The sequence below is a fragment of the Nipponia nippon genome, unplaced genomic scaffold (genome assembly GCF_047370975.1).
Source record: "Nipponia nippon isolate SJK-2023a ecotype South Korea unplaced genomic scaffold, ASM4737097v1 scaffold_4, whole genome shotgun sequence".
Lineage (NCBI taxonomy): Eukaryota > Metazoa > Chordata > Aves > Pelecaniformes > Threskiornithidae > Nipponia > Nipponia nippon.
In genome coordinates this window covers 57173102-57234049 of record NW_028262358.1, presented here as the reverse complement: position 1 = coordinate 57234049, position 60948 = coordinate 57173102, and the positions used below count along the sequence as shown (strand labels likewise).

General features: G+C 41.7%; 1 protein-coding gene across 2 annotated transcripts; it reads right to left on the bottom strand.

The window, feature by feature from the left end:
* Positions 1-429: 429 nt before the first annotated feature.
* Positions 430-27679, bottom strand: OPRM1 (opioid receptor mu 1). Of its 2 annotated transcripts, none has more exons than XM_087776503.1 (4): positions 27342-27679; positions 9992-10344; positions 8579-9099; positions 430-2702 (listed from the first exon to the last, which is right to left on the bottom strand). In XM_087776503.1, the coding sequence occupies exons 1-4, from the start codon at positions 27677-27679 to the stop codon at positions 2664-2666; spliced, it is 1251 nt and encodes a 416-aa protein (XP_087632629.1). In that variant the 3' UTR covers positions 430-2663. The 2 variants fall into 2 exon arrangements, with proteins under 2 accessions (XP_087632629.1, XP_087632630.1); XM_087776504.1 differs by lacking the exon at positions 27342-27679 and adding an exon at positions 26064-26137.
* Between the last annotated feature and the right edge of the window lie 33269 nt (positions 27680-60948).

Genomic DNA, 60948 nt, shown 5'->3' with positions numbered 1-60948 from the left:
CAGGAGGGACATGTGCAGTTTGGATCAAAGCCAAATTCTGCCCATATGCTTTTTAATTTTTTTTTTTAAATAATAAACTACTGGAATTTCCCTTTTTTTTAAATAAAAATACAACATATTCTTTAAAGCAGTCAAGTAATTAATCTGAGAACCTTCAAGGCAGTTGTGTTGGTATCAGTTGATTGCATGGCATTTTTTAAAGCTAGGTTATTAATTTGTGGCGTAACATGTTAATCAATGTGTATTTGAATACAGTATGTTGCAAATATACAAGAAACACAAACATTTTTATTAAAGGTTTACAATGCAGATACAGAAGTTGTGTAATAATTTGCTACTTACTGCAAAGCACTACCAATGAACATTCAAGCCTTCTGGAAAAAAACAAGATATTTTACTTATTTTTGCTAATGCTCTGCTAATAAAATTTGCTTCCTCATATCCTTAGACCATCAAGGCTACAACAACATTACTACTGCTAAAAATATTTACAGTCAGGTTGCTCAATTAATTATTGGACTGTAGAAACCAAAAATATCTTTAAACATATTAGGCTGTCTGTTGGCAAGTCATAGTATTTTGCCTGTGAGCTTCATTCCATTCTAAGTACAGCAGAAATAGTGGTTTCAATTAATTATGTAAATTCTGTGAAAGCTGATGAACTTTTGACTAGTCATGAAACTATGATTTTAAGTTTAATTAAACGTATTTCTCATCTATCAGTTAAGACTTTTCAAATAGTCATTCAAGGTATTTCAGTTTTGTGAGGTGGTTGTATGTGAGCACAGCAAACTACTCAGAACCCGTCAGATAGTAATGGCGTTGTATGATGTTAATCTGTTTGCATTTATGGTGTATTCTATGTTCTTCTTTTTATCTAAATACTACTGCTGTGTAGTGCAAAACAATATGTCAAATTCTTCCAAGTGCCTATCTTATGCTGTTTAAAAATTAGATGCAAAACCCCTTAGAATGGTGACGGCTCTGGTTTAAACTTTAATGATGACTATGAGGAGATCCTGCTAAACTAATAGAAAATTAAATATCAAATCCCTTTGACATCACAGTGGAATTTTCAACCGAAAAGGGAAAAAAAATTAAGGCACTTCTGCTATATCTAGTTTCATATTCTGCTGATATATAGGGCTACATATTTAGCTGCAACATAGTGATGCAACTCAAATATTACTTTAATTTACAACTTGCAAGGATTTGGCCTTCAAACTTTATTATGAAGTCCATGGCAGAAACAAACAATTTCACATTAAAAGCGTATTGTTACATACATTTTGACAATGAAAATAAGAAATACATTTTGGCTGCAGAAATAAAAAGAAAAAAAACCCCAACACCTGTTCTGTAGAGTTATATTTTAGAATACACTTAAATTCATCAAAGTACATTTTCCCCTGGTTAACTACTGATGATTTATTTACAAAGCAAGTAACAAACAACGGCTAGAAAATACCATTGCACCACAAATTACCTACATGGATATTTCTATTTTTCATACTAGAAAACAGCTAAGGTGGCATTTACTTCAGTACAATGTTTCTTTCATAAATCTTAATGTGTTTTAGCAGCTAATACAAAATGGAGATCCAGACTGTATCATGTTAGTTAGAAAAGCAAATATATTATGGGTTTGGTTAAGAAAAAATAGATGTCTGGCAAAATGTAACTTTTTTTTTTTTAAAAAGAAAAGGTCTAATGCATTAACTGTTCCAAGCACTTCACACAGGGATTGTCGATGACTTAGAAATTCAATATGTTGCTGGCAGGGCAGCTGAAATTTGAGAAACTACTTGAAAGAGAAGTCATCATCAGCCTGACAGGCTTATAGCTAGATTTCTATTCACATAGACCCTATTAACATAAATTCCTATGCTGTTTTGGGGATCATTTGGCAATCAATAACAACATGGAATACTTTTATTTACTCATCTCTTTTAGAAGAAGTGATAGCTCATTGTTTTGATTTTAAAGTCTGTTTTTTAGGTGAGAAACAGAAGCAGAAGGTGAAGCTTGGAGTTTTGTTTTTTGTTAAGTGAGCACTGAAAGAAATATTTTCCCTTTGAAATTGTGGAATAAGCAATCTTTGTAAGAGAAGACCTCTTGAACTGCAAATGTGTTGTTCTAGATGATCTTGTGAGACTTCAGCACACAAATAACCTGCACAGAAAACACCTCTACAAGTAAATTTTAAGAGTAAATCGAGTACCCAACAGTATTACAACTTCATTTCCCATTATTTCCCATCATTAAAAGCTCACCTTCATTTTTCAAACTATAGTTGTCTAGCCTTTGAATTTTTGTTTCCAACCTGTTTAACACCTTGTCAAGAGCATGTCAGATCGCTACAGGTACAGTAGCTTTGTTTTAGACTAACGTATGTATTCCTGGTAAACATGACTGTTTTGAACACTGGAGCCTGGCAAGCCCCGTATCTCTTGGCTCTGCTTGCTGTTAAGTTTCATGCTTCTGTTATGCGCAATGTAGAAGTGCTGCAGAAGCAATTTTTGACAGACTGGAAAAGCAGGCACTTTCCTCTGTGGTATTTTTTTGAGGGGAAGTGTATCCTACACATTCCCATAGCATACTGCCCAGACACACTGTGGCACTGGTGTGCAATTGCCTTGAGAGCTATGCGGCAGGAGACCCTGTCACGGCAGTGGAGTAGTTTCAGCTTCTTGAAGTTCCAACTGAAAGGAAAGAAATTGCAAATACAATGAACAATTACTTGATTTCTTCCCACCCACAAGTTTTTGTGTGTGTTCACATGTGTGTTTTTTTTTTTTAAGAGGAATTTACTTCTCATTTGCAGCTAGTGTCCTGCGTATAAAGCTAAACAGGTGGCTCAGAGAGTAAGGCAAGACTATGCCTTTGCCATGAAGCAACAAAGGCAAAGGAAATGATCACAGAAAAGTTTCAAGTCTGACCTTCAAAGACAATGAAACATCAGAAGATCTGAAATTAGAATTAGAATACATTTCATACCAAGCCAGTTGTTCTCTTTCTAGAAGGGAACTCTCTACGAATTTCACGGGTATGGAAGGATTTTGCTCCCCCCCTGTATTCTTTCTGTAGCAAATGCAGGGGAGTTAGTTAGTATTTTAGATGATACATTCTGTGCTCACATCCGTACACTGGCTAACTTCTGGATTTGCAGTTAAAGTCTAGTTTAAATTCTGTGTGAGATGGACTTACATCAGCAAACCAACCCAACAACTTCTCAGCCCTGTGTGTCCAGAGTACTCATGTTAGGTCCTGTTTACATACAGACACAATAGCACTGTAGATGTTTCCATCAAGAAAATCTGCTTACTGCACAGCACGTCCTGAAAGTCTGCAACCCTTTTTACTGCCCAGCAAATGTCCTGCAGCACTAGAACCTGTTGAAAACAGGGTGGGAGACACTGCGAATAAAGGGTTTACTGTATGGAAAGTGGAGTCACAGATGAAGCCTGATTGAGACAAGAGAGGGAATGTGCTCCTGTAAAAGTAATGGGACATGGGTAAGGATTTTGGGGCAGGGACAAGGAAAGTGAATTTTCTAACTGGATTGCTTTCCAAGCATGTTCAGCAGAGTAGAGGCTGTTAGGACTTCTGATTTGGAGATAAATTTCTCCAAGTTCACAACATAACTCAAATGATTGTTCAATTTAACATGCTATATTTAGAGATTTTCTTTATTCTGTATTGGGAATATTTCTCCTCAGCTCCTTTTGGCCAGAAACTGACCTGATCCTAAATGTGAATGTCCCTGTTTTTTGAAGGAGTCTAGATCCAGAAATGAATTTTGAGGTCCATATTCACTTATCTTTATGGATTAGATAAAATAGAAGCATTTCTTTTGTATTTTTTTACCAATGATCTTTTTCTAATTTATTAAGGAAAAAATTGAAATGTTTTGTTCCCCGTTTATCTGCCCAGCTTTTGTCATGTTTTTGCATAGGACTCACCAGCATTCCCCGTATTTGTTTGCAATCTGTCATGTAGCACTGGGAAAATTAAAAGGTAAGAAAGCACTTTCTTTGTTTATTTAATCAACGTGAAACTAGCTTTCAGTTTTTCCTTGTTTCAACTTAAAAATATGTTTTCTTTAATCCAATATCCTTTTTATTTCTATACGTGGCTGCAAATCCAAGCAATAAGGGCAAAGTTTTCAGGGCTGAGCACAAATACCAGAGCTTCTCGTTACTGAACATATCTGAGACCTCATTTTCAGCATATGAGGAGGATTTGCAGCTTCCATTATGGCATTTAGACACTTCGGTGGTTAAGGAGAAAGGATCAGAAGCTAAAAATACAAAAAAATAGTTACATAGGATGACTAAATAGTCCTGAAAATGTGCCTATAGATAATTCACTTAGTTGCTTGGATACATTCAGGTGAGGCTGGTATAAAAACTTAAATGGGTCATAAAGAAACTAATTCACTAAAACAAATTAAATTTCTCAGATTTCTATAATTATTAAGATTCTATTTTCCTAAGTATTTAGGATTTTTTTGTTATTAACAGATAGATATTAACAAAAATAAAAGGTATTTGGAAAACACAGTTTTCAGGAAAAAAAAGGAATTATTAATTTTAAATTTTAAAAAATATTCAAGCTTTTTTTAGTCTCAGAGATAAATTAATGCAGAGAGTCTTTGTGCATTTGAAGTAAAAGCTATTTCAAAATACTTGTCAAGGTCTTTGTTATGCATCAGGTTAATGTCAATGACATCAAAAAACCTCAGTCATATGCAAAAGCTAGTATTTTGTCCTTTATTACCATTCCCTACCAATATTGGGTCATACAGAGAAAAGTTCAAAGTAAGCAGTTTTGCTTTGCAAGCAATTTTTCCAGGATTCCATCACTCCTACTCTTGTTTTAACTCTTCACGCAAATGCACTTATAAGGTTGCATATGCCTCCCTGAAAATTAAAGTTAGCGGAGCCCTTAAGCTCACTTCTTAACAAATGTAACCTATGCATTTTACTGCAGGAGTTAGTTAAGTGTAACACAAGATACATCCCCCACAGACAAGAAACATCTCACTCTTACAACTCTTCCAGTTTTTGCATGCCTGATTAGTCACTGTTTTTTCTCCCTCAGAACTATGTTGCTCCACTGAGCATGTACCATTTCTTTAAATGTTCACACCATCAGTGTTACAGATCAGGTTCTACTCCGTGTGTTTGAAAAAAGCTGCATTTCTGGAGGAGTTTTGAACTTCTGCTCTTCCACTTTTTGTAAACGTTGATAAATCAATAATCACACTCTTAATCTAGATCTTTTTGGTAATGCCAAAGAGCCACAAAGTAGGCCAAAGACCAGTATCTTAACTCAGAATAATATGAATATCTATGATGTTTCCTGTTACTGCTTTTGCACTGATAGAAAACACAGTTGTTCCTTCCATCAGCGAATGCTTATTTTTAAGCGCTTTAAGAGTGTGAGACCCTAAGCTGTTGAGCGATTGAGTGCTTGTAGTTCTCATTAACTTTAGCAGGAGTAAAGAATTCTCACTTGGCAAAAAAGCAACTTGTAGAACATCCATTTCTTCGAAAATGATGTGAAGTGTGCTGAGTACCATACAGCCTTGTAATTAGAATTCATACTAAATGCTTTCCAAGGCCTTGTCTATACAAGAAAGTGCTTGTCAGTATACTTAGATCAATATAGATATACTAGCTAGACTTTCTTGTACAGAAAGCACTTACCTGTGAAAAGAATGCCCTGTCAATAGAATTTACAGAAGCTCACTGTTTGAGCAAACAGTGGTTTGTTTGGGTTTTTTTTCTTTATTTTTTCCTTTCTTTTTTCTTTTCTGAGAGCAAAAGCTGCATTCACCCTAGGGCTTTCTCTGTTTAAAAAATAATAACAATAAAAAAAAATATTAGATGTTACACTTGTAAGTACTATCCCAGAGAACATTTTTAGTCTAGATTAGTTCTACAACCTTGTTTGTCATTCTGATAGCAGCAGATAACAAAAATGTTGTCTCTTACAGAAATGTTTGCTGGAGAAAAAAAAAAAATTAAGTTTGATATTCAGGTTTGAACATGGCTTGGTGTGAATGTATTCTGTAGACGTTGTGGAGAGTGGGAAATACTGCACCCCATAGCTGGTGTGCTGTACTCCAGGTAGTGCGGCAGTGAGACGGCTCAGGTCAGCATCCAGTGAGCACATCTGGCAGAAATAAACCAGTGGCAGCAGCTGCCAAAGCAAGGACTAGCAGGAATGGTGGTGAGGGAAGTGAAATTGGGCCCATTGATGGCCACTTCAAATTCTTTCAAATACCAGACCATGCAAAGAGACCTATCCACGCATCCATGAGGATATGAACTTCCAAGTGGTGTCCTCTCCCCGGCCTTGGGGAAAACTGATGGCTAGTTGCTAGGAAGAACTACCAAAGTAGTCAAAGCTGGGTAATTAAACAGTTCCTTACAACTCTGCATAAACCTCTTTTGTTTCATGCATATTGGCTCTTTACTTCAGTCTCCTTCCTTACTGCCTCACTCGGACCTCATTCCTGATGTTCCCCTTTATCCTCTGCACGCTTCCTCTCACCTTCCTTTCCCTTCAGCATCTTTCCCTTCACTTCTCTTTACATGTGCTTTATCTCTTCTTAACTAATTTCATCACTATTCCCTGAATGGAAAAAAAAACCAAACAAACAACCAACAAGGAACCCAACTATGAGACTAGCTTTCTCCTTATTGCCACTACAAAGCTCACTTCACTTGCTTGGTCCATCCCTGCCTCAGCTGGCTCTCTCCTTTGTTGGTGTAGGTTAGAAGAAAGATCTGTGTGGGAAGGATCATCTATTCTGTGTTTGCTCAGTGCCCAGGGAAATAGACTTTATTTCACTCAGCCTCTGGGCAGTACCACACTAATCTTTGCTAAGGGTAGAAGTTTAGAAGGCTACAGCTTTCCTAAAAATAATATAAAGATATATAACTAAATGTAGAAAATGTGTGCATACACACTGCACTGTAAAAAGCTGGAATTGTACCAGATATAGATACAATCCTGTTGTGAGACACATGCACAAAATTGACTCCACTGAGGGTTACAAAGGCCTTATTAACAGCTGAAGCTGTCTAATAAATTTTTGCTACACCTAGTAAGGACTACACATATATACATACATATATGTATGCACCTATGCCAAGTTTGGCAGTTCTGCTCCACCACCAAAGTGTGCATAAGACTGAGCAGGTGCTAACTGATTTCACAGGCCACAGTTTGGCATGTATGAATCAGGTGCTGGTGAACGACAACACCAACTGCAGATGCTTAATAAAGCTTCTCCCTTTAGCCCTTCTCCCTTTAGCCTGCTCCCTCCTCTTTTCTGGTGCAATTACTATTTTGTCTGTTTGGAGATGGTAATATTCTGATTTGGGCTCTCTGGCAGCAGCTGAGTGGCAGGTATGCAACTGCTTTTGCAAGAAGCCATTGACTTCTGCACCTCGAGGAGGCAGCCAGCTTGTGGCTGAAGTGGCAGCAGTGAGAAACCGGTGCAGGAGCAACCTAAGTATATTGCTGAAAGGTGATATGGCAAGGAATGAACTAGGCTTGTGCCTTTTGTTCTTCTTTTTAATGAATTACAGAGATGACAAACTTTTTCTAGTGCTTGTGATGCATTTGAGTTACTTTCATGAATGTTAAGATTTGCTTTCATGTTTTGCTTGATGTTCACTAAGGGATGGGGATTGGAAATTCTCAGGACTATTCACAGTAACATGGATGTTGAACATGTAACAAAAGGGCTTCTTTGCAAAAGCTAAGCAAAAATAGCCTGAATTAAAAAAAAAAATCTATTTCTCTTGGTATCTGCTGTGCCATAAAATCTCTACTTCTCAAAGGCTTTTTCTACATGGAAAAGGTATATCCTCAGTATACCTTAAATGGCAAAATGGCACAATACTCCTTATCATGCGTGTGTATATATATGTTTTTATATATATATATATACACACACACATATATATCTCAAAACCCACCTTAGCCAACACAGATAATTATCTGATACAAGCACTGCATGTAGACAAGCCTTTGTCTACTTCTTGCATGTCTTCCAGGGCAAACAAGGCCAGGTGGGCATTCTTCGTACATCAGTCAAAAGTGTACAAGCACAATTTCTTCTCTTTTTTATTCACTGTTGCAATGGGAGAAGAAGAGAGATCTATATTCTATCCCACTCCTGTCTTTGTCAGTAGACAAGGAGTATGAATAGAGAAATCTGTGATTAATCTCCAACCAGTTCTAAAGCAGTCACCTGTTGTAAACATCCTGCAAAGGAAAATACTGTTTTATGTGCTTTGTATATGCATGCACGCTGGACCCAGTCATGCAAGGTACCTTTGAAAGCCCTCAGCTTCTGAGCATCCACTAGAGGAGAGAACAACTAGCACCATGCAGGACTAGGGTCTGTGTGTATGCATACACCAGTTTCAAATATAACGCTGAAGGTGTTTAGACCTTCAAATAGCTACATATCAGTGTAAGCTGTAACTTCAGAATACATGTCATGTCCAAGCGGGAGGCCTGGATCCAGAGATGACATCTCCACTGCTAGTCATACCTGATGGTTAGTCCTGTCCACAGTGTTGGCAGTGGAAGCATGGTCACGAGTGTTTTGTCGGACTCGGGTGGAGTTTTGCTGCTCAATGGTTGAGGAAGTGGGGATGCAGAACTCTCTGAAACACCTTTTGAAATTCTCATCTAGAAATGCATAAAGGACTGGATTAAGGCAGCTATTTGTATACCCTAGAGCAATACAGAAGTGCCAGGAGACAGTCTGGAAAGTAGTTTCTGGGATGTTGACCAGGGCTTTAATGATGACGTAAATGTGGATGGGAGTCCAGCAGACAATAAACACCGCCACCACTACAAGAACCATCCTTGTGATTCTCCGAAGGTTCCTGTCCTTCTCTTTGGAGCCAGATAACATGCGAACGCTCTTCAGGCGTAAAATCATCAGCCCATAGCACACGGTAATGATCAGGACTGGCATGATGAAGGCAAAGATGAATACACAGATTTTCAGGAGGTTCTCCCAGTACCACGCAGGGTGGGAGAATGTAAGTGTGCAGTCAATAGAGCCTGGAGAAAAACAGCAGAGAAGAACAAGCAGGTCAGTTTTTCATTTGCTTTTCTTTAAACCTTTTTTGTTAAATATCATAGGCAAATATATGATGATTTACTAAGTAAACAGGTAAAATGAAGCAATCTGTGACCTGTCATCAGCACAAATATTGCTAGGACACAGTGCTGCAAAACGTGTATGAAATGTGAGTTAGAAAAACAAAACCGAAGTCACGTGTTTCTTTTGCATTTTATTGCTTGGAATTGCATGTATATTGGACAAGAAAAAGAGTTGAATTGTCATAGATGCTTAAACTTTGACTCATTTTCACTTTCAATATAAAACCTGGTGAAAAGAAAGATGGTTTAACCACTGTATCTGCTGAGAGTTTGGGCACTGCAGGGCAATGGGGAAGAGAATGACATGATACTTGGTAACTGCGCAATGGAGGGTCTGGATTTATGTTGAGATGCTGTCACTTCATGGAAGGTCTTTGAGCACCAGTGATCCAGAATGTGCTCTCTACTCTGTGTCACGTCCTGCCAGACTAAGTGCAACATATCTATGACTGCCTACTTCAGTGGGGATATCCTGGGTAAAGGACAGCAGAAGGCAGGCAGGCACAGATGCTTTTCCAAACACTACAGTAAGTGTGTGGGGTAGTGAGACTCTCATGAACCCACAGAAGGAGCTGGAGCTGCCTGCTGTAAAAGACACATCATGTGCAGTGCTGTGTCCAGTCAACTACAGCCAGATGCAAAATTGCTGAAGGGGTCCATTTGCACTGACACCTGCTTTATACAGGTTGGAGGTTGGAAGTTAATTCGACGCCTCTACAATAAAGTGAAACAATGCAGAAAGGAGTTTAAACATTGAAATACTCAATTTAGGAGTGAAAGCCAGACTTACCATGCCTGTATTTAGTAGTTGCCATGAACATAACTGGCAGGCCAATGGCAGAAGAAAGAATCCAGTTGCAGACATTGACAATTTTGGCATTTCTGGGGGTACGGAAATCAAGGGCCTTAACTGGGTGGCAAACAGCTACATAGCGATCCACACTCATGGTGCAGAGTGTAAAGATACTGGTGAACATATTGTAGTAGTCTATGGATATAACAATCTTACAAAGGATGGTACCAAATGGCCATGTTCCCATCAAATAATTCACACTCTGGAATGGCAGAGTACTTGTTGCTAGGGCATCTGCCAATGCAAGATTGAAAATATAGATATTGGTGGCAGTCTTCATTTTCGTGTACCTAGAAAAAAAAATCAGCAAAGCATGTGAATGACCACAACTGACAACGTTAAAGCAAATTGAGTCCAGTCCACCATCTGTAAGAAACTTCAGTGAAATAATGTGCTAGATACTGTCAAAGATCATCTTTTCTGCTTTTAACCAAATGACCTTGCTATGGTTTATCTACAGTAATATTTGCAGTTCAGTGAGGCATTAGCTAAAGGGCGTAAGAAAGAAAAGATTAATTTAACTTGTGCAGGGAGAAAGGATACATGTAGAAGAAACAATATTATAGATGCTAAAGAATTGAGAAGCTGAAAAAAATTGTTTTTGTACATATCAGACACTGTACTAAATGGACAGATTTTCAGTATCTGCTGATGTCTGTCAAGTATCAGAACTGTGGTCTGTAGAAATAGAGAACTCATTTGTAGGTTGTGGAGTAGTAATTATATAATTCCTTAGGGAATAAGTACCTGAAAGATTAGTATAATTACCAAATCCACTGTGTCTAAAAATTCAGGCTTTTAGACTTTCTCATTTGCTTAGGATTATAGAATTCTAAAATAATTTGTAATGATTGTTACTACATTGCTTTACTAATCTCAATGTCCAATATAAGTTGGACAGATGTTCTTTCAATCAAAAGAGAAGACAGTTTTGATTAACCATATGCATTGAAGGTATCAATAGAACCACCACCGCAGGTGGATGCTGCAGCCCTGTTGCTTGAGGTAGAAATGCTTGTTCTGCTCCATGGTGCCTATTTTGGCAGGAGGGTCTTCAACCTCCATTGCACCCCCTTCTTCCTAAGTCTGTGCTGCTAACCACCCAAAACCCACTTTCTGAATTTTGAATATGTCACACTTCAATCACAGCTGGGCAGGGGGAACTTTTTATGTTTTAATTTGCATTTGTGTTGCTGAAGGTAGAGTCCAAATTCCTCCTTAGTTTCATCAAATTTTTGAAGAGCCCTTTACTCTTTCAAGTCCATTGTGTCAGTTGAGCAGCACTTGAGATCCACTTTTTATGAGGCTGCTATACTTCTGCAGCAGTACAATGAATGTTTCACTCTACGTAATGTTCCTGGCCATGCTGCCCTGCTGTCCTGACTGCTGCCAAGGTTGCTGGGCATTGTGGCTGCCCGGCTTTCAGAGGGTCAGATGGCTTGCTCTTTTGATAAAATTTTCTTCTGTTTCTGCGAAGTAACAAGTACAGTGTTTGATCAAACATTTTACAATTTATAGAGTGATTTGCAAGAGGAACAGCCCATTTGAAAAGATCTTTCAGGCAACCTGCCGGGGAAGACAAAGTGTAAAATACAGTATTTCATGGTTTTTTTTTCTGACTTCGATCTCTTCAGAACATGAGTCAGCTGCAAAAAAAAATGATGACAGGGCTGTGCAGGGAACACACGTTTGGAACTTTTTTGGTAGGGTCTGGAGAAATGCAGACTTCTTGCTGAATGCATCTAGATAGCTTTTATGATGAACATCTGAAGAAGTTTGTACTGCCTCTGTTCTCTCATTTTCTAGCACTGTGGATGAGGAGCCACTAACAACCTTAATTTCAATTTAGTGTGGTTTTTAAAAAAAGATTTTCAAGCAGATCCAAGCTCTCTCTTGACTGCTGTCTTGAGAAAGTATGATCTGAGTATGATACTTCCAAGTTTTAAATAAAACCTATATTCTGAAAGTATGCTAAAAACTTTTCTTACAGGAGCACTCCATTTATCCAACACTAACTTAGGAAGAGGTAGATGCTGCAAGCATCCTTGCCTCTCTCTGCTGAGAATTATTTAGAAAAAATGTACAGGATTGCAGTATGGGAGAGATGCAGACTAAGATTGCATTGTGAGCAGACATACCCAGCTTGCTCCAGTCTGATCCGCTCAGGCAGCAACAGCAGCGGAGGGGCAGTGGCTCTCAATTCTGCCCAGACACGGAAAGGCGATGAGGATCCTGCACCCTCACCCAGGCTGCTGACCCCTGCTCAGCCCTGAGGTGATTGCCCTATCTTTATGGCTGGACAAGAAAGCACACTTAGGTATGCTGCTCAGTGCCGCTGCCATCACACACGATTCTGGTGAAGTTCTGTCTGGACAGCACATCATCAGATGATAATGATATTTTTTTTTATCAGTCATTAAAGCCATTCTTATGATTTAAAGGGAATGCTTGATACAGCAAACAAATAAATACATCAACCAATATATAAGTGACTCTCAGGTTAGCATTCACTGGGACCGGCATGGGCCTTATCCCACTTAAATGCTACACATTTTTCAGTTTTGCTATCTTGCTTTCCTTGTCAGTTTACGCTTAGAAGTCCTTGGACTTATTTTGTTTAATGGGCTCTATAGGCTATTAATGAAGGATTTTGCTTGATGTACTCTGTAATCTTTGTATTTCTAATCATGCTGTTGTTACAAAGAAAGGAAGCAGAGCTTTTGTGGTGATAGAAAGTATTTACCTCCACAATTGCCTAATCAACAGAAGCCTATTGAAATTCACAATATTCTTTTCAGTGAATTCTTGGGATTTGGGTGTTTCTCTGTACTGAATATTTCAAGATTTTATAAAGGGCTTATTTCTGAAAGGTACATTTTGTTAAACATGTATTTTTCCAAATAAGTAGATTATCAGTGTCCCCAGGATTACTTTTTTGGTATGAACAAATAAATACTGAAGCGATTGATAAAAGGAATTTTAACAGCATGAAAAATAACAGTCCCTCAAAATGGAGCTCTTCAAAGCCTTGATCTTAGCTGTTATTTTATTTTCTGCTAAGGTATCAATCTACCTATTTGAGAAAGCAGCACGAACATTTCCACCATCCAGACATAGATGTGTATGTGATGACATTTCTATACTTCAGAGGGACTGGATTTTATACGTAATTAAAGTCACACGATATCTGTATGACTTATAATACCAAAAGTAGTGTGTTTATAAATGCAATCTTTTAACAGATACTGTTTTCACACTTTCATTCAAGGCCACTATAGAATTTAAAAATGAACAGATATGTAAAGAAAGAGTCTTAAATGCAAACCCATGAAAATCTGAATGCTGGTATTTAGACTGCACTGAAATTTCAGCCTCTAAAACACTAAGTATATTAAATTTTGCATGACAATGAGCAAGGTTGCAAGTGAAGACAGAAGTTGGCTTTAGGTAACATTACTTTTATTTTTACAACTCTGCAATGAAAGACTAATAGAGCAATATGATGATTCAATTTTTTTGGTGAATATTTAGCTCGATACTGCTCTTGATACATATTCAAATCAATTATGCTCATTATAATACTGACACCCACTAGTATGCCCTTTCTATCTCCTCAGTGCAGGTTTTGTATCATAAAATATCTATGCTTATGAGGCATTTTTTTGTTGGTAGTAGCAGATGATAGATCAGATTTACAACAGTAAGAATATACTTTATGCCTATCTAATTCTGTAGGGAAAACTCAGCCTTGGCTTTATCTTCAATCCAGCAAAGCTTTAAAATATACTTGAAGTTTGAGGATCTGAGCTGTGGAGGTCCACTCAACTGAGATTTGCTTGGAATAAGAAAAAGCAACAGAGAAAATAATGAGAATCCTACTCAGACAGTCACTAAGTTTCTAGCATTCAAGGATAAATAGAAAGCCATGAAATGACCTCTTCAACTGGCAGCCCATGGGCCACTTCTAGTTTGCAAACCAAATAAAAGGTTCACCAAACTAACCCAGAGAGACCCCCAGCTCCATTGCACAAAGTGTAACAGCATCTTGAGCAGGAGCCACGAGCACCTTCCCTCCCACCTCACAGTCATGCGACAAGAGAGATGTGAGCATGCCTGTGCCTCTCCCTCTTTCTGCAAGACACGCGCCACGCTCTGTTTCTGGCCTGCCCGCTCCAATGGTTTAGTCTCCACCTTATCACCTCCAAAAATTTTTGAAGAATCTTTTCTTTTAAGCCTCCCTGGCTTAAAAGTAAAGAACAAATAACACGAAGACCATATTTTTTCTTAAAAAATAATGAAATTTTTAGTTTGTATTGCACTTTGTCTAAGCCTAATAGACCCTTCAGCCCTTCTGTACCACATCAGTTTTATAGCATCCTTGTACCACTAGGCTGATGCAAAGAAGCCAGAGAGGGGGTCCGCGTTTAGCCCAATGAATATAGTAATACATACCATTACAAATTAATTTGAAAACTGCTCCTATCCGAATAACAACAGTGAGGAGAAAAGCAGAAACGGTCTTTTGCACTTAGGAAATGAGCTGGCCAATGACAGATTGGTAATAACTACTTTCAGCAACACAAAGGCATGCAAGTTTTTGTCCATAGAATGCTAATTTGGAGACAGAGACTGCTTCAACTGACCTGTGTTTAAGTTCAATGCAAAATATATAAAAACTGGCTTAATAACAGGAGATTCATTGCAGAAAGCAGTCGTTCATGAAAATGGTTTGGCTGCTGAAAGAAACAACAGCCAGCAATTAGGTCTTGCATACAGACAACCTGACATAACTCTTGTTGATGCTGGAGGAGATTAGGTTAGTGTTTCAAATTCATGTTCTTCTTGCATAAATGACTTGTTAAACAAATGAAGAATCATTATGTGCATTCATTAGATTAGTTCAGGTCTCCTTGGGTGGGAAGATTAAAACATGTGAAGTATGCCTAGTTGAACCAATTTAAATGAATATTTATTTCCATGGCTGTTCTGGTGCATCTTGTATATGCAACTCAAAAACAGTAGGAAAGAGGGATTTTTTGCATGCTTTCCTGAGCTATCAGGTACTTTCAGTTTTTGTTGAGCCCTTAAAGCTTTGACAAAGGTCATGTCATATTCAGGACAGTCTGGAAAAACCCTCAAAAATTTCTTCAGTCTGAAAATCCAGTTAGTATGTTTGACACTGAAATGAAGTCTCTCAGCTAGGCCATATTCTGGAAAGTACGTTTGAGCTAAAGGGTCTCAAATGATAGACTTAACTGATGGCCATCCTATCTTACTGTCCTTTTTCTTTCTTTGCATGGTAGTGAGTCTCAATAGAGTGAAAGACCCGTACTGTATCTCAGCCACAGTTGCAACGTGTGCTGTGGCAGACTGTTACCTATTAAAGTTTTGAAGTCATATATATTCTGGATGAGCCTAATCTACCTGTCTGGGAGCATATGATTTAATCAGTTTGAAGATTTAGTCTTTGATTTTTCTATTCATGGGTACTTCAGAATGCTTACACCTTAAGCCATTAAATTCAAGCTCTGGGTACAAGCACCATAAATTTGTGTACAACCCTTACATGTCATTAGGTGGTCAGGCCGCCCAGATTGGAGGTGCTATACTGTGGTTAACAATCTACTCATCCTTTTGATTTATATTCTTCTGAAGAGATCATATACAAGGATGCAATTTGAAAATAATAAGCACTGAGGGAAAACAAACAACAAATAAAAAACCCCTCTCCAGCAGGTACATCATTATACCAGAAAATGTTCACACTTAGTTACAATGAAATTGTGCAATTTGCAGCATATTCACTTACTTCTTGCACTGATCCTGAGTTTGGGGGTAAAAGCTGAACTGGGGAAGTGAACAAGATTTTATTGCCTTTAAGAAAGACAGAGGAAGGGGTTGTTTCCTCCTGTTAAAGCCTTGCATCCTGACTCCCAACACGGTGCTACCCGGTCACTGCTGTGACTAGTGATGGTGGTTTAATTAGAGAGATGAAAAAACATATGAATATCAAGCATCACTTCAGATCTCAAAGCATGACATAGTAAGGAAGTATACTAGATCTAAAATAGCAAGGCCTTGACATACTCGCTTGGGAACACAGCAAGGCCTTCGCATACATTATGCTGGAGCAGCCTTCCCCTCCCTTCTTCACACACCAGCCAGGGGATATGCATTTTCTGAAGGAATTTGAATGTATGTGCTGAATGTGGATCTCAACATAGGGCAGATAACTGCTGGACTGTAGTTGCTTCAGCTGCTACCTCTTTTCTCCCTAATACTTTGTTTTCCCACTGCCAAGTTCCTTTTTCACTTTATTCACCTCCATAGCACAAATGAAATTAAGCCAGGATTTCACCAGAGTTTACTTCCCTCAGGTTATCTTGCTAGCATCTGTCCTTTCCTTGCATCAGGGCAGCATCAAGGCATGTGCAGATCCACCGTAGTTGCTTACAGGACCCAGGCAGGAGTAGTAAGCAGAGCACACCACTTCTCATGGACGAGCACCAGCTCAGGGCTGTTTCTCCTGTACTCAGAACCAATTAGCAACTTCTCTCAGACCTCAGCTTTGGGAGAGGGAGAGCTAAACGAAAGTCTTCCAGGCAGAGTCAGCTTTCTTCAGACTCTGGTGCCAGTCTTTTTGGGAATGATATGGAACCAAGAGAGTTGGGAGGGCATCTGACTCATCCTGTTTTCAATTAATTACAATACTGTTTTGGGCTTTGGACTAAAATTCACTTGTTGCTTTCTTTATGGCTCTTCCTGCTTTTTTGCTACTGAAAGGCATCATATAGAGGTCCTCTTTCTGCTATTTAGTTTGAATCAGTGAGTTTAGTCAATCCCCAGAGAAAACAAAACAAGATTCTTTCTTTCGGAAAAATAGCTATTTTGGGGAGGAAGGCTGGTCCTTTCCCTTGATGTCTGACTGAGAGGATTAATGAGCAAGGAGATTACTTTGGGCAGAACACACAAATTCCACAGTAGTCATAGCAGGTAACTATTTTATTATTTCTCTCTTATTATTTTCATGCCTTTTTTAATTACATGTCTATGCAAAATATCTTGGCAGAAACCTGTACAAAATAAAGCTGATGTGATGCATTCTTTTTTTTTTTTTTTTTTCCAAAAAGGAGAGGAGAACCAGCCAAGAACAGGTTTTTATAGATATATTCATATCAACTATTAATAATTACACTTTTTACTTTTTCTCCTCAGAGAGCCAACCTATGGGGGAGACACCTTCCTCCATCTTCCCCTTCTCCTCCGGGCTAATTACAATAGCTCTTGACAATTTTGAATATCCTTGGGATGTTCAAACCAACATGTTCCTATTGCTGTGTCTCCTGAATGTGTGTCAGGTCTTGCTTAGGGTTAAACAACTATTTAAGAATACTGTGGCTTCTCTAACTGCCGCAACAGGCACTGTGGTTACTCCAACCCCCATGACAGGCACTGTGGCTACTCAAACCCTGGTGACAGGCACTGCAGCTGAACCAGAGAACCAACCTGTGCCGGTACCAGTTGCCCCTGTACACAAGAAGAAATCTTGGAAGTGAAAGTCAGCTCATTTAGTAAGGGATGAAGAAGCATTTCGTAAGAAGGAGCAGGAGGAAGAAGCATACTGCGCCGCCAGCAAGGAGGCAGACTACTCTGAAGCAGGGCCATCACAAGAACAGGAGGAGGAAGAGGAAAAACTCCCTGCTGGCCTGTGAGGAAGAACTCAGCAGGAGGGTTCCTCTTCTTCCTGCACTGGAACAGAGTGAGGCTCTAGAACACCTGCAATACTTTGATGGCATCATCGTGTGGGGCAACACAGCAGAAGAGGTTTCTGAGAAAGGGAAGAAAATAGTCCAAAACCTGCTGAAAGCCGGTTTTGCCATAAAACAAAGTAAGGTCAAGGGACCTGCACAGGAGATCCAGATTTTCGGAATAAAATGGCAAAATGGATGCCGTCAGATCCCAATGGATGTGATCAACAAAATAACTGCCATGTCTCCACCACCTAGAAAAAAGAAACAAGTCTTCTTTGGCATTGTGGGTTTCTGGAGAATGCATAGTCCAAATTACAGGCTGATTGTAAGCCATCTTTATCAAGTGATCTGGAAGAAGAACGATTTCAAATCGGGCCCTGAGCAATGACAAGCCTTTGAACAAATTAAACAGGAGGCAGTTCATGCAGTAGCCCTTGGGCCAGTCTGGGCAGGACAAGATATAAGAAATGTGCTCTACACTGCAGCTGGGGAGAATGGCCCTACCTGTAGCCCCTGGCAGAAAGCACCAGGGGAAACTTGAGGTCGACCCTTAGGGTTTTGGAGTCCGGGATATAGAGGATCTGAGGCCTGCTATACTCCAACTGAAAAAGAGATATTGGCAGCATATGAAGGGGTTTGAGCTGCTTTGGAAGTGGTTGGTACTGAAGTACAGCTCCTCCTGGCACCTCTACTCCCAGTGCTGGGCTGGATGTTCAAAGGGAGGGTCCCCTCTACTCATCATGCAACTGATGCTATGTGAGTAAGTGGGACGCACTGATCACACAATGGGCTCGAACAGGTAACTCCAGTCTCCCAGGAATCTTGGAAGTGATCACGGACTGCCCAGAAGGCAAAGATTTCGGAATATTGCAAGAGGAGGAGGTGACACATGCTGAAGAGACCGCACTGTATAATAAACTGCCAGAAAAGGAGAAGCAATATGCCCTGTTCACTGATGGGTCCTGTTGTATTGTGGGAAAGCATCGGAAGTGGAAGGCTGTTGTACGGAGTCCTATGCGACAAGTCGCAGAAACTGCTGAAGGAGGTGAATAGAGTCAGTTTGCAGACATGAAAGCCATCCAGCTGGCTTTAGATATTGCTGAATGAGAAAAGTGGCCAGTGCTCTATCTCTATACTGACTCATGGATGGTGGCAAATGCCTTGTGGGGGTGTTTGCAGCAATGGTCACAAAGCAACTGGCAGCGCAGAGTTAAACCCCTCTGCGCTGCTGCCTTATGGCAAGATACTGCTGCCTGGGTAGAGAACCTGGTTGTAAAAGTACGTCACATAGATGCTCATATACCCAAGAGTCGGGCCACTGAAGAACATGGAAACAACCGGCAGGTGGATCAGGCTGCTAAGAATGAAGTGTCTCAGGTGGATCTGGACTGGCAACATACGGATGGATTATTTCTAGCTCAGTGGGCCCATGACACCTCAGGCCATCAAAGAAGAGATGCAACATATAGATGGGCTCGTGATCGAGGGGTGGACTTGACCATGGACACGATTGCACAGGTTATCCAGGAATGTGAAACATGCACTGCAATCAAGCAAGCCAAGCGGTTAAAGCCTCTCTGGTATGGAGGATGATGGCTGAAATATAAATATGGAGAGGCCTGGCAGATTGATTATATCACACTCCCACAAACCCGCCAAGGCAAGCGCCATGTGCTTACAATGGTGGAAGCAACCACTGGATGGCTGGGAACATGTCCCATGCCCCATGCCACTGCCCGGAACACTCCTGGGCGGGGGGCAGGGTGAGCGAGCAGCTGTGTGGTCCTCATCTGCTGACTGGGGTTAAACCACGACACAACATTCAAGATATTGCAATGTCTTATAACTCCCATTACCCTCATTTATTTGTCTTTTCCCAGACACCATAAAAAGCTACTTAATGATAAAAAACAAATGACAGTAATACGTATGCTCCAATGCCCAAACAGTCATCTGCTGGTACACTTCCTTCCCTTCCAGCCTAGTTAAATGGGGGAAAAATTATCCGCCAATTGTTCCGGGACTTAATCTGGCCTGTTTGTTAAACCACCTTTAGCTGAGTCTTTGTTTGCCTGGTGCTGAGGCATATATGGGTCCCCAGTAAAGGTTGCTGCTTTCACAGTTATTGTGTAATACGTGTGTCTGAAATAAATCAATGGTGCTAAAAAGGCTAACTCCAATATATTGTCATTATCCAGCAGTGGGTGCTTACTGCTGAAGCTTTTCCTTTGCTAGGAAGATGTGGAAAGGAAAACTGTCAGTTTCTTCAACTTAACTTTCTCCCCTCTGCCTTCAGGGAAGTGTGATTGAGAGTAAAACCACTGACTACATCTATGATAACTGTGGTGACATTTTTCTAGGGGGGACAAGTTAACAGCTATTTTCTCTGGTTTCCAGGTACTTGTTCCCTCCTCCTGATTTGTAAACTGACCACCTCAGGTGAGGACTGTACATCAAACATACCCTGTTCAGCAGGGAAGCTGGCAGGGAAGCCTTTGAAGACAGTTTTACTGCTAGTAGATGCGAGATCCTCAAAGGTGTGATGGGAAACAGCAGTGGTAATCCCCCCAGTCCCTCGAGCACGGGGGTCAAGGCAATGGCATAGACTGTTACAGATCGAAGTAATGCTAAGTATACAACAAACGGTCTCTCGCATAGAAGAGACTGGGATCTTCTAGCAAAGCTGTTGAGTGTGATCCAGTAAGGAGCGACAGAGGTGAGACACGGGGACTGGAGAGAGAATACACGCGGAGGAAGACTTGCTTGTGACGGGGGGAAAGGGGAAAGCACGCGATGGCAGAGGAAGGCGTGACAGAAAGAAGGAGCACGATTGAGAAGACTGGATCAAAAGTACGGGGAATCATGGATTTAGTCTCCATGTGACAAGGATGAGATGGCATCTGAAACTGTGGCTCTTGAAGGAGGTACTGAGACCATCACCTTATGAGAAGGATTTGGGTAACTGGCTTCTTGGATGATTTTTCTATAGAGGCAGCACATCCCAGGGCTGGAGGTTAGCACTGTGCAAGGGGAAAACAGGAAAAGATACCCTCACTGCTGCTCCCTGTTCCCCCTTAAGAAAGAGACTTCTCTCAGCTGGGATTGCTCCACACAGCACAATGAAGAGGAGATGCTCCGTTTTACACAAACATTTTTGTTTTGAAGTGTTATTCCTGATCTGAGATACAAGATCTTATAGCTGATAATTGAACACTTCCCAGTAAGAAGGTGGAAAAAATATGCTATTTCATGTCTTTCACAGTTATTTGATTAGCTATGGTCTGTCATCCCTACCTTTTTTCATCATGTAAATTCAAAGGGAAATATAAATAAAATTTACAAGTGTTTAACATTAAACGGGTGAATGAGAATGCTTCTTAACACAGCTGAGCTAAGCTGTGGAACTCCTTGCTAGTGAACACCATAAAAGCCAACTTCCAAAAGGGAGTAGGGGCTTTGAAAGATAATGATAGCATCCCCCCTTACAATACCATAATCCCAAACTTCATATTATAAACCAAAGAAGGCACAGATGGTTATAAAAAGAACTTTCTCTGAGATCAGCCTAACCACAGTAATTCGGAAAACAGTTGCTTTCAGGTTTTTAAAAATATAGTTATAATGAGTGGATTTGTGTTTTGAAGAGAATCATCAAGGATTGAAAACTTGTTTTCACTTTGAATCACAATGAAAATAAATATTTTTTTAAAAATGCCCGTTAATCAGGATCTCTACAACATCCATCTTAGAACACCTAAGCTTAAAAATAACCAACATAGAATCTTTAAAAATGTTTTGGAATTCTGGAATTTTACTTTAGAGAATATTATTTCAAAGCAGCTTTGTTTAGAAGTGGTAATATTTGTGACTTTTTACTTCCAACCTTATTTTTGATTCCGATTTTTTTGGGACTGCTGCATGTTAGAAATGTCCACAAAAATCTACTGAATAAATGCTGATGGAAACTGCAGCTCGGGAAGTCTCTCTGCAGTCTGACAGACTGTTAAAAAGATTCTCACACAGCGATGCCCCTATTTCTTCCACTTTTTGACTAAACACCAGCTACTGGCTATGGTTGGAAAAGAGGTTAGTAAACTAGACTATGATGTTGAGACATTCGGGCTAACATCATGTTATGTTTGAGATTTTTATAAATATGTTGCCTTTTGATCTAGAAAAACTATAAAAGCTTATCAACAGCATTCAGCAAAAGCTATGCCTGACGATTTGAAAAAATACTGCAAATTAAAATGAAATAAAGCAGTACTTCAGGATTATGTTAGCTAATTAGCTCATTAGTCATTAGCTTGCTAATAATTACATAATACAAACAATATGTGCTTACAATATTTTCTAATTTTACTGAAGCCATGAAAAGTTGGTACAATTTGACTTATTTTTATCAGGAAACTAAAAAAAATAATGAGGAAGTGTTTAACATTATTTTTCATGGGAGCTATTACCAAAATGATACTCCAGGAAAAATACAGCGGGGTCAAAACAGCTTTTTCAAGAGAAATCGAGTGAGGGGGGATGTTTTCTGCCCAGAAGTGCCCAGTGGTAGCCGCTAGCAGAGCAGGGGGGTCTGCCCTCCTGCAGGTGTGCTGTCTGGCGGGCGGGCGAGACCGGGGCACAGGGTGGCACAGGGTCTGGAGACGAGTGTGGGGCTGCAGAGCCATCACTCATCCCGCAGTCGCCTCTGCTCCCTCAGGGAGATGGGGGTTATCCCCAGGTTGCAGGCTAATGTATTTTCAGCAAGATTTTGACTGTGTCTGTATCAATGCAATTTAAAAAAAAAAAAGAGAATACAAAGGTATACATGCCATTTTATCTATCTGCTTCCCTTGATCTTGGGGAAAGGAGGGGAGCCTCTTGCTAGTCAAACATTTACCCACTAGCAGAGGTTGGTAAACTTCTATCACAAACAGTGTATATAAACAGGGACACCTGCCTTTCTGTAATGCAGGATGCTGAGGGTCACCTCCTCACTAGGCTGCTCATTTAATTCAGCTCTGCGCTGTTCCTGCCCAACCTGACTCCCTCAGTTCTGTCCCCAGATCTTCTCTGACTTGTGCTGGTGTGCGGTATCAATTCAGAATTGACATGACTGGTTAAGGCTGCTGTGGCTTTAGTTAACAGCTCTTAGCACTGGGGTGGAACCTTTTCTTTGCAGACAGTGCAGCAGGCAGGACACACATTCACACATGCAATGCCATCCAAATGCAGAGAAGTTCATGCGGCTGTGGACGGGAAAGAAAAGAATGAATTTTACGCATTTCTTCGTTTCTAAGTTCCCTGATCTATGCTGCTATAAGAGATGCTGTAGGCCTTCTTTCACACTGCATCCATAACTCCATGTCACCTTGCAAAGAAGAACCCTTGTTTTTTAGAAGAACTTGCTTCACTTCAGCCACTTTCAAGCTTGCTATCATTTTCAGTTTATTTCTCTAAACAGACTCTCTCCGCTTCATATGTTATGACCTCTTTCCAAACCCCTCACTTTTCCCTTTCTGTGCACATGTGTGAGAATATTTATTCTTCTGGTGATATTAATTATTTCTACAATTGAAATTTCACCCCAAATTCCATTCTACTCAGTAAAACAGTTTTCCTGAAGTGTGAGTGAGCCGAGCTGAAGTAACCAGAGCTTTCAGTACTGCACAGTCTTTCCAGATTAGATGATGTTTCAGTCATAGCTCTTTTTTTCAAAACACTATTAAGAGGCTGTTTTGAGAAATGTAGGAAGAAATGTCTTCGTTTCAGAGAGGAGTTCTTTCCTGGTTTAATTTTTTTTTTTTTTAAGCGGAGTAATCATTTACTCTAATGAAACAAGACATTTTCTCCCTCCTGCGAAGGATCACGGAGAACCTGAGGCCCCTTTGTTTATGATATGTGACAAAATTAATAGCAAAGCCATTAAAGAATGACTCTTGACTTGAGTGACTTTAGCGGCTGTTGGTGGAATGACAGTCCTCTCAGGGCACTTGGCACTGTGGAGGACTGGGGCCTCCGAGAGCTATTCCTCTCTTTCAGACCAGCGATGCTAAAGATTTTCATCTATGATCTATTACAGCTCTCTAGCATATTGCCTTAATCACCGGGCATATTCTTCTTCCCACTCTAATGCATGACTAATATCCCACTGACTTGATGAGAAAGCTGGAAAAGCCTATAGATTACTGTGCAAATTAATTCAATACCACATGGTACTAATTGTACACTGTCTTGTTGTACTCTGCAGCACTTGCTGTTGACATAGCCATAACGACACTGTGTTCATATTAGTAATTTACACTTAAACAAAGCACATGAGGAAAACAGATAATAAAATTTGTCTACAGATTTTTTTCAGATTACAGGAAATTCATGGCTGGCAGTAAAACCTGACTATTACTGCTGTCACTCAGAAGGTGTTTTTTTGTACTTGACAAAGGAAACAGCTCAGTGTCAGTAACACGGGGTTCAGCCTCACACACTATGGATATAACATGTAAATATTAATTCAAGGATGAAAGTATTCAGCTGAACAGGAACCATTTGGGAGAATGAGGAGGGTGGATGGGAATGCATTGATTATAACGCAACATGTATACAAATTGGAAATCCATGGACCTGCTTTGCATGAAGAGCCTGATTTTTGTATCGATAATGACAATACATTTCTAACTCCTTGTTGGACATGTCCGCTTTCTGACCCCTGTTTGTCCCAGGTGGGATAACAGGGTGACATTGCAGACTGGTAGTGACAGTTCCACATAAGGCAAGCACTTGCACGGCTCTGGCTCCAAACCCATGGATCTGCTTCATGCGGAAAAGTTGCAAGGAAAACAATGTTTATAAGAATAATATAATAATTATTAAATAAGTATTTCTAAAGAAGCTGAGCATGAGATATTAGCATGCAGCACACTGAACATGAAGTCACTGTTGCTTTCACTGGGGCTGGACTCTGAAAGGTGAGTAAGGACAGAGTTTCAAATATCTAAGCACCTATCTCCTAACTCCTGGTATTTTCAAGGCAAACTAGGTACCAATATCACTTTAAAATCTTATTTCTAGTAGTCTCAATTCTTCTCAAAATTAATATGAACATCAAGGATTTGTTCTTCCTGAGCAGGCGTGGTGTGAAAGGTAGATAAAGAAGGGGAGCTTTATATGATGCCAAATTAAATCCAGGGAAAGGTTTGCCTCCTATCTGCAGCTGGATCTAAGGATACATGAATGTGGGCACATATGCTCACCATTTCACATATGCATATTATATGATTGGGAATACTGTCATGTTAGTAAAGATTCCAACAAAAAAAAAAAAATCAAAAAGTTCCCTATTGCTGACCAGATATACTAAACCTATAGAAAAGCACAGAAAGGAAATGCATTTTTACGTTGCTTAAACCACAGATCCTATTCAACAATGAACACGTAAACTCTTTTTCATCCCAAACTGGTAAACAGCTGCACGATATTAACTGGGAAGGAACTCTGTCATACCAAAAGCTGTTCTTGCACAGGAGACCTGGGTTCAGTCCTGCCTTTGCCATGGAATTCCCGGATGATTTTGGAGAAGCCATTTAATTTATTTGTATTTTCCTCTGTAAAATGAAAATATATTTTTGTTTTCTCCTATTGCTTCTGGCTTTTGTTTTTAAGCTGTAATCTCAGGGAAAGATGCTCTCTTTAGATAGAAATCTAAATGCAAGCGCCTCATTCAATTTGGCTTTGTGGTGCAAGTGTAATTCAATTAACGAATGTAAGAAATATGAACCTAGTATGGGTTATGCCCAGTATAAATATATAATCCCAGGGACAACCTGTGGCATATTTCTCTGCTGACAGCTATCCTGGCTCTGTTACATTGTGCATCTGCTTTTTCTCCCAGAGGAATGCATTCAACACTGCTCAGCCGCTTCCAGTCACACTCCTGTTGAGAAGCCTTTCTGCAGCTGTATCTTCACATAGATAGCTTGAGTCTCAGAGTGACCAAACCCACAGGGCAGAAGAGAATCTCCCCAGCTTTGTGCATTTAAAATGCAGCCTCTAAAGTATAGTTAAAACCACTAGGTTTCTGAACTACTATAGTTTGAACCATTGATGCGTATTACTTGCGTTCCCATTAGGTCTATGAGCTGCACAGGCTTTGCAGTGACATCCCCAACACATCCCGAAGGAATCATCCCCCTCCATGCCACAGCACCCTACTTTGACCACTATCCTCACCCTCGTTTTTTTACTGCTAGCACTGTCAGCGCTGCACCCACCATGAAGCCACCCCGGTGCCACTGGCCTGCAAGCGATGCTGGGCGCCAACCTCCGCTCCTGCCTGCCAGCCTCCTGCGGCCACGGCACCCATGCCCGACGGCTGCTACCCCGACTCCTTGGGAAGCAGAGCGTTCAACTCCTTGGGAAGCAGAGCGTTCAAAGGGAGAAGGGACGCTTTCTCGACCTGGGGACACTGGAAGCGCTGGGGCTGCCCCGGCAGGGAGGCAGCGCGCCCCAGGGGCACCCCCGCAGCAGCGCCCGCTGCGCTCCCCAGGGCTCCGCGGATGCTTCATTTGGAAAGGACGAGCACCCACGAAGGAAGAGGGGCTCGGTCAGCCCCGTCCTGTCGCGTCCCGCCCCGCCGCTCCCGGGAGGTGGCAGTGTTCCCCCACGGAAGGCGCCCGCCCCGCTCCCAGGCCGGGAACGGAGCCCCTTTAATCTCGCTCTCACACACTTTCTGCCGATTTACGGGCATCGGATTTCTCGTGCGTGAAAGACACACTTAGTGACCTGCAAAAGCCCGGCTGGGCTTGCGGGCGAGAAAGTTGCGAAGTGCTGCAGCACAGCCGGGATTACGGATAGCGGCCGCGATCCTGGCGTATTTATACACGTGTATACGCATGTATGTATATATACAGATATAAACGTATATGAATATAAACGTATACATCAAGACTTGAGGCAGAGGATCTATAAGCCCGGGCAGAGAGAAGCGTTTAGCCGCGATGCCATTTACATTTGGCTCGTGCGTTTGGAAGAGGTGGGGGAAAGACGCGTGGATGTGTGCCGGCTGTCCGTGTGCGACCCCGTGCCCGCACACGCTCACCGGCAGCGGCTAAAGTCCCTTTAAATCCTCCCTCCTCAGCGGCCAGGTGCGGGATTCAGGCCTCGTTGGCCAGAGCAGCTGGCAGAGGTGCTGCAGCACGGAGGGTCCGTAGAGCATCCCGGGACCCGCAGCGGATTCTGACGGACCGCCCAGCCCGGCCGGTCCTCACGGCCCCACCGCAAGTTTCTCTCCCCCGATCACCCGCTCCGGCGCTTTCTCAAAAGCCTCCTTCCCTTCCCCGCGGGGGGCAGGAGCCCCTCCGCACCCCCCAGTGCGGCCCTTTGCGCGCTGCCTGCCGGAGAGGGGCCGCAGCATCCCCCGTCGGGACGCCGGCCCGCAGCCCGGCTCCCCGCGGCGGGGCGTCCGCCCCGAGGGCAGCGGCCGGGGGCTGCGGGGCACGGCGGGGCAGGGCCGGGCCGGGCCGGGCGGGGCAGGGCGTGGCGGCACTCACCTGACGATGACATACATGACCAAGAAGTTGCCGAAGAGCCCCACGACGCAGACCACGGAGTAGAGGGCCATGATGGCGATGGCCGTCACCACGGAGGGGCCGCCGCCCGCGGGCGCGCAGGGCCCGCCGCCGCCCGCGCTGCCGTTGGCGCCGCCGCAGGGCTCGGAGCGGTTCCAGCCCGCCGCCGCCGAGGCGTTGCCCCAGGCCCCCGGCGGCGCGGCCGCGCAGGGCGGCGCGGCGGGGCGGCAGGCGGCAGAGGCGTTGGCGGCGAAGGGGACCTCCAGGGCGCCGGCGAGGAGCGGCGCGGAGCCGTTGCCCAGCAGGTAGGCGACGGCCATGGCGCGCAGCGGCGTCAGCGCGGCCAGCGGCTCTCCGCGCCCGAGGGACGCCCGGCGCGGCGCGGCACGGCGCGGTGCTGCTGCGGTGCGCTCCTGGCGCGATGCGCGGTGCCGGGGAGGCGGCGGCGCCCGCCCGCCCCGACGGCGCGCCCCGCCGCCGGCTGCGGGCACATGTGTGCGACGGGCGGGGCGGGCGGGGGAGGAGGGGCCGGCGGCAGCAGGAGCGGCAGGGGGCGGTGGCGAGGCGGAGCTTCCCCCTCCGCTCCCGCCCGGGCCGGCGGGGCAGCGGCGGCCGCCCGGCGCGGCTGCCTCCCGCCGTGAGCGGAGCCCCCGCCGGGGCGCACCTGGAGCAGCGCGGGGCCCGCCCGCCCCGTCGCGCCGCTGGAAGGCCGGGGGGAGCGGGGGGCGCGCCGGCAGGTTTCCCCTTCCCTGCTGGTGGCACTTGAAAGCAAAGCGCTCAGTGTTCCCTTCCCGAGCGCCGCGGGCATCGATGGGAAACACCAGAGAGAAAGCACCGGGAGAGGCTGGCTTCCCGGGCTAAGGAGCGGGGCAGGGAGCAGATCAGTGCGCGACTGATTAACGTAATGAGTCAGGGATCTTGAGAAAACAATGCCTTCTATGATTAGAGGACTGGGGGAAGAGAGAGCTGAGCCTAGTAATAAAATGTGGTGAACTGTAAGGCACCACGCTGGGAGGGGTGACTGTGAACAGAATTGTGCTTTGGCAATGACTCGGATCTCACAGATCCTCAGGATTTTCAGAGGACTTTCTGTTCCAGAGCTCCAGGGATGCTCTCCCCTAGACATTGGTGTGATTGTTATCGGATGCAATAGCACAGATAAGGAAGATGTCAAAACCATTCTCTGCACTGTACATACATGCATTGCACCAGGTACTTGACTTGCACACCGCTTAGTTGCATCAGCACATTTCCGTGATCAGTTTGTTCCAGATGAGCTCAGAGAAGCATCTCCAGGACTGCCTGCTGGATGGCTGGTCATTAATTACTAGGACCTAGCTCTTTTACTGTCTCATCAATGAAATCAGAGGAGATCCTTGGTAAGGCAGAAAAATTACCTCCTAGTGAGCAGGAAGGAGACAGAGTGGCAGTGATTGCTCCTGATGCCTCATCATGGACGCATGCTTAGTGTATCTGCTCACCATGTGCAGAGCACCTCCCGCTACTTCAAGAGTGCTACCGGCAGAAGTAGAGAAGAAGCAGAAAGTTGCACCCTGATGGAAAGACGCAAAACCCCAGACAATTTCATCTGAGGAGCTGCTGTGTTTCTGTGCCACAAGCAATGGGAGCCAGTGCCGATTATGACAGGGAACAGTAGCAGAGGTAGACCACACACTCTTCAAAAGTATCTCTGATCATTAGCAGTGGGGAGGAAGAAGAGGGAAAGGGGTGTCACTGGACTTTGTGAGGGACATAGATCTGGGTAATTGGTATTCCTGTTTTCGAGTTATGTACTGGCAAGTCTCATCGGGCATATAGTGGAATGGAGGAAGAAGATCAAGTAAGCTGTTAATGGGCACTTTTTGTGGATAGCATGTATTACTTCATGGCCAGAGAGAGTATTTTCAGCATCCTTTATTGACAGGAGAGAGCCATTTAGCATCATATTCAGGAAAAGAGCTTTAGAATAGGAGTTATATTGTTGCTGGAAAAAATTGTGTACAAGGGAAAATGAAAGCAAGAACTCAGAGATTTCACGTGGTCAAAGTCACTGCCTCTTTATCCCCTTCTGAAATATAGCATGTTTAGTCATTCACAGAGCAGGAGGAACAAGGCTTTAAAAGTGGGCCATTCTCAAAGACTTTTATCTCTGGGTAGGTGCATAGCATGCAGGAGCCTCTCTCTGTGCTCACCCTTTGTTCCACCAAAGCCATCAGAAGAGTTTAGTGTAAGCCTGGACACAATTAGTGTTTAGCCTTTTGAATACACCTGTGCCTGGCTGTAGAAGGGATGGGGAAGATGTGGAAAAAAAATCAAGGCTGCTAGGAGATCCGCTCTGGTATCTTGTGTCATAGCCAGATTTGTATCATCCTCACTGTCAGAAGGGCCTTTGGTATATTAAAAATGAGTGCCTTAAAAAAGCCTTAAAAATTGATGCCCAGGTAAATCTAGTATTATATACCAGTCTTTATTATTGAAGACAGAAGAATTGTTATGTCCAATTAAATCAACCTTTTGGCAGGTGCAGATGAAAACTCTAGCTGCAGAGAGGACTGGCAAAAAGCCTTGGGAGTTGAGCCTGTTTAAGATAAGCCTCATTAAGCAAAATTTCAAGGTAGGGGAATGATAGTTAAATGCACCTCTTTGCAAAGTTGTTACAAATGTTATTTCTCAAGGACATAGGCAATATGAAATAAATCTTTACAATAATGCTTTCAGATGGTGAAGGACATTTTAAGTGTAATAATGCATGAGACCCTTTCTTTAAATAATTTCAGATAATGAAGGACTGTGTAGTCAAGATTCTGCTGAAAAGGTGTTTGTGAAGTTGCAGACCAGTAATTCCTTCTTGTGGGTAGTAGTGTAGTGCATGTGGAAAAGGGAAATACATAGCTTTGAGACATGTACATTTTAAATGGATGCCTCAACATCAGGTTGGGGTCAGAATCACAACCTCCATGTCAAATCAGGTTTTTGCTTGTCTCTGTTCTGCCAAAGCACTAGCGATAGGAAAGTTTCCAGGGCTGTAACTAGAAATGGATGGACTGAAGACTTGAGAAAGACTCAAGACTTGCAGAGAAGCTTAGGATGAAAATAATTTGTCAAAGACTGTCCTAGGAGTACTGGTCGGTGAGGTCACGCTGATGCAGTTTTATCTCTCTCTCTCTCTCTCTCTCTAGCAAACCCAGAGTTTCATGTAGCACATTCACTTCCACAGTCTCTCCATGAGTCCTAAACTAAATGGAAACCATGTGCCTTGCTTACAGTCTAGTTAAGAAACAGAACTGAGAGATGGGTTGTTGTGGCTTGGCACTTTGTAAAGATGGCCTGTATACTAGTAGCATGGTGGTGTGACCTGTTTCTTCTAGGAGCAGGGCAAGAAGGGGTCTGGAAGCGGACTGTGCTTTCCTTCAGCCTCGCTGGTGGAAGTATTCCCTCTCCTCACAGTGTGTTACCTAAGAGCCTGTGCTGCATCCATGTATCTCAATCAGAGTGAGCAGCAGAAGTTATGGAAGAGAGGGGAAGGAGGGCACTGAGTAATCCCAGAGCCATTTGCATCATAGCCTTCGACTGGTTCTGAAGTCCTCCAAAGACACATCCTCCTTTCTCTCCTCAAGGACATCCTGAAGGTAATATAGCAAAAATGTTTTGGTAGCAGCATTGTGAAGGCTATTTTAAATCATGTATATGATACTAGCAGGCTGTATGATCTGGTCTCAGGTTTGGCTGGGGTTTGGGCAGAGCCTAACTCACCGTGCAATGTAAGGAATGTGTGGCATGGAAAATGCTATTTAAGAATTTACAGGCAAGTCTGTTAATTAATATTAATACTTCAGTGGCCAGAAGGTCCGACTGTGGTCCCATTGGCTGATATTTTGTCTAATGTAGCTCAAATAATTTCTCTGTCTTGTTTCTTCAAGTCATTTATGCCGAATCACACTAATTGAGATCAGCATGTCTCTGTCTCCTTAGTTTCAGTGCAATGTTTTATCCAAAACTTGTCTTTCTTCCCTGAAGGAAATAAAACCTCCATTGTTCAATGTCTAGGGATTTTAAGTATGATTTTTATATAATGATGCTACATAACCCTGGAACTTAGACTTAGGCTACAGAATTCAGATGGTGACAAATACACATAATCTAGAATCATAGATTTCAACACTTTTTTGATTTAACTTCAGGATTTGTAAAAATGTTTAGCATTGGCCTATGCTCTTTTGAAAATTCTGCTCCTAATCTTCATAGACAATGAAAATAGTTGTGTGGATTTTGGCAGCAGGACCCCAAGAGCTAGGCAGCCGAAGAAGAGGTTAGGGTCAATGGTGGTAGCTAATGAGAAGAAATGCAGAGGCCAGGGTATGGAGCAGTTGGTAGGAGGGAGGTAGTAGTGAAGGAAAGCTCCAGGATGTGAGAGGCTTGGGTAGGACTGTGGTGTGCCTTACTAAAAGGGAGATGGACGGGCGCTAATGGAGTCAAAGAAAAAAACCAATTCAGTTTAGGTGTCTAGTACAAGCCAGTGTCAGAGAGGTTAGATGTGAGGTAGATCACTGGTCTGACATAGCAGGGCTTTTCCTTCACTCTTACAGGTGTTTAGCTGTAAGGGACCCAGGTGCTGAATTGGGGAAATGAGAATTGTCCTGACTTCTAGCATAAAATCTGTGTGCACATCATTTAAAAAGGTATGTTTAGAGTTGACTAGTTTGTGCTCTAAAGTAGCCGTGTGAGGACTGATTTTTGGAAGTGAGGGACACCAGTGCCAACAGCCCGAATGGCCTGGAGGGCTGCTGTGAATTCTGGGGTGCTAGGAATATGTGACGTGCTTGCTACAACTTGGGTCCCTAAAGTTAATTGAATGCTATAACAAACTTGATGCTAACTTTTTTGCCTTGTTTTCTAACGTATGGGTAATAATAATGTATTAATAACTCATGTACGAGGCTGGTCTCCAGTCAATTATCTTTGTGGAAAGTAGAAGTTTCTGTGTTCATCTTCTTCTTTCTTCACATTGAAGAAGCAGTCTCAGTCATTTGCATTACTTCTGTATTAGTGACCCAGGTCACCTGTGTCTCCTTGCTAAGTTGTGACAGTGACTCTGCAGGTAAGGGTAATCTGCAGGGTGGCAAATACTAAATCCATTAGTTGAAAATAATTACTTTAGGCTCCAGGATCTCTGAGTTCTTCTGCACTTGTGAAAAATAAAGTGTATTGTCAAAGTTTAATAAATGTAGTTATGAGCAATAGCTTTTGTGCTTGTATAACAAGTCTGAAGGACATCATGGTTTGGGGATATAGACTCGGACTCCCTAATCTGGCCAGGCTACTAGGCAGATTCATTAGTGTTTGTTAAGGACTGTATTAACAGAACTATCCTTGAAGAAACTAATAATTTTGCATTTGCTGAGTTGGAGCTACATATTGAATAAGAAGAATGAAAGGTGTTCTGAAAAACTACCACCGTACTGAATGTCTAGAGGAAGTTAGTATGTGATATAATTAAACACTATAGTAAGAGGAACACTTAAGTTCATACAATCTTACATTTTCTGTCTCTTGAATATTTTGACTCTGCAAGTTTAATTCATGGTCATTGGTTAGGCTTTCCAAATCCAGTAGCTCAACAGAGGGGAGGCTGCTGCAGCTCTGTGTCCTCAGAGCTGGGCTTATATTCCCAATAGTCATTAATACAAACACCTGTATAGAACCCATACATAGCCATATACACACGGATGGCCACACAAACCAGCACAAACACATACTCAGCACTCACAGAAGCACAAATGGCATCAATGGCCTCATCCTCTTCCCCTTTCTGGCTGACCCATGGTGCTGGGTGTCATGCCTGGCCCTTGGGGCTGAGGCTCCCCTGTGACAGCCCGGGGACAGTCTGGGGGGGGGATCTCATTTCTCTGATGGCATTATTGGGGTTCCCCCACCTGCCCTTGTGCCCTGGTGCTCCTTCCTGTGTGGGGAGATGGGTCCTTGATGGGTTAATGGCTCCTGTGGTGGCCCCTGGGGTAGCCAGGGCAGAGCATTATTTAGGTTTCCTCACCTACTGCTGTGTCTCTGTGCTCCTTGCATGTGTGCAGGCACATCTCACATCACTTAAGAGTCATCTTTGGCAATCTCACTGCTACACACCGATTTCTCTGATATGCCAGAAAGACAGCATTAGACATATGCAAAGAATGCACCTGCTGGAGAAATACTGTCCGCAGAGAGACTGACTCCTCTGCCCAGCTGCAGGTGGTAGTGTAGGGAAAAAATGTTTCTGTGGCAATACAATTGGCTTTTGCTGAAGGGAGGAGATTCAAATAGGCAATTTTAAAAAAAATATATATACTTTTAGGAAATCCTCAGACTGCACTAGTAAAGTACTTGTTATGGGCCTCACAGGTTCCACAAGGCATTTTGAAATAAACAGAAGACTCTGAGGATCAATCATAAATTGTCCTGTAACAAATATCACTTCTAAATCACAGTTTAATGCCATTTTGGTAGCACTGAAAATAGACCATTATGTGACACTAAGCAATTCACACCCATTATTTGTTTAATGAAATTAAATAATACAATGTTGCAGAATAAAGAGATGAATTTGATTTATTGGAGTGGAAGAACACTAGTGAAGTTGCTACAGAGTGGGCATGGTGATGCCTAGCTTTTTGATTTCTCCATGTGGTTTTATTTTGAGAAATAAATTAATTTCAGAATTAAAAGGAGAAGAAAATGTTGATTATATTTTTGAGAATTTTCCAATCTTTGTTTTGGTTAATTTTAGAAATAGTTAAAAGCTATATAATTTAAAATCTGTCAAGATCTACTCATTTTCAAATGAGGCAATAGTCTCAATTTGCTCCTGTGCGAAGTGTGAGTTTATGATTCTTTCCATAAACCCAGCTCTGGGATCTTGTTGCCTGACATGTTTATCAAACGTAACGTTTCATTGCCTCTACCTGCTTACATTTCTGAAACCTTTTCCTGGGCATTCTTTATGGATCTTTTTTAGGACTGCATTATTTATTCCATCCTTCAAACTCATGTCCTGTTCCCTTTCAAATCCTTCCTTGTTTCTCATTTCCTCTGGAGCACTTACAAGAAGTGATAAGTGATTTGATCTACCATGGGGAAATCTGTCCACTGTACCTCTACTGATATAATTGCCATCATTCATGTTCCCATATGAATACTCTTAATCTGAAATAAGTTTTAAATATATTGATAGTTTTATTCCTAATTATTCTTACATATAAAAATTAAAAATGTCAAAGATAATGCATACCTTGCTCAACAGCAGCTGTCCAGGCACAGTTTGATCTCCACATTGTGTGTTTATAGGGTCATTCTCACACATCATGAACCTTGTTGCACCAGTGGTTCAGACCTGAATGTATCATCAGTCATAGTGTGCATGTTCACCTGGTTCTCCGTGTCTTCATCAATTCTGTTCTTCAGCTGCCTTACAAGGGAGAAGATGGGGGTCTATTGCAAAGAAAAAAGCTAACTTGTCTCTCAGTACTTGTGCAAATGCTCAGGATGGTGCCAGTGTCCTAGATCACAGGTATCACAGAATGGCTGACATGAGGAGGCCCCTCTGTGGAGATCATCTAGTCCAAGAGCCCACTCAGAGCAGGGTCATCTACAGCAGGTTGCTCAGGGCTGTCCTATCAGATTTTGAATAACTCCAAGGATGAAGACTCCACAGCCTCTCTGGGCAACCTGTTCCAATGTTCAACCACCCACAGAGCAATGAAGTTTTTTCTTATGTTTAAATGGAATTTCCTGTATTTCAGTTTGTGCCCATTGCTGGCTCCATCCTGTTTACACTGCCCCATCAGGTACTTGTACACATTCATAAGATCCTCCTGAGCCTTCTCTTCTCCAAGCTGAACAGTCACAGCTCTCTCAGCCGTTCTGCATATGTCAGATTCTCCTTAATCATCTTTGTGGCCCTTTGCTTGACTATCTCCAGCATGTCCATGTCTCTCTTGTACTGAGGAGCACAGAACTGGACCCAGATGTGCCTCACCCATGCTGAGCAAAGGGCAAGGATCACCTCCGTTAACCTGCTGGCAGTGCTTTTCCTAATGCAGTCCAGGAGGCTGTTGGCCTTCTTTGCTGTGAGGACACGCTGCAGGCGCATGGTCAACTTGCTGTTTGCCAGGACCCCCAGGGCCTGCTCTGCCAAGGTGCTTTCCAGCCCCTTAGCCCCCAGCCTGTACTGGTGCAAGGAGTTATTCCTCCCCATGGGCAGGACTTGGCATTTCCCTTTGATAAACTTCATGAGATTCCAGTTGGCCCATTTCTCCGGCCTGTTGAGCTCCCTCCAAATGGCAACACAACCATCTCATGTATCAGCCACTCCTTCCAGTTTTATGTCATCTGCAAACTTCTTGAGAGTGCACTCTGCCCCGTTGTCCAGGCCATTAATGAAGATGTTAACAAGCACTGGCCCCAGTATTGACCCCTGGGGTGCACTACTGATGACTGACTGGTGTCCAGCTGGACTTTGTGTTGCTAGTCACAACCCTTTGAGAACAGCCACTCAGCCAGTTTTCAGTCCACCTCACTGTCTGCTTATCTAGTCCGTACTTCATTAGTTTGTGAGGATGTTATGGGAGACTGTTGAAAACCTTGCTAGAGAGAAGATAAACAAAATCCACTACTATCCTCTCATTACCAGGCTAGTCAGTTCACCGCAGAAGGCTATCAGGTTGGTCAGGCATGACTTCCCCTTTGTAACAATCTATGCTGACTACTCCTGATCACCTTTTTGTCCTTGAGGTGTCTGGCAATGGTTTCCAGAAAGATTTGCTCCATGACCTTCCCAGGGACCGAGCTGAGGCTGATCAGCCTGTCATTACACAGATCCTCCTTCTTGCCCTTCCTGAAGACAGGAGTGATGTTTGCTTTCTTCCAGTCCTCCAGAATCTCCCTAGATCACCACGATCTTCCAAAGATCAAGAATGACCTCACAGTGACACCAGCCAGCTCCCTCAGAACTCGTTGTTGCATCCCATCAGGGCCCACGGACTCGTGTATGTCCAGTTTATTTAAATGTGCCCTAACTTGATCCTCCTCCACCGAGGGTAAGTCTTCCTTGTTTCAGACTTTCTCAAGGGGATCAGGCCTAGGATTGCTGAAGGGCAATTTTATCTGTAAAAACTGAGGGAAGAAGGCATTGAATATCTTGGTCTTTTCTTTGTCCTTTGTCACCAGGTTGTCTGGCCAATTAAGACATCAGTTTTCTACTACTCCTGACCCATAAGCTCTCAGCTGGCTCCTCATCCATCCCTAGGCAGAGCTCTGCATTCCCGCTGCTCTCTCCCCTCCTTGCTGTCCCAGCCTGTCCTTCCAAAAGAGCCTGCAGCCATCCACTGCAGCTCTCCAGTCATGTGAGCTATACCACCTTTTCCCTGTGATCCCAATTAGATTATAAGCTTGCAACAGCACACAGACCTCTAATTCCTCCTGTGTCCTCTCCATGCCATGTGCGTTAGATGCCTCAGAGAGGCATCCAGTCATCTGGGTTTTCCAGACCTTTTAGACCTTCCCCCACCATGCTGTCATGTAGGCACTTGCTTGTTTGTGTGCGTACCCTTGGGGTGGGCCCCCTCTGCCCCGTTTTGTTAATTATCTCCTGTTCACATCATCCTGCTCACTTTGCTTGTCACCCTAGTCCACCGCTTCCTCACTCAACTGTTGGTCATCTGCTCCCTTCCCATCATTCCTAGTTCAAAGCTCTCCTCACAGGCTGGCCAGCCTGTGGGCCTTTGCCCCACTGCAGGTGGATCCCATCTCTTCCTAGCAGTTCTTTATCCTCAAAGGGGGTCCCATGGTTGTATTGTCCCTAGAGCCATGCAGTCACTCATGTCTGGTATGCTCCAGGTCTCCCCTGGCTGCTTTTGTGCAGGGAACATAACTGTAGAGAGCTAATAAAAATATAAGAGGAGCTGCACCTTCCTGCCTTTCTAAAATTTCACAGCTTAGAGAAAGAAAAATAGGATGCCAAGTCTGAATAATTGCCTTCCCTAATGATAATCTCAATATTGGGATATGAATCTCAATTTTTTGAAGTTTAGGTAGAGCACATATGGCAGCTTGCTCTCAAGGCAAATCATGATCTTCAGCCCTCAGGAAAGCCAGCTGTAAGCTTCTAAGTTTGGAAAATTGAAAATGTTTGGATCCTGGCTACTGGAAAGATGGAGAGAGAGGAGGAGACAGGATTTGATTTAAACAGCTGATTAACTTACCCCTGGGGCAGGTCCCCTGTATCACTAAGCATATTTGTCTTTGTTGACACCTGTTTTAGTCAGATTTAGTCAGATTCTCAGCCTTGTCTTTTGGCATGCAACAATGAAGTTGTTCTTTTTATCAAAATGGGGGGGGGGGAAGTCTAAAAAGCACAGACAGTAAGCAGCAGTGACTTCAGTCACAGTTATTCATACATCTTTTCATAGAGAATTTTCAATGCCTCTCTTCTCAGAATGGGCCTGACTTGGGGAATTACTCCTCCCTGTGCTGGCCAAGATTAGAGTATCTGTTATTCCAATCTTATGTTTATGCAACTTAAAAAAAATATATAAGCTGAGTTACTTTAAAAAGCCCCCTACTGAAAACAGCTTAACCACAAGAGCTGAAAGCATCATGTTAAAATTAAATCTGCAAGTTCCTGCTGGTTATCAAAGTTGTTTTTTTTTTTTTTCAGTGGTAGTAACTGTTGCCTCCTTAATTTGTAATAGCAATATTTTGTTAAATTTCAAGAAGACAACTTAAAATCTAATGACTGGCAAGGCTTTGGCAGATTTTCTTTCTCTTTTTGGTAGTGACATCCTGGTGTTATATGTTTGCACAAGTCATGCTGGACGAAAATGGATTGCAGCTTCTTTATGTTATGATGTTCGTACTTTATTGCCTTTTTGCTGCTGTTTGCTCACAAGGGGTGAATACACTGAGACAAGATGAAAGTGCTGAAAACAGTGTGCAGCTGAAGCTGATGGATGATGGTGCAGTGTCAGCGGCTTGCCTGAATCAGAGAGTTGTACGCTTTTTCTTCTGGGGAGTTAATTTGCAGCTGACATGTACTTTAAGAGTTAGTTAGATTTAAATATTAGGTTTTCAGCATCCTAATGGATCATCCTGGTAATGTTTCCCGTAAAGGGGTATGTTGGTTTTTATGAGCATTCAATGGGAGTTTAATTGTCTGTGTTCTTCCGGAAGGATCTCCAAATATCTTTAGTGAGCTTCGTTTAGGTTAGCGAGTTACTCTTTTTTGTTTTCAGTCCCTTTAGATGCTCCCTTACTTTCAATACAGTTTACTTAGGAGTTGTAATTTGCCTTAAATGAACTCAAATAACATCCTGTCATGGACAAAAATACCAAATATCAAGAGGATCTTGGTCAGCGGGTTGTCAGCATAGTTTAAGCTCTGAGGTTCAAAATTATGAGCTTGTCAGTTGTTCCTTAATCCTGGAGAAATCTGAGATCCATAGACACCTTTAAAGTTGCTCAGAAACTTCTTGCTTATGCTTAGATGAACACAAAAGGAGAGCAAAAATTATTTTGGTAAGGGAATGGGCTTTTGGGAGATTTCTGGGCTTTTGGAAGGTTTCTGGTCCTGCTGCAAAGATTGTTTATATATTTTGTATTAAGTGATAATAGCTAAATTTCTTTTTAGGGGGAAGAAAAGGTGTTTCTCTATTATCTAATTATTAGATTATAGATTTATGTGCTTGCTTTCTTCTTCTTCGTCCACTGAATCTTGAATTTTCTCCTATTGATCAGACAAGTTCTACAGGAATAACAGACTGCTTTCCAGAGGTTTTCACAGGTAAAGGAAGTATTTGAACCCATGTTTGTCATCATTCTGAGTTACTAACTGTTGTCCAAAATCAATCCCTTTCAGCTTTATATTCAAAGACAAAACTGTCCTTTTCTTGGCAGGGGTTGGGAGAAGGATCAAGTAAGTGGAGGGTGATCCCTTTTGTTATTTCTGAGGCACTGAGAACGGCAGGATGTCAGACTCACCCTTGTCTGCGCCGTATCATGTTGGCTAACATAGGAGGTCACATCCTTGGCAGGCAGAGCTTGGTGGATTTCATTCAGAAGTGCCTAAATCTGCTTGTTTGGTGCACAGGGAACTGAGAAGCCTGGACTCTGTGCTCTCGATTCGACAGGTAGACCAGCTGGTCAGCCAAGGACACAGTGGTCAATGCTGTGAGAGTTAAGTTGGTGTTTTAGAGTTTTATGTATGTGTGAGTCTTGCCTCTAAAGCAGTCTTTTTTAATAAGTCCTAAAGACAGTATTTTAAATTGAAATCTTAATCAAGGAGTTATGATCTCTTTTTCTTAGCATCACTGGAAAAGTTAAGAACATGTTTTCCAGAGTTTTGTGGGGAGACATTACTTGTGTTTGTCAGATAATTACTGATTTTTAAACTCTACAGTGATACTTTGCACTCAGATAGCTCCTGAGTGCCAGTGGTAATACCAAATGATATTTATATATTTGGCTTCTAAGAAGCCAGTGGTAATACCAAATGATATTTATATATTTGTTCACACACATCAGCTTTTTATTTTGTTATCAACAGAAATATGCTTGCTGTTAATGTAAAACATAAAAATAAACTTCCTAGAAGAAGCTTCTGCTATTCAGAAAATCTAAAAGAATAATAGTGAATCCTCCACTGAGGAACTGTGTATACTGTATGAAGCTGGTGGAAGATTTCAAGGGGCTAATAAAAAATATTAGATAGATTGTAAATTACTATGAAGAGAAGCAGAGAAGAGATGAATTTTTCGGCTCAGCTTATGGACCTTAAATCCTAGAAAAATATTTTCTAAGAAATGTGAAGTTTCTTAATAAAGAAATATATTATATATGTTATATTTTGGGGTTTTTTTGCCATTATTTTATTTTTTTTTTCAGACCAAGTTGAATAAAATATATTAAATGGGGATAAAAAGAGAAAGCCGTTGATATGCCCTTCAAATACCCTGCTTGCTCCCTCATGAAAGCATACGACAGAGCTGAGACACCACTCAAATGAGCCAAAATAAAAATTCAGTGCACCTCCTCACAGCCTTTATCTCTTTATTCTTCCACATGCAGAGGACACACACTTCACCACGATATCTACAGTAATTCATGGGAGATACTTTTAGAAGCTCATATAAATCATGAAAGCAGTGTCCTCACAACAGTTCTTGCAAAAGGCACCAGTAACAGACCCAACTGGGAGCAATTACCTACAGGCGTGCCATGGGCTTTTCTTTTCAAACCTTTCCACAGTAACTGATATTGTAAGGTGAATTAATGTCTCTTTTGTCTTCCCAGTAAGTATCAATTAGTGCAAAAGAAGACGCTCTGTTTGCCAGCTCATGACAGTAATTGTTTTTTTCCTGCTTGATTTGTCTGCTATGGCAATGAATACTCAAAATACTCCTTGAAACATTTGTGTGCACTCTTGCTGCGGGCAGCGTGCCTTGCTTCTTTCAGAACTGGTCTGGAAGACTGCCTGTTTTCTGTAACTGAGCACTACACTTTAAAGCTTGCACTTAACAGATGTAGACCAGAAGGCAGAAGCAGGGCTAAAGACTAAGAAAAGATATAAACAACAAAAAAGGAAGAGATACGCCAGAAAATCTTGAATTCCATAAAGAGTCTAATGTCAAACTCTGGCTTCTCATACATGTCAGATGCAGCCATAGAAACCCCTGTGAATAGTGAGGGAGGCTGAACCTCATTTTGGGTCACTGGGTGGTGGGAAAAATTGCCTTGAGATGCAACGCAGCTCAATGGTCAAGTCATCAAAGTTCAAGTCATCAGTTTAGCCACAAAGGGTCAGTTTGACCAAAAGGTTTAGATACGCTACCACTGAATCACAAATCCTTTCCAAAATGTAAAGTTCCACACTTCTGTTTGGCTGCTGTTTATCACTAGATGCTAAATATTTTATCCTTACAGTGTTCTTTGCAATAGAAAGTGGTACTAAGGTTCACCTCAGGAGAGAAAGCTCCGTAGTTGCTGAATTGGGAATTATCATTGTCCCTTTGCTCCAGCTAAGTAAATGCTTAGTTATCCAAAGCAAAGTGGAGCAGCTTTGAAAAAGAAAGAGCTTTCACTTCCTCTTTTCTCCTTGTCTCCCCTGAACTATCATCTACTGTTTAGGCACTCTGCTGAAAATTGTGCTTAAGTCCTTTTGATCTCATGAGGGACATCAGCTCAAGCCTTCCAGCTCCTGGGCAGGTGTTCTTGTCCTTGAGGTGCTGGTTAGGATCTATGAGGGAAAAAGCATCACAGCAGCAGCAGTGATTTATGAAGTGACATGGAGATAGCCACCCAACAGTGGAAGACGTCGTGGCTGTAATTGCAAACTGGAGGGAGGTATCTCCCTGAAATATAGGGTAAGGGAACTTAAGTCCCAAGCAGAACGGACGATTTTGGAGGTCAAATTCCCTTTAACATTTGCAAATGCTTGCTCTAAAGAAACCCTTGGATTTGAACTCAACCCACTCAATCCTCTATAGATGCCTGTTGCCAGATAATAACGTCGTCTAAATAGACTACCTTAAGCAGAATGCTGATGTAGTCTCCTGAGCTTCAGTGTAGATTTACAACAGAAAACACAACACTTCTCTTTCTGAGCTTGCTTACTTGCATTCGTCCTTGTCATACCTTTGTCAAATGTTCAAGATAGCATCTTACAAGTATCGTGTCTCTACATAATGCGCCAAAGAAAGGCACTTAGGCTTCTCCACTCTTCTTGCCCCAGAAAGCAGAACTATCTTGGGATGATCCTTCTTTCACCTGTGGCTTGCCAGTTCATGGGCTGAGGAAAGAGGTGAACTGTTGTAGCCTTGTTCCCACACTAATCCATTTTGAATGATGAACCTGGTGAAAGGAGACATTGCAGGAGGACAGAGTTTTCCTGACTGATTTTTGCAGGAGAGGTATACCTGCTCAGTTTATTTCTTTGAAGAAAATACAAGACACAACTTAACGAACAGGTGGTAATCTTTCTTGGTGCCACATGGCATGGGATTTCAGTGGAACATGAAGATGTATTGTTGCACTCAGAATGCCATAAGGTAGTTGTGTTGTGAATGTGTGCAAGCGTGCATAGACTCTTCTCAGTGAATTATTAAGCCTCTTTATCAAATGCATAAGAGACTCAGCAAACTACACAACTTGTCTGAGTCATAGTTTTCATATTTGTATAGGAGGAATAATAGTACTACTTGTAACAGGATGAAAGGTTGTAAGTATGTCCTGTATTTATTTACATATTTTTAAGCAATATAAAAACTAAGATTTGAAAGAAACATTTGTTTCTGATTTCTCTGGGTTTTGTTCTGTCTTCCTTCCTTTTCTGTTTTCTGTTTATTTATAAGTAGCCTGCAGTTACTAAAAAGAGAGCATAGGAGATGATTCATTTCCAAAAAACCACAATAGTAGAAAGAAAACAACTTCAAGTGAAGCTTTCACACTTGTCTCTATAATAAGCACTTGTAATTTCTCATGAATTAGTGAATGCAAAAGCTAATTCAAAGTAGGAGATGACATAAAGGAAGATGACCTTTAATTTGTCACTAAGATTCTGGATGCTAACAGCCACTGGTGATAGGAAGGTGTCCTGTTGGGGTACACTGACATTTGAAGTGAAAGAAAGAAAGAGTCTTTTTCTCCCCCCTTTGGATTGTAGAAAAAATTGTTTATGGAACGTTCCGTAATTTCAACTGTGTTAGAAAATCTTTTCTCTTTTTGATTTCTCTCTCCTATGAAATATCTGTAGTCTATTAAGTTGAGATCTCTTGTAACCTGTGAAGTGTGACTTTGATGTTGTCTTTGCCTGGAAGAATTAGTAGACTGAAGAAGCATGTCCATTTTTGCCTGAGGTAAATGGGAGCACATATGGGGAATGCAATGGAAAGTTGTGTGATGGATGACTAAAAACATGGATGTCATAGTTGCATAATTTTTTTTGTTTTTAAATGTTTTTATGTATTTGAGGTGCTTGAAGTGATAGAATAGTAGTATCTGTGTTAGCCTTATTCTTGCCTGTTTTGGGTATGCTACCCTTAGCATCACATTCAAATAGCAAAACTGTTCCTTTTGTGGTTGCCACTATCTTTATGTCCCATAAATCATTTAATCAGAAGGAAAGCTATGAGACTAATTTGGCTTTGATATTACTGGAGTAAGTAAGGTATAATTCTACTGAAATCAGTGGAGCTGCACAGGGCAATGGGAACTTAAGGAAAGACTTGTTGTCAGTTATCATTACCTGGACGAACAGATTCTGTCTGGTTTATTGATTTGCTTAGACTGCAAGTTCTGGGGGGAAGAGGTCTTCCTTTTGCTATAACTATGTGGAGCACCAGGGCAAAGAGTCATGGCAAACGAGGTCACTACAGCCTTGGCCCCATGGACTGGGGCTGCCAAGGAGAAAGGAAACAGCAACAGTAAGCCCCTCACCTATCCGGTGGTGCCTGGGGCCACACCATCTCATGCTGCAGCCATGGCAGGGCCCACAAGTCTGGGAGGTTGTATGACAGCCATATTTGATGGTATAGCTACCACACAGTGATAGCAAATACTGCAGGAAGTGGAGCAGAGAAGCAACGGATGGCACTTTTTGGCAGAATTGTTACTGCACCAGTACTTCCGAAGGAGCTTGGGGGCACTTGTATTACTAAAGTATCTGCTGTCCTAATAAGAGAGCAAAATGAATACCTGACTTACGTGTTCATTAACGATTCAGTAGATCTGATGCAAAAGGAAGCCTTAGCCTTCTAGAATAAACTGCTACTGAATTCCCTTTGTTTTATTTCAAAGTAATGTGCTGTCATTTCTCACTTCCTGTTGAAATGTTTATATACTGTCAGATAATCTCTTGGTTCTCTCTTGAAAGCTAGTACATTTTCTTGCGGAGCTGAAGCATCCATTACATCTTTTATGTATCTCAGAAGAGTATTACGAAGTTCAATTAACATTTGAGAAGTATTCTGCAATCCTCAGATGACATGTACAGTGGAAGCACACAAAATGGTTATTACCCATTGAATGCATAATTTTTGATGCGTATATGTCTTTCATCAAGTTACTTTTGGGTAGAAGTGCTTGGTTAGAAGGCCACTTGAACTGGTGCAGTGGTACTGGCCAAATATAGCATTAGAAGGTGTGAGATCTTTTTGCTCATTGAAATCACTCACGATTGAAGGGAGAGTGACAAATCATTGTTCAAGACTTTATTTATATGAAAATCGTAACAATTCTCAGTCCTGCAACTCGTAAGAGCCTATAAAGTCAGTGTGTAAATAAGCACAAAGGTAAGGAAGTCACAAGGCGGGAACCATGGTCCTGCCCCTGTGAAGATTTCACCTGCAATGCATGACTGTCTTTGCAGTCCCCGCACCACTTCTAAGGTCAAGTAGAATAAACATAGTAATTAGAACATGAATTTAGAGTTCAGATCATCATTGTAAGTTTGCCCTTTGATATGGCAGATTGTGGGAGGATGGATTGCCAAAACCTTGAAGTTTCATTAGTCCTGGAATGAATCATTTGCACAGAAGAAAGGCTGAAGTCAGTCTGCCCTCTTTGAATGAATAAAGGCTTTTTATATACAAGTATGGTGAAGCTGGTTTCAGAGCACCCAGTGATTCATGCTTTCCAATAGACCACTTGATCTGTCACGTGGCCCTTCTGATGGAGCTCTCGAAACACAAGCACCCAGGAGAGCATTGTACCATCGAATACTATTTGGGGTTAGAGCATAAGTGCAAAATAAAATGTAAGCAAATGCATACAGTCCTTCAGCTGTAATACAGAAGAGTTAATTGCGGCTGAAGATCTGGCTCTAATAAATAGCTCAGCAAGCCATTGAGCTTATTGCTTCCCTTCCAGGTCCCGCTAGGAAAGTTTTCCCTTGTGCTTGAGTATCGTAAGACTGCAGCAACTTCCCATATCACTTTTCTTATGGCACCTGCTGTTATTCCAGCCCAGCCATAATGCGCTTTTCTTCCTGCCAGGAACTGAAGAAAGAGTCCCAGCTCTGCAGGATGTATGAGATAGAGGACAGAGCTACAGTGGGAAGTACCTTGAATTGTGTGTGAGAGGGATTTCTCCCCTCTGAGGAAGCTTCTGTCTCTCCGTTGACTGGGTCCATGTTGGACTATGCTCGACCTCTGAACCCCTAACACAGGTGCCTCTGTTAAGTGCCCAAATGTAATTAAAACAAATGTAGACTTCAATTTCATTAATTCCCATGCAATAACTTACCCATGAGAACATGTTATGTCCTATATTACCCTGGGATAAGTTGAAATTATTTTGGTTGTCTAAACCCATGAGTTTTTCAGGCTGAGGCAACAGAAGTTTGATTTAAGTTTATCTATTTCTTTTCTTCCATGGCATTGTAAGACAGGAAGGAACAGCTTTTTTGCTCTGTTGGGTGTAAATTAGGTAGGTTTGCAGGAGCCAGTGGACTTGTGCCTTTTCAAGACAGCTGGTACTATATTCTCTTGAATTCATTCTGCTTAGTTTTCCTTGTAAGTTTGTGTTATAGTAGAGTATCAGCTGCTTCCTTTGGGATAGACTCTGATGCTTGTTGTCACAGCCCTGGAGAGTGGGAAAGGGATGCAGGTGAGCTGCAACAACTGAGTGGGGGTGGTTTGAGTCTTATCGTCTGTGTGGATCTGAGAAAGGAGTGGGGGGAGGAAAGATCAGTTGACCTGATGTAACTTGCTGATAAAAGGAGTTGTTTGCTACTCCTCGCTTCTGCTTCTAGACACCAGTGCATGCACAAAGGAATTGAACCCTGAACTGGGGCTGGGCACATTGCCTCTCTGGTTCCTTACCAGACAGCTCCTTGCTGCTGGATCTGTCAACATGCATTCAGATCCCAAGCTGTGCCCTCACTGCGTTGGGTGCCCACTGTGCCACCTGCCTCTTCTGGCAGGTACACTTGGGATGTGCCAGGGCTGATTCCTCACTTGGTACATATTGCTCTACATTTTCCTCATTGTTTTTTTTTTTTTTTTTTGTGGTTTTCTATAAGCAAAACTAGCAAATAAACCGAAGTATATTAATCACCATACCTGTCATCAGATATTAGTAGATGATGTGTCTTCTCACCATAGATGTCTTACTATTTTTAACTATTGATTTGAACTTGTGGTGGTGGTATAGAAAAATATGAGTAGACTATCTTTATGTGCTCTTTTATACGAGTGAAGGGCTGATTTTGTCCCAATGTGCTATTAGAACAACCTGGTATCTGCTTTTTAAGGGATTTGCTCATTCTATCTAATAGATATTTGTGTGGCAAAGGGGATGAGGCATCATTACCAGACATTCCCAGTCATCTTAGGAAATAGATTTGTGCCCTGCAGGCTGGAAGCCATTCACTTTTAAAAAAAGAGTTCACTTGTAATCCCAGAACAGTGTTTAAAGATGTATAGGCATGGGTATTATCAACGTTCACTTTATGTGATGTTCTTTAATATAAAGATGGATCTATATTTCTGTTTTGGCCCACTCCTACAAAGCCCACCAAACTTGTGAGGTTTATTTCTAGCATTAAGAGTAGAAGGAAGGGGAAAGAAGGGAGAGAAAAAGAGAAGAAGACCTACCTGTGCAGAGACATATTATGTATACAGCATGTGACTTCCTTTGTGTGGTCCTTCAGATAGATGAAAAGATCAGCTCCTTTGCCTCCCTCTGAAATATCTTTCTGGAAGGACACTGTAAAAGAAGTCAGGCGTCTATATTCCAGATTGAAATTGGGGGCACCAAAAAATAAATGACCCATTCTGATATAAGTAATGTATGTCCCAATCTACTCCACAAATGCAGAGTGCAAGCTGCCTTCTCTGTCTGGTCATAATGCTACTTTAATTTAGAATACCTTCTCCTTATATCCAAGCAAGGTTTGGATGCAATTTACGAGTCCAGCAGCTAAAAGGCAATTCAGTTTTAAATTGCCTGATAGTGCAAATTTCAATGATTTACTTTTACTTGCATCTTTTTCTGTCTGCTTCTAAAATTACTTGTTCCTGTATAAATTTCTCAAGCCCATCCAGAATCCCTTTCTGAGGCACACAAAGTAGAAATTCATTCTCTCAGAGTTTACAGTTTTTAAAATTTACTTTCATTCCAATTATATATGAAACCTGACATTTTAAAATTTGCCAAGAAAGAATTTCCAGAAAAAATAATTTCACACAGAGCAAAATTTTACTTCGCTAGCATTTTCTTTTTTTTTTTTTCTTTTTGCTGTCTATGATTTATTAGTCTCATCTGCTCTAATTGTAATTTTAAAGTGAAAAGTTGCAATCAAAATCGGTTTGCATTGCAGTCATGGCACTCTGTGTAATGTTTGAGCATTCCCAGAACCTCCAGTTCAGATACTAAGATCTTTTGTCTCTTTCTGTCACTCCATCTCTATAAGGTTCACTGTGTTGCTTCTGTGCATGGCATAGTCTTCTCACTCCACACCGTTGTATCACTCAGTGTTGGAGTCCCTGTTGTTTCTCGCATTATGTTCAAAGGATTGGAATTACATTAATCAATGAAATAAACAAAGTTTTCAAGTTTCTGACCTTCTCCAGAGCAGGCCCCAGAGCATTCTTTCTCCTCTGGCTGTTAGACCATTAGTACCTTCTCTGTGGCCCAAGGCAGCAGAATATTTAAGCGTTCATTAACAGTTACCTGCCTAAAAGCTTTGTGAAATGTGGCCTGCTGAACTTGAATTAGAGGGGTCAGTCCTGAACTGTTGTAGCCTTTCTCAGTGGCCAGACCAGACACAGTGAAGTTCAGTTGCTTGAACACAGACATCTATTGCCATTAAAGATATTCTATATAACATTCCCCTGGCCTCCTGTTGTGTCTTCAGGAAGTCCTGTGTCATTGCTGCCACACGGTGTCCTTACATAGTACAAGAATCCTGTCCTTATGGTTTATTTAAAGTGAACCATATCAATAGTTCCACTGAATTCAGTGTTAAGCAGATGCTGAAGTTAACCTACCGACATGTTTCAGCAGAACTCATACCTTTGAAGGATCAAGGCTGTGTTTGCTTAGGAAAGCCAGAATACCACTTATGGTTCACAAAACCACATACAGGGTGTACTAAGATAAGGGCTGGCGACCGGAAAATCACGCGCTATACGGAAAGAGTGAAAGGTCGACCCTCCCTTGTCTCCGCCCCTTATAACATGACACGCCTACTGCTGGGAGAATAAAGGTAAACTACTGCGCAATAAACGGGGGAGTTGAACACCCACACTGCGTGTGCTGACTGTTCTTTCCCCAGCCCGGGTCGGCTGGAGATCCGCCGGTATAGCCTTGATATGTAACGAACGCTACACAGGGTAAGAATATAAAGATGTTAGCCTGAATCCTGACTCTGACAGTGATCAATAGAAGGTGTTGTTGGGAACAGGATAGCAGCAGGACAAGCCTGTAGCAGTGCTTCCTCAGATTTTCTTCTGATTTCCACACGTTTTCACTTGGGGACTTCCTGAGACAGGGAGGATATCTTTGCATTTGCTAAGACACGACTTTTTTTTTTTCTTGGAATTCATCCCATCCCCTTTGAACCTATGTAACCTCTTACCATCCAAGGCATTCAGCAGGACATGATTTAACAATCCATTATGTGAGAAATATGTCTTTTTGTTAATTTTGAAGCTGGTACCTGCTAGTTTCTACTGAGATGTTCCAAAAAGAAATTGTAAGGAATCACTCTCCAGTCACTGTTGCAATGCCAGTTATGAATGCTTAGATTTCTTATTCTTCAACCACCTTTTTTTTCAGTTTTTTTCCCCTAGGCGCAAGGGGTTTTGCTATAAATATGATACTAATGAGCTATAATAATCCAGGAAGAACTGTCAGTGAGCCTTCCCTGGCTCCCATTTGTAACCTTGTATTTTTTTTCATAGACAACTAGGTATGGTATGTAGTAATGCTATTTTCTACTGCCTAAGAACAGCCTACACCTATCTTTATCCTTACATATTCATCAGAAATCCACTGTCAGCTGTCAATAACAACAGAATTGAATTGTAGGCATTTTCTAGTTAGCCATTTCTTGTCTGAAATACATTAACACCCACCTGTATTTAATGTATTATTTCCAAACATCAGTGTCTCTTCTACCACTAACGCATCATGACTGCTGGAGGCAATAAGATTAAGGATGGAGTTCAATGATTTTCAAAGATATAATACTATAATATTAGGTATGCAGACATTTTCTACAACAATATTTCTTCTTGTATGATATTCTGATTTTTTTTGGCCACTGTTTGCCAGCCACTACATATGCATTCTTAGCAGTGACTTGCTGAACTCTAATTGGTTTTCTGATTAATCTGGTGTCATGCCACTGTCAAATCGGAACTTAAATAGTTGTCATTGGAATGATGCCAGCATTTGACTTTTGTATTCTGGCTCTGGTTTGCACGAGACTAACAGCATCTTTTGTCAAGTCTGTAGCAGCTGGAAAAAGCTTTTTCCAGTACCACAGGGCAGCACTACAGGGCATTCTTGTAATTAATGAAACAGGGAAGAATCCTTCCCTATTCACTGATTCAATGCCAGTTATGACACTACAAACCTTTGTGTATAACTGGGCAGCACTGCAGATGCAAAGATTATATATTTGCTTCCATAGTTTCGGCTTTAGAAGTGCTCAGACTAGTCTGTAGAGGCAGGAAGAAGGTCACACCTTTCAGGCTGATTCCCAGGTCTCAGGCTGGACCGCCACCAAGTGAGGTCTGCAGGATAGAGGAGTTTCCCAAGTGCTGGCATGCAAACAAGCACCCCAACCATCCAGTTTGCCTCAGCATGCTTTACACATATATCTAGTACTATCTTTGTAAATAGTTACTGAAGTGGAAATACATTTCTCCTGTTCATAATTTATGCAGTCAGAGAAGTAGTTATGTTCATTTGCTAAAGCTGCACCTAATCTTTGCTCAGCATTGTCCTTTACCATGTCAAAGCTGAATGAATTTGCTAGGCATGTCCTCATCTGCTTTTCCATTCAGAAAACTAATGGGACAAGGCATGCAAAGCCAGAGAGCCTTGGGGTTATAGAAAAATATTTTTGGCAAAGAAAACAATGTGCAAAAACGGAAAAGCAAGCTCTTCTTCTTTTTAGGAAAAAAATGAACACTTCCTTTTTTTCTTTTCCTTTTTTCCTTGCCCCTGCCTCACAGCTCAAGGAAAACTGGCTTAGGACTGTTAGTCTTACCTCATTTGATTTCTCCTCAGGAAGAGTGCTGTTTACTGCATGAGCAAAAACCCAGTGATGGATTAATTTTTGGTGTTATTTGAATTGCTCCCATGTTTGGAGGAAAAAATAGAATCTGTAGACATGCTTTATGAATGTTAAGAAAGTCGTGACCTTAGTATATGAATTCCTGATTTGCAATTCAGCCAGAGAGGTATCCATGCGTTCACCTCCTATTTAAATTACGTGCTTTAGGTTAATTAAAGTCAGGACTGGATCTAAAAATATAAACAAAATTCACAGTTTCTTCAGGTAGTTGTATTATTTATGCATTTAAACCAATTGTTCCAGCAGTCCTAACTGTAGCAGTTGCTGTCAGATAATATAGGAAATAATACATGACAACCACTAGGGACAGAATAAGATATAAGTAGCAGTGTAGCATATATGAGTAACTGTTTCAAGTGGTTTATGTCACCATAGCTTTAGTTAAGTTGAAAATTAGATGACTGGAAAACTGACATGAGAAAAAGAAATGAGTTAGGGATTTCCATCAGCAAGAAAGTCAGTAGAACTACCTTGACCGTAAAGGATGCAGTGGACATATATTTTATTTTATTTTGCTGGAATGGTATCCAGTAACTTTATATACATTAAGATGATTTTATATTAGTGATTAAGATAATAAAAGAATAGTTGTTTGCCAAGGTGGTGCTCCTCTGGCACTGAATTCATATACATGCTGAGTTTCCCACATGCTCCAGAAACCTTGAAACTTTCCTCTGATCATAGGCAAAATTTTCTGCCTTAACGAGTTAGATTTAAATATGGCTCTGACTTCTGACTTTTAATAGTCTTTTTTTTCCTCTCACATTTATTTTTGCTCTCACTTGGTAGCCACATAACCACCAATGATATACATTTCAAATGCTGTTCAATGCATTGTCAAGTAGCTAGAAACGACTGTAGTGAAGAGATTCCTTTGAAGGCTGTAATTACATTAGCCCTTCTTTCTCTCAAATCCGATAGCTACACACTGTGCTATTACTCAGTGCCTGAAGTTTATCCTGGTAGGCTTCCAGCTTTTAGAGGAAAGGAACATTTTTGGAATTCACCTCTAACCTATGAGTAGTTTAGTAGTCAAAGTGTAAACCTGGTCTTTGAGGCATACTCTGGAGCTGAGGCAATAGAATGGGCCATTGCCTTGCCTGATGCTTTCGGGACTGTTGTGTCACAGGCAAGACAGGACTGCACACTGCCTGGGACAATTCTCTGGCCCTGCAGTGTACTGTCTTCCTTGGGGACAGCTAACCCTCGCCTAGGGGGATCATGGGATCTTCAGCACTGGAGACTTTTAAAAAAGCTGGAGAGTGGCCCACCCATCATTCATCAACAACTAATCCTGATTAGGGAGGCATAGATTAGATGATCTTCCATTTTTAAGATCATTTTTCGTTTAATAACTTTTTGCTCTATTCAGTCATTCTAAGGAGTGTTTTCCATAATTTCTAGTTTAAATTTGTTCAAAACCAGAGGTGAAAGAAGGGTGTCTTGACAGCTTTTGTCTCAAATTCTTAATTATCACGTGGGATGCCTAAAGGTTTTGTTCCGTGAAGTCAAAAGTACACAGTTAAGAGAAGAATGGGAAGGAAAAGAAAAAGAAGACTCAATAGGTAGACAGCTCAGTCCTTCCAAAGATTTCAGTCCAAGGTTTGTTTCAGAACAGCATGGACCTGCTTCTGGTGTCAAGGGAAGGAGTTGCCACATGGGCAAAAATTTGAAAAGAGTTAAACTGAACATTGTGACACCTGCAATCTGCTCACTGGTACATGAAAGATAAGCACTGATAGCATGGCCCATTCTTTATGAAATTTTAAACAAGGAACTAACAGTATATGTCATATGTCTGACAGCATTTAAACAAACAGAAGAAATGAATCAAGAAGAAGGCCCAGTTTTGCATTTCTTCTGTGCAAGTAATTCCTTTGGAGGTCAAATTGCTCTCTGCTGAGTAACTGAACTGTATGTAGGTATTGACCACTAATAGATCCTTTGAGGGCTAGTTAGGAATATAATCAGCTTTCCATTGACTTCATTTTTTGTAATTTTTTTGTAAAATAATTGTAAGGAGAGAGTGAGATGCTGAATCTTGAGTAGGTGCAGAGAAAGGTGATGTTTGTGACAAGCAGAAAGTAAGTGTTCAACATTTATCATTTCTTTAATGTAGGAGAAATTAAAGAATGAAAGGAGGTTATTGTGTGTTTAATTTCTATAAAACATCTGCACATTCAGTTTTCTGTGGTGATTGTGACATACTGAAAATGGGAGAAGGAGACTTCCAAACCACTACAGCTAGCTGCTGTGCATGATTCAGAGATAATATTGTATGGAGGTATATGCATTACAGAAATGTTAGGTTATGGCAAGATCTGTGAAAGGAATGTAGACATCTGAATTAAGACTTAACATTGGACTTTGGCACTGACTTAAAGTTCATTTCAGCTCTCCCCACTGACAGCTACCTGAGAATATTAAATAAAACAACTAGCATCCAGTTGCCACCTGTGAGCTGCTAGCAGCTTTTCTCTCAGCTGAAGCACTGTATCAGACAATGTGACATTTCTATCTTACTGCAAAGTAAAGAAAGTCCATATGAGATACCACTGAAGGTGTTCCTCCACCTGTCTAGATTGGGGGGTTTGATCTTGTGGGCAATTTCAGAGCACGCTGCCCAGGTTGCAGGTGATATTGCAGTGACCATCACTTTCTTTCCAAGCAGGTGTCCCCTTGCTAAGCAAAAGCTCCCTGGTTAGAACACATATGCAGAGTTCTGCATCATGTGCCATCACTTTCCGTTTTCTCCTGAAAAAAGGAATTCAATTTTCCTTCTCCAAGGGCTGTGCTTTTGTCTTAGGAAAATATTGTCAGGCTCCTCTGTTACAGTTGTGGTGGTGTTCATAAAAGAGTTGAGGGTAGTTGTGAAAGAAGATAAAAAAGAAGTCTGATCTTTAGCTATAGGTTTAGCATGTTCACCTGGGAGATAGATAGCTTGAGGCTCCTGTTTCAACAGTCTCTTCAGTATTTATGTCAAGAAGCCATTGGCTAGAGTACATAAATGATCTGTAAACCAGAGGTGGGAACACAGGACTCCTCACTTTAATGTGAATGCTCAAACTACTAAGCTACCAAGCCACATTCTTGCTAGTATTCTATCTTGGCTCCCAATTAATCATGAAAAAAATGTTTGCTAACCTTACTCTATATTAACTGTATGTTAACTGTAGAAAGTATGTTAATACTGTTGGAACTGATGAAATGCTTTCTCTTAACTTTTGGTCTAAAAACCTCACAAAAGACTATATTTAAGACACTGTACCAACACAATGTGAGCAATAGTTGCTGACCATTAAAACCCATAGGTAAATAGACTAAGATCTGTGTGGAGTGAGAAATGGATACACAGAGAAGTAGATATACTCCACAGAATCATGAGGCTTGAAGGAACCTTGGGAACGTACTTAGTTCATCCCCAACCCTAAGACACAACTAAGTATGCAAATTACACTTCTGACAAATATTTGTCTATCCTTTTCTAAAATGTCCAGCGATGAGATGCCTTGCCTGAGGTCATGTGGAAGTCTACAATAGAGCAGAGGGTAGACATAGGTATTTCTAATGTTCCAGTCTTCAAACAGATCCACTGTCTTATTTCTCCAAAAGAAGAACGTTGTATTTTAAATAGCTCTGCAGAATAAGACAATGGGTGAAATTCTCCATAATCAACCATTTTGTTCTAGCAGCTATAAATAATTAAAAGAGAAGAGAAGACCTAGGTATAGAGTAAAATAATTCCAACTTTCTCTAGTTTCAGATAAAACAAACTGAATCACTCCCATTGATATATCTTATGGAACTACATTTCAGGTAAGGGGAAATGGTGCATGAGAAGTGGAAGGCTACTGAAATTTACTGAAGATACAGAGCTGGGCCTAGCACAAAAAAAGCAGAAGCAGAATATCATAGAGAGGATTTTGGTTGACACTGAAGGTTCTAGCACTAGAAATAAGATACAATTTAATTACACAAAATACAGTGTAATGAATTTAGGGACTAATAAAGCAGGTTTCTATGGCAAGCTTGGAATTCATCAGTTGGAAATTACAGAGGAAGAGAAAGACCCAACTATACTGCTTGGTCATGGGGTGACTATGAATTGAAAATGTCCTGCATTAACAAACCCCAACTGCTGTTCTGTAAAGTCTCAGATTAAGTATGAGCAGTACAGATGATGGAAAATGTTCAGTCCTTTTAAAAGGCACTGTCGAATTGCTCTGGAATACCATGTTCAAATCAGCTGTCCCCTGTTCAGGAAAGAAGACCTCACAAGTCTCTGCTGAGAGGGACTGCTAGGGTGAGAAGGAGAGGAAGAGAAGACACTTTATGAGAGGACATTAAAAGAGGTTGGCTCATTGAAACTGGCAAAATGCAAGCTGTGAGAGGGTATGATTACAGTCTGAAAATGCATGAGGGGGCAAACTGCTGAAGGCGAAATAACTAGGTTAAAGTGAATAGCTAGCAAAACTAGTGGGCATGAATTAACCATTAATTGGCTCAGTACTGGGAGGAGGTTTCTGCTCCAAAGAACAAGGCTCTGGAAACATTTTCCAAGAGCGGTAAAGGGATTGAAACGCTAACTAGTGTCAGGATTGGATCTCCACCAGTTTGTGAAAGGGATGTGTGGTATAACAGCTGGTGCTAATAGGAGACTGGAACTGATGTCTGGAAAAAGTCTGTATCTGCTCTATATTCTTAGGAGGACCTAAGTATTCTGCCAGGAATAATATTTCATTTGATTCTGCAGAATCCAGACCAAAACTCTAGCTAACTGTAAATTTGTTTGCAGGGTAGATGTAAGCAAAATGTTGCAGTGCAAAGCATCAGGGAGCACACCTGGACTCAGCCTTAGCTGCTCCTGCCCTTAGACAGGGATATAGAGAGGAAAACAGACACAGAGGAGAAGAGAGACAGGGAGGAGAGGGATGCAAAGTCTGGGACAGCAGAGCTTCTTGTAGTGGGGGTTGAAAAAAAGCACGAGTGTGATGCCAGCTCCCTCCTTTCCCATCAGCTCTGTCCCTCTCCCTCACCAGCAGCCAGCCTGGCTTTCCAAGGCCCTGGCATGGGCAAGGGAGGTATTCAAGCTAGGACTATTGGTTGCTGCCCTGTTGCTTTGGGGATCTCTTTATATCCGCTCTGCTGAGCCACCTCTTCCCACTTGTAAGCAATTGCTGTCAGAGTTGGATGACCATGGCTGCCTAGCTGGCCCAGAGAAAACTTGTCGTGATGCCCAAGCTTGATGCTTGATGCCCAAGCCTCCCATGCCTTTTTCTTTTCTTCATGGGCCATACCAAGTCCTGATGGCACATGACCACCTCTCAAGTGCTGCCAAAATAATATTAGATTGAATCTCCTAGAAATTACCCCTCTGCTTTGTGCCCCTTCATCCCTCATAATGTGGCTTTCAAATATGAGTAAGAGCTGTGTGGCTCTGATAGGGCTGAAATCTGTTTCTTTTAGCAGATGTCTAATCATGGTAGATGCTGGTTCTTGTTCAACTTAAACTGAAATCCAGATTTCCTGATATGCCACATCTCCAAATTAGATATTGTCTTACATTTCTCAGGGGCGAAATAAAGATGTTTTCAGAATAAAACTGTCAAAGAAAGTAAGCTTTATTAGCAGTAACAGAAATGAAAAGCAAGCTGTTTTGAGTGCATGCAAGACATAAAACTCCATGAATGTAGATAAAAGGACAGTATTTATGCAATGACAGCCCTAGATCAAGAAACTGAAGCAGATAAGTCATAAACATACAGAAAACAAATAAATGCACATCAGGTTACTTGGTAGTAAGACATTAATTTTATCTTGCGTAAACCAGCATGATTGAAGAAAGTAAAATATTCAAGAAAGGCTGGTTAATGCTGAAAATAATGTAGGATGATAAGGTATTTTGTGTAGATTTACTTTGTATTATTCAATTTTTTTTACAAAGGCCCGTCTTAGTTTGCATGAAATTCCGTCACCAAATAAGAGTACTATGAATAGGTTCAAGATCTTTTGATTCATCCACAAGCAAAAACTTCATTTAAGTAGAGTCCAGATTGAAAACATATCTCAACAGTTTAAGCTGAAATATGTTTAAATATATTTGCAGGCTGTTGCAATTAATTAGTCCCAAACCAAAAGTAACACATTAAGAGAATGTATTATTAGATAGGTGAACCTAAACATTATAAGGCCTAAGAACATGTGTTTGAGTGAGCTAGGAACTGTAATATTCCCTTTCAGAACCTTTCCAAATTCTCACCTGGTTTAAAGGCTGCAATCCTGCTCACTAAATAGTTCAGATGTTCCCTCCACTTATTCTTCATTCATCACTAAAAGGACTTCCTTTGGAAGAAATCTTGACTTTCTTTATAGTGACATTGTGCAAAGCCTACAAGATTGCATTTGGGTAATTTTAATGTTTATTGATCTAAATTCATTTACACCATACTAATTTTTAAATCTCATACTGTTTTATCTCCTCGCTCCTTGGTGGCCTTGCTGTAAGAGAATATTAAGGCAAGAAATGTTGGTAGGGATATGGGGGAGATGGTGGGAAAAGACTGGATTTGTACCCCCAGCTTATTTTGTGGACACATTCTGCCAGTTTGCAAAGAGAGGTTTTAGCGCTGTGTTCAAGCAGGAAAGATGAGAACTTTAAGTTGCAATGGAAAGCCACAGTGTGTTTATACCCTGTGGTGGGGTCCCAGCTGAGAGGACTCGTTGCGTTTGCTTTAAACTAGCTTGCTTGGGTATGGGGAGCACTGCAGCTGTGTGAGCAGTGCAGGGCAACTACTGTGCTATTCCCTTGTTCTCTCTGGCCTGGGAGGACAGCCTTGGGTTCTCCTAATGATCTTCCCAGCAGCATTCCCGCGCCAGGGTGTGACGTTGGCTCAGAACCCAGAGGGGCTTTCACATCGTTGGGTTGCAGTGGAAAGATGCCTCTTTCTTACCCACTGAAAATCATTTACATCAGCAGAAAGAAAAGAGAGCTGAGAGACCTGGTGGTGTTTTTGCTTTTGCGTTGCATGTGAAACTGCTGCTTAGGAACTTAATGTAAGCCTTTGCTTGATTCCTTTAAAAAAGTGTTATCTTTTGTTAGTGCTTCTTCCTACCTTCAATACTTCTTATTCCCTTGTAAAGGGAATCCCAAAGCCCGCTGAAGTCCACTGCAGGATTCCCACTGTCCTGTGTGGATTTTGGACCAGATTCTAGCATGTAGTTTATCTTCATCTGCACTACAAATGGTCAAGTGTTAAGTTATGCCATGTCTCAAGTTGACCCACATTTTATTCAAATCAAATTTTCTCAAAGTTGATAAATGACAAAATTTTGCTAAGTAGTTTAAAGGATCAGAATGCATTTGACAATGAATTTAGCACAGCTAGAAGCAACTCTGAGAGCGTTCTGCTTTTATCATGTATCCTCATGAGTTTGTGCTAGTAACAGTGCCCTCTTCCAGCTTTTAAGCAACCTGATTATGCCCAACATGTGCTACCTTACCATCATATAACTTGTCCCACCAACACTTGGTTCATTGTGAGCTACGAAGTATGTAGTGTTAGTTACCCAGCTGCCATAAATCAGCATCCTCAGGTGACATTTATTGCAAAAGACAGCCTTATGCCAACTCTCAAGGTAGTATCTATGAGAAATCAATTAATGTTTTTGCCAAGTCGCCCAGTAAGATCAGTATTCCTATTGCTAGTAACAGATCACAGGCCCTATGCTAATTTTGCCACTTGAGCAACAATATTTTTAGGGATATAAATGCTTCAAATAGGTGTATGGGTCAGAGCAGATCTACTGTTGATTCATTGGCTTCTCAGGAGGAAGCACTGAAAAACACTTTAACTTGCAGTGTGGCACAGGAAAATATCTTCAGTGTAAAGGCAGCTTTATCAAAGTGAGGGAAGGCAATGGCTGTCAGGAGATAAATTCATTGGTACTGAAGATCCTGACTAGACCTCAGACTGTAGCTCTGGTGGGACTGTGACTGGAGTGTCTCAGCTGAGCAATGGAGCTGACTGTGGAAAACAGGGGACCAGCTAAATGATGAAAAGCAGTAACAGACCATTAAATTTTAAAAATGTAGTTTCATAAATATGCTTTTTGTTGTAGGAAACTGTCTATGCTGAAGGTGGCTGTCTAGAAAATGGAGTAGTTTAAAGAAAAATGTTGCCTCATAATCAAGGAGAGCTGTCAAAATCACTTGGCAAACAAACATGCAAAGTACTTAGTGCCAGAAATATTTATGCATTATTCCTAAGGAAAAAAGAATAATGCTGAGTGTATTTGAGTCTAGCACAAGTTGCCACACAAATATTTTGAGGCAGAAGGGATGGGGTGTAAAGAGCTTATAAAATGGGCTCTGAAATTGTATTTCCCTGTCATTAACAAAAACAGAATAAATGTGCCTCTCATTTTTGGTCAATGTGATCCATTTTAAAGCAAAGATCTTTGTAAGTATTTTATGAGTTTTTTGGTCTCATTTCTAGCATGGCTAGTCATCTCCATTGCCCTCGAACTCTACCACCACAAGGAGTATACTTGCTGGGATTTCCTGTCGCTGATTGTTTCCTGTAAAGCCATCTGATGAATGGAGGCAAAGAAGTAACTACCGATCAGGATTTCCTTGATTGCCTTATCTACAACTTTTTATATGCTGAATCAAAATTTCTTGCTAATTCCTACCTTTTTGTGTATGATTTTTCTATTACATTTTTCCTTCTTCTTCCTTGTGGCTTTGCCCTCTAGCTAAAAAACATCCAAAACTGAATGCAGGGACTAGTCTGACAGGCTGAAGATGATGACTGAGCAACTGGATGGGCTGCAAGTCTCCTGAAAGGAGCATCAAGGCAAGCCAGCCAAGAGTTTCTTAGCAATAGAGGCGCGATGTCAGGGTAGACCCAGTTTGTTGAGACGCCAGCTGCTCCCAGCGTGCTCCAGACATGGAGCGGCAAGCTGAGAAGGGGCACTTGAGTTTCCTCTTTTGCCATTTATCTCCCTGTCTCCTTTTGTTTTGTTTGAAGAAGAAAGGGTGAACGGAGCAACAGAGGAATAAGGAACAAACCTTATCCTGGTTGTCTCCTTTGCCTAAGGAGGGAGACTTTCAGCCAACTAATTTCCTTCCTAGGAGAGGAGAAGGAAAGGAGCTGATTGTCTTTTTCTCACCCACTACTGATTTCATGTTTGCTCACTTGAATAGTTTGTCAAGCAAAAATAAGTACCTGACAATGAAGTTGAAGCACGAGTTGCTCTGAACGCTGTGCCAGTGGAAGCCCCTATGGTTCCTCCCCATGGAGAGAGGCAGGACACGGCCGGGCAGCGGTGGTGATGACGGCCGGCGTGGGGAGCGCGGGGCCCCAGGCAGGGGTGCCCAGCAGGGTCACGCCTGCCGCCCCGCCAGCCTTGCTCCAGCCGGGGGACGCAGGCTCAGGCAGCGGGGCACCCCGTGGGGCCTCTGGCCCTGCAGTTGCAATTTCAGACCCAACAGGTGGCAATCACAGCCCGGCCTCTGCGCCTCCGCCTTCACGGAGCACCTGCGCAGCAGCCTCTGCCTTCCCAAATCGTCCAAACCCAGCAAAGCCGGCGCTTAAAATTCAGCTTCCTCTGAAGAAGCTGCTGCCTTTCAGGTTTCAGGCCATTTTCTAAGCCTGATATAGTACTCTGCTCCATGTCAGAAGTCTGAAATAAAAGAAAGCAGCTGCAAACTCTGGCTAAAGCCACGATCTCTTCTCAGTGACATTACCTGAAGTCACACTGAAGTCCTCAGGTGTTTGTAGGTTTTAGCCTGGTGCAGGATTTGCCCGTCTTGTACTATTTTCATTTCCATATTTGTTCCAGAGGTATGAAAAAATAAACAGTCTCAGAAAATGAAAGGGAGGGGTGGGTGGAGAACAGTGCTGTTAGTGAAGCTGAAGAGTTCACTCATTGCCATGGAAACGTTCACATCCTAGCAACAGCTTATTGATAGCAAGATGACATGGAAAGACAAGAGCTGATGCCTTTGACTCATCGGAAAACAAGCTATCCTGGATTTCTACTTCTTTGCCTCCTTTTCTTTTCCAAAAGTGCACAGTGGTTTAACATAAAAATCCCCAATCAACATTTTTTTTCTTAATTGTTTGTGCTTTTGTGTTACTTGCTCAGAAAAGTTGATACAGTTGAAGTATTATCATCATTGGCTATCTGGCCAGAAAAAGTATTAAAAAGCAGGAAAGAAATCCAAAGGCATTAAACTAT

Coding starts and splice junctions, on each gene's coding strand:
- OPRM1 (XM_087776503.1), bottom strand. CDS start 27,679: ATGGCCGTCGCCTACCTGCTGGGCAACGGCTCCGCGCCGCTCCTCGCC. Junction 9,100..9,991: donor AACTACTAAATACAGGCATG/GTAAGTCTGGCT, acceptor GTTTTTCTCCAG/GCTCTATTGACTGCACACTT. Junction 2,703..8,578: donor TGGACAGGACTAACCATCAG/GTATGACTAGCA, acceptor CTTTCCTTTCAG/TTGGAACTTCAAGAAGCTGA.